This window comes from Pyrus communis, chromosome 14 (genome assembly GCF_963583255.1).
Source record: "Pyrus communis chromosome 14, drPyrComm1.1, whole genome shotgun sequence".
In the NCBI taxonomy this organism is placed as follows: domain Eukaryota; kingdom Viridiplantae; phylum Streptophyta; class Magnoliopsida; order Rosales; family Rosaceae; genus Pyrus; species Pyrus communis.
The window spans coordinates 18,053,003-18,121,859 of record NC_084816.1 but is presented as its reverse complement, the minus strand read 5'-3'; the positions used below and the strand labels follow the sequence as shown (position 1 = coordinate 18,121,859).

Here is a 68,857-nt window from a genome sequence, read left to right as displayed (position 1 = left end):
TGATTGGATTAATGGGACAAAAATAGTTATGAAACTTTAACAGAATGATTAAATTGGCGTGCCGTATTGAAAGTTAGGGATCAAATTTATCGATTTTTGAAACTCAGGGACCAAAGTGAGGAGTTGGATCAATGTCAGGGACCATTTGCGATAAAACCCCTTATTTTGTGTAATCCACGTGTCACCATTTCATTGAATCTGTGGGTTCCACATATAAACTAACAGAATAATTGACGGAATCTTAACGGAATGACCAAATTAGTGTGCAGTAGTGAATGTCAGGGACGACATTGATTGATTTTGAAAGTGAGGGACCAAAATGATGAGTTTGATTAATCTTGGAGACCATTTGTGATAAAAACCCTTTTAACAATTTTGAAATAAATAAAATGTGGATTGACAAAGTAAGGGGCAGACTAGATCTCACAGTGATTAAGATTTTTTTCGTCAAGCCATTGTGTCAATCAAACCCTCCTCGCTAATGTGGTGAGAATTCAAGACTAACACTTTGTTCCTTCTTTATCTCTAGTCCAGTGAGAGCCTTTCTTTCCTCCAGTGAGAGCTATTCTCACCTCTGGTGTGAGTGCCTTTCGTTTTCGACTCTTTGCTTTGCCACTGGCCCTAGCTATGGCCAAGGTCGGTGGCAGTTCTTGGTTTTCCTTATGTTTGCTTTTTTTTTTTTTTCCCTTGTGCTTATTGTTTTTGGGCGAAAGCCCTGCCCAGTTTTCATTCCCATACCAACCTACCCTTCAAGCTCTCTTCGTTCTGTCACTTTTTGTGCCTATAATTTCACCATCTTGACCCCCGAATCCAGATCACCTGTTTCTTCCTTCTTATTCGATCCTTTTTCTCTCTACCATCTTCAACAATAGGCTATGTTATTTTTCCACAAATCCTCACTTCGATTCGGCTTCCTTTTACCACGATTTGTCGCGTTTCTACAGGAGGGTGTGTACAACGTTGGTTCAGGTGTTCGCACCACCACCCTTGTTGGTGTTGTTACTCATGAGATCTTTATTCCCGCGAGCTTCCTCTATTCCTTGGCGTCGATCATTTTGGCGGTATGTGGAAGATGGTGTGGGCTTTTTCTTCCTCAAGTACAGGATTCAGGATGGTGAGATCGCAGGTGCTGGTGCTAGGCGTTGACTTTAGTTTGACATGTGGAATTTTGACAGCGGGTGGAGAAACTACATTAGCTGTTTTTGCTTAGGTTTTTCTGTTTTGTGGTTTGTGTGTACTGGGCTACTTTGTTTACTTTGGGCTTGGTTATGTATGTTTTGGCCTTTGTTGTGTGTGTTTATGGGGTCCATTTTGTCTGTTGCACTTAGTTGTTTTGGGCTTCTTTGTTTGTAATGTTTTTTTTTTAATAATATATTTACCCCTTCACTAAAAAAAAAATTAAAAAAAAAGAAAAAAAAAAAAAAACCCGTCCTCGCTGTACATAGTTTGTAATTTACTGTAATAAGCTTGTACTAAAAATCTGTCGATTGACAAACAACATAGTTGTAAATTTGACATCCAAAAGATCAACAAAATAGCACACACAAGAAAAGTCATGTATATTGAATCATCCGTGGCCTCCCTAGATGTCCACCCTATCCACGTCATCTTCTTGTGGAGTATACATATATGTTCTCTAAAAAAACTGTATACATATGTTTTTTTTTAACTCTAGAGGGGTTTGAATTCGGACACTTATTATTCCAATTGGTAATCAACCAGTGTCATCCTCACATTTACAATAAGGCCTTGTTTAGCAGGTCGTATAAGTTACTAGAAAGGACTAATAATACGGACTCATTCGTTGAGCACCATCCCGTATCAAATTAGACTAAATTAATTTAATATGATCCACTTGTTTTATACGACATACACCCGAGTAATAAAACCGTCCAAAAAGCCCGGATTATAAGTCGGGTTCTTTTTGCTCTCTCTCACTCGAACTGGCCTCTATTTCTCTCGCGCGAAAAGGCCCGTCTCCTTCTCTCGCCGGCTCTGTTCTCCCCGTTTTCTTCTCTCGCCGGCTCTGTTCTCTCTTCATCTTCGCTCGGTGTCTGATAATTGGAGACGCCCACAAAGACAGAAAGACCAGTCGCACCGACCACTGCTTCTCTCTCGTCTCACAACATTCGAATCATTAGTTGGTGATATTTGGGAGATTTGGTCATTTGGGTGTTTGAACTTAAGTGGGATTTAGGTTAGCTTCTTGCTGCTTTTTGTGATTTGGGTATTTTTCAACTGGGTTTTAGAATGTTGACTGGGAATTGATGATAGGGTTTAAAGATTAGGAAACATGTCGTCTGGGCAATGTTCATTTGAAATTAGGTTTTGTTCTAATTTTTGGGGGCTTTTTTATTTGATTCTAATTTTGGGGGTTTTGTTTTAAATTTTCTGAGTAGTTGAGAGTGGCGTTGACGCTGCTTCAGCATGGCCGACGAGTTGTCGGCTGTCGGATCCGGTCAAACCTCCATGGCTCCTGCTTTTTATTCAATATTTAATTTTACGTTTCTGGTAAGCGGTGTCGATGGCTGTATTTTGAAGATAATATTTGAGAAATATTTAGGTTTTTTTAGATATAATAACATAATTTAAAAAAAAAAATTTAGTACAATGATATATCATGTACTTTACCAAACACAAGATAAATAATACAGTCATTAGTCCGATACCGTAAAAAACGGCCGAACAATTTAATATTCAACAACTATTTATCCTATCTGACAGAAATAATCAATATAGCTTCTGCAAGATGATGGCAGATGATGGCTCGTGTTACAATTAGGCACTTTGTTTAGTCAGTTTAAAAGTTGGATTCGGTGAATAATTAATTAATCAATGCAAGAGAAGAAAATAAATAATTAACTGATAACTGAAGTGAAGGAGTAAAAAGAACAGTTGAAGATGAATTTAAGGACAAACAAGAATCCAAAAAATCCATCGATGGATTTGGCCAAATTTCCCATCACACCAGATAATGGCAAACCCATTCCCAACCGAACAAGTGTGATATTGACACATTGGCCGCTACATATTTCTTAATTTACTTATTTTGTGAAGGATTTGTATAAAATAAGTTCAATATTGTCGTAACGTTCTCGTGCCATAATACAATGTTATAGAAAATTTTCTTTTTACATTGACTTATTGGACCAAGATGCTATGTAACCATATGGCGGTGAAATCCGTCTAAAGAAAAATATTTAACACCTTGTGTTGGTGATGGTTTTGTTTGAGGGAGATGATTTTCACATTTTTTTTTTAGCTTCTCACATATGCATCTTAATTTTTTGTCATTAGAGAATACATCAAATGAAAACAGTAGATATGTTTGTATAAGAGATTAAAATATCTGTTACCATCTCATGCTTTAAAATATACACCAGAAAATGGTAAACCATTCCGAACTGAATTAAGAGTGTAATATTGACACATTGGCCGCACCGAATATCGACCATCCCCATCCACTGACCCGCTGCCAAATTGCCAGTCCATCTAGTCGAGGACAGTAACGTTTTGTATTTTATAATTCAGGCACACCATAACTCTGTCAATTATAAAATACCACAAGCATGCAAGATTGCAACATATGAGAAATCTGTAAACAATTGTTTTGGGTCATCAAATAAAATTGAAATGCACAAAAATACAAACAGGTGTTCAAATATGGAAGAATAGCGAAAGAAGAAGATAAAGGAAAGTTTGATGGTGCGTGGAGTGTGGAGTGTGGGACTCGGGACGGTGCATCCACGCAGCAATCAGTAGATTAGACTCCGGCAGCAGACAAGGATAGAGATATGTGTTATGAACTGTGAAGGATGTCTCTTTCTTCTTCTCTATATCCTTTTTCCCTTTATTTTTTTTATTTTTTTTATTTCATATTCTATGATGTTTTTTCCTTCTTTGAAATGGGAAGGAGAAGAATGTAATTTTAGCAACAAAAAAAGATGTGATTAATGTTAATTCTAAGGATGATAAATTATAATCGAGAATAATCCGGTAGAATTCGTATCTCGTTGATGACAAATTCGTAACCAATTTATCTCCCACGCCCTTGAAAATATATAGTTGTTTAAAAAAAATTATAAACGAGAATAATTTGGTGGAATTAGATGTTTATTCTTTCATTAAAAAAAAATCAATATTTATGCAATGATTATGTAACTAAGAAAGGTACGTAAAATAGCAAATTCAACGAATAAATCAACAGAGAAATTGGTAGTTAACCAAAAGAACAATCAAGAAATGATGAGAATGATCAATGGTGATAGACGATCATGATTAATGAAACTGGTAACGAGATGTTCTAACAATTAAATCAAGAAAAAAAGGATTAGTTATTCAAAAGACATTACTTGAATTAATAAAAGTAAATTCCAATGACAAAAGTTTGATCTTTTGGGAAGAGACAAATAAGAGTTGAAGAAAAATGATAAAATAATTATATGTAATGACAATATTAGTGTCAGGATATAAGAGGTTTCGATGAGTGCTACTGATCGAGCCCACACGGCAAAAATGTCTCCTTCATTCGTACGTAACTCATCAACTTATCTCCCCTATAAGAGGACACCGATTTGTTCATTTCCCTCAAAACTATCACACAAAAACTTCGCATACCAAATTTTGAGGGAGCTTTTACACACAGTTTGTCCATAACCATGGCTAAATGTCACACTAATGTTTTGCCTAAGGCTTTCTTCGTCGTTGTCTTCTCGCTCGTCACTTTTGGTTTCTTCTTCACTCTCTCAGAAGCTCAGATGGTTCCGGCCATATATGTGTTTGGAGACTCGTTAGTTGACGTTGGTAACAACGATTACCTAAAAATCTCTGTCGTCAAGGCAAATTTTCCTCATAATGGGGTTGATTATCCTGACAAAGTAGCAACTGGGAGGTTTGGCAATGGAAAAAACTCTGCAGATTTTCTTGGTAGGTTTAATATTATTTCAGTTTATAAAACATGACTAGTGACATTATGCATGTTGAGAGAACGAGAGGCACTTACGGTATGTAGTATACAATATTGTTATCCTTTGTTTGGCAGCTGAGAAAGTCGGGTTACCAACATCGCCACCATATCTGTCACTTGTTTCCAAGTCCATCAAGCAAAAAGCATCCTTCGTCAACGGAGTTAGCTTCGCCTCCGGAGGAGCTGGAATCTTCAACGGCTCAGATGAACAATATGTAAGTGAAATGTTTTCAGCACTCTTTCAAAAGAAAAATCACTCTTTATTCAGCACTTGTAGTATATTCCGTTCCACTAAAAATGCTTTAGAACCCAATTCCTTTTTTTATATTAGTTGGGTGGGATCCATTTAACCCTACTTCTCAAAGTTAGTGAAAAGCTTTTAAAAGAAAAGTTGGGTGTTATTCTATACCAACACCTAATGTGGTTCAAAGTGAAGTCCGCAAAATCAGGAGAAATTTTTATGTAGCAGAAATATTGTGATGTGGTGTTACTATTTACGTTATAATTTGAATAAAATAATAATATTATATGGTAGTGTGCACTATAATTTTACTTTTAAACAAGAAGCTATGTCAAGAGAATCTAAATAGAAGAAATCTAATATATTTATCATTAAAAATATATCTTATTTGAATATAACGCTTTATAATGTGATTTGACGTGTGAATGACAAATAGAATAGCTTTGTCCAACGATTAATGCCTGACCTATATATATTGCCCTTGTTGTCACAGCGTCAGTCGATACCTTTGTCATACCAAGTAAACTACTACTCAGAAGTGCATCAAAACATTGGGCTACAATTAGGATCCAAGGGCGCCAATGACCATCTCTCAAAATCTCTGTTTTTAATTGTGATTGGAAGCAATGACATATTCGACTATATTAAAAAAACCAAACTCCAAAATGAATACACACCGCAGCAGTACGCGGATTTGATGGTGTCGAATCTAAAGGAACAATTACAGGTAACAAGCACGCATTATCTTAGCTCCATGTTTGCATGGTGAAACTTCTGTTGCACTTCAATGCTTAACGTGTTTCTTGCTTTGTTTGTTGTTCGGCAGAGAATACATGCTCTAGGCGCGCAAAAATTTGTAGTCATCGGGACTGGGCCGGTTGGATGCTGTCCGTCGCAAAGGAATTCAAGTACAGGAGAGTGCAATGATGGTGCAAACTCATTGTCTGTCATGTACAAGGAAGCCCTTAAGTCCATGTTGCAGCAATTGAAACCCGCGTTGGGCATAAGCTACACCCTCTTTGACACTTACACTATCTTGACTAACATCATTCAAAACCCCGCTTCTTACGGTACTCATATGTTCATTTTCTTCTTTATAAGCGCAAACAACCTATGGCCAATCCGTCTGGCATGTGTTGTCAAACCGTCAATTTGAACATATGCGGTTCATGATAAGCTAGATATTTTCCCACCTTTGTAAGAACTAAAGGATGAATTTGAAGTTAACTGACAAACCAAAAATTTCTCATTCGATTTCAGGATTTACAGAGGTTAAAGCTGCATGCTGTGGGATTGGGAAGCGTAATGCCAAGGGTCCATGCACACCAATTTCATCTTTGTGCTCCAACAGGAGGGACCATGTCTTCTGGGATTTTTACCATCCTACACAGGCAACTCATGGCATCATAACGGATAAACTTTTCGATGGCCCTTCAGAATACTCATCCCCAATGACTGTGAAGGAGTTAATTGCTCTATAAAAACTCGGCTGCTCGATATAATAGTCACCGTGTAACTAGAATGTCTAATAGTGTATAGATTGGCCTTCTTAGGAGGTTATACTTGGGCTAAATTCGTGTGTATTAAAGCGTGAATCAATGAAATTCTGTCTGTACCATCACAAAAGAAGCAAAGCACCATGACAGATTTCGAAAAGCAAAGAAAACGATTATATTCCTGCATCATCCACTTCACATAATATCAAAATCGATCAATTTGAGTTATATAAATAGGAGAAAATGTGATAAAAAAGAAGTAAATGGCCCAATGATTCAACCTTTCTCTTGAATGGAGATGGGAAATAATACGTTGTCATCCATCGAACAGTAGAGAATGCTTCAGTCTGCATAAATTGCCAGCCAGATACATTCGTTAATCTTCCTGCACTCATTCTTGGGAAAAATTTCTGCAAAGCAAAGCATAAAGTTTCTTGAAAGAAAAAAAATGGATAAAGAAACAACTTTCAGGTTTAAATAATGTATTTCTTTTCGAGAGTTGTCTCACATTGATGAGGGACAAGGTTTGCTATGTGCTTATATGATCTTGGGCTACTCCGCATATTGCCAATTGGTTTTATAGTGGAACCTCAATTTCATCATTTCTGATTCATGTTCTTTTCAGAAAAAAAACTTATGTTGCGTTTGTGAAGATCAAATGCCAGCATCTTGTCCTCTACAATCTGCATTTAAATGAAGAAGAAAGAAAAAATAAAGAAAAATGTTATTCCGGCGTATAATGGTATTGCCGCATTCCATCTCATGGTTTCGTAGAGGCAGTGTTCCTCTATAATATGTCATGGTTCATACATATTCAGTTTTGGGATTAAAACCTGGTAAGAATTGCTGGCCCATAGCTGATACATTCTCATTGTACAGCACTGCAACCCTTGGGGGGTCATCATGTGAAACCAAGTAGTTTATGGTTCCACCAAGCAGACCAACACCATCTGATACAATATTGAGAACATTACACAACACTGCAACTGCTAAACTTGGACCCAGAATCATTACTTATTTGCGAGGGAGTACCTTTACCAAATTCATCCACGAGGCACAAAGACCTTTTCCCGTTGTTCCTCTTGCAGTAACAAGTACTCTGCCTTTTTAAAATACTCTTAGCACTAAGAATGATGCCTAAATTACTGATCACACACAATATGTTTACAATTTAGCACACGGAAGCCTATTTGAGTCATCTCTACTTATGCAAATCAATCATAAGTGTTGACTTTTCGGCACACATAAGCTTGCTTCCAATTGCGCAGAATATTCTCAAAGAGAAACAGAAACTACGATTGTTATTCATATGTCAAATATCATACAAGCACAACACTAACGTGAGAAAGATACCATCTGTAAAGCTCCGTCCGCACCTTAGAAATCACGGTTCTCCAAATTCGCTTGGTTTTCTTATTGGGTATTTAATTTTGACACAGATCAACAGTGATCAACCCAAAGTTTTAAAGTACTTTTGACGTGGCATGTTTGGGTGGTAAGGTCACTCTCGTTCACACAGAAGAGAGGATTTTGCAGTCTTGTTTTACAGAGAAAAGCACCCGTCCGATAACAAAATCGTCGATACAAGGGCATCAAAGCTCAAGTATCCAAGTGGGAAACTCATCCAACAAGATCACATCAACCACTTGGACCTGAATTAAGAACTTACTTTGAAAGAAATAGACAATTTCTATAAAAAAAAAAACAGCAGAGGCATTGAAGAAAGAGAGCACCCAACTAATCTGCACAAAAGATCCTAATAAGAAAATGTCCTTGTTACATAAATTGTCACTAGCTTCATTAACCTTGTCTATCTTATTAATCATTTATTTGTCACAAGTCACAACCACCTGAAGAATGTGCAAGAGAATAGATGCTTGGAAAGAAGTTCCAATATTTCATATCTAGAGAAAATATTGTGAGCATGTAGAACTTGAATGAACGATGGAAACATATCCCCATAAACACAGATTACGTTTATATAATCTAATTTTTTAACCAATTTTTTTTTTCAATTAATAATATAGCTAACTCATTCAATTATTCTTATGTCATAGTTGATCAAATATAAGATTTGATCAACTTTAATTTTGAAAACCTTTTTTCTACATAGGCAAATGTAAGTGGTATAGTTAACAAAATTTTATAAGCAAAGACTCAAAAACTCAAAATCTGTAAACTTCTTATTTGAACAGGCACAAAGAATGAAATATTAAATTATATATATATATATATATATATATTAAAAAATTGAGGACCTCTCCGGAGTAGGGGCCCTAGACGGCCCCCCTACTCTGACTACCCTCAAGACCGACTTTGAATTAGGTACTAGAGATGATATACCTAGCTCCAATACTTTAAATTATTGTCTATTTTCACTAGAAGAATGTGTTAATTTACTCCTCAAGTATTATCATACAGTTTAATGCATAAACCCTCTTCAATTCAAATAATTTTATATGTATGATCTTTATATAGGATTTGTTGACGTACGAAACCGAGTGGACCTCGGGTCAATGTAAGATAGGGGGTTAGGATCTTCGCGAGAGCCTTCCACTCAAGAGTAGCTAGAAGAAGCAACGTGCAAGGAAGGTAGAATAAGTATCAAAGCTCACCGGTGTGGTACCAGACTAAGAGCCTCTATTGCTTAAGCTAGTAAAGTATGTTTAAGGCGCCTCATGGGTGAGTTTAGAGGCAAGGTTGGAGGAGAATTCTCAAAATTGGCCAATGTGCGTGGGATAGAATGCACTTAATGTGGTGCCGCCTCTTGTCATATCGTGATTGGTCTTCAAGTTGGAGCGAAATATCGCATTGGTTTGGGGATAGCTAATGGGTAATTGCCATGTGTCATGGCTCTCACTTGTTGTGACGTTGTTTCATGTGATTCGACATGGGTGCCAAAGCACGGACTCTTTGGTGGGTTCAAGGTGCTTTGTGGTTGACCGGTACTTAGTAGTTTCGGGGTCAATATAATATGGTAATAATAGTATTAAAAATGGATTGTTTCAATTATAAAATTTATATGTTGAAGATACATTATTCTTAAAGAGTGGAATATGTGCATTCCCTTATAAGAAAATGCAAATTTTATTCTTACTGATATTAGTTTGAAGCAGGGGTGGGTTCATAGGGACCCTCAAGAGGTCGGAGAAACAGTTGGTGAAGTTCTTAAGGACCTTTCCAATGTCTGACACAAGACTCTTTTATTCCCACTAAGTGTTCGCTGAAATAAATATTTGGCATATCCCGATAGCACTCGTCATAATGTGTTGGCATTTTTTGGTAGGGGGTCTCAACAAAACTCACTAGGATCACTTGACAACACTCCTCATACGTAAGTATGCAAGCAACATAGCTTGGCAGATGACGATATGCACATCAAGTGCTCGATGAAATGCCCTCACGATTAAAATTTTGATACCGTCACTGGTTTGAAGTACTTATTGTTTTCTATTAGTGTATAATAAGAGCAAACTTGATATAAGTTCAATTTCAGGAGTTATTATTGGATTTAGCCCACTTTGTTGGATTTAGTCCACTTTATTGGATTAGGTCCACTCGTTGATTATCCATATCAGCTTATTTTTATTATCTTTTTATTAGATTGTGACAAATGTTATTCCATATTTATATGATTAATATTTACGTAATTTTAGGATTAAATATAAGAATTAAATTGTTTCTCCTTCTTCCTACTCCTAATTCGTTTCTCAATTGTTTTTCTACATCAATCGTAAGTTAACCGTGTCTACTAATATGTGTTATAGGTACTATATATATCAACATATATACTAGTATGGATTTATAAATATATGAAAGATGACATTTTTCTAAACTATTTTGTGGATGATGGATAGATTAATAGTTTTATTTATTTTCGTATTATCACAAGTTAAGTGTATTTTATCAATTTATATAGTGTAGGTAATATATACGATGACATACATATTTTCTTTTAACCATCCATGAAAATTTGTTATCCATGAAAATGATTAAATTGATTAAATTGTCATATTTAAATATTTGAATTAAAAATTTGAGTATAAATGCAGAAATCAAGAAATTTAATTAAAGTTAAAAAATAAAAACCTGGAACAAATTCAATAAACAGTTCAATTTTTTTGTACTTTATCAAAGGATTCCTTTTTAATAATAATGGCATTCTTTATTTTATAATTCAGGTGCACATATCTCTAGCAATTATAAAAAGTGGAAATGCAAAATTGCAACATATGAGAAATCTGTAAACAACTGTTTTGGGTCGGCAAATAAAACTGAAAATGCACAAAAATACAAACAAGTGTTCAAAAATGGAAGAACAGAGAAAGAAGAAAAGGCAAAGTTTGATGGTGCGTGGAGTGTGGGACTCGGGACGGTGCATCCACGTAGCAATCAGTAGATTAGACTCCGGCAGCAGACAAGGATAGAGATATGTGTTATGAACTGTGAAGGATGTCTCTTTCTTCTTCTCTATATCCTTTTTTGTGTTCATATTCTATGATGTTTTTTACTTCCTTTTTTGCTTCTTTGAAACTGGAAAGAGAAAAACGTAACATTAGCAACAAAAAATCAAATTAGTTATTCAAAATATGAGATTAATGTTAATCCAAGGATGCTAAATTATAATCGAGAATAATGCTGTGAAATTCATATCTCGTGAATGACAAATTTGTAAACTGATTTATTTTCTATTCTTTGTAAATATATAGTTGTTTCCAAAAAAATTATAATCATGGATAATTTGGTGGAATAAAATGTTTATTCATCGGGGAAAACTCAATATTTATGCAAGAATTATGTAACCAAGAAAAGTGAACTAACAAAATCAACGAATATATCAACGGAGAAATTAGTAGTTAACCAAAAGAATAATTAAGCAAAGATATTGAGCATGATGAACGGTGACAAGCGAAAGATGGTCGGAGCATATGATCAATGAAATTGGCAACGGTATACTCTAACAATTAAAACTAGAAAAAAGAATTAGTTATTCAAAAAAGAAAAAACAAAAACCTTTTGTATTAACAAAAGTAAATTCCTATGACAAAAGATTGATATTTTGGGAAGAGACAAACAAGGGTTGAGGAACAAATTATAGAATAATTATGGTAATGACAATATTAGTGTCAGGAGAGGAGGTTTCAGATGAGTGCTACTGCTCGAGCCCACACAGCAAAAATGTCTCCTTTTCATACGTACGCTCATCAACTTATCTCCCTCTATAAGAGAACATCCACTTGTTCATCTCCCTCAAAACTATCACACAAAAACATCAAATTTGGAGGCATCTTTCTAGACACGGGTTGTCCATAAACATGGCTAAATGTTACACTAATGTTTTGCCTAAGGCTTTCTTCGTCATTGTCTTTTCTCTCTTCACTTCTGGTTTCCTCGTCACTCTCTCGGAGGCTCAGATGGTTCCCGCCATATACGTGTTCGGAGACTCGTTAGTCGACGTTGGTAACAACGATTACCTAAAAATCTCTGTTTTCAAGGCAGATTTTCCTCATAATGGGGTTGATTATCCTGGCAAAGTAGCAACTGGGAGGTGGGGTAATGGAAAAAATTCTGCAGATTTTCTTGGTAGGTTTAATATTTCAGTTAAGAAATCATGACAAACTGACATTATACATGTTTGAGAGAACGAGAAGCATTTACGCTACGTAGTATATAATCTTGTCATCTTTTGGTTGGCAGCTGAGAAAGTAGGGTTACCAACATCGCCACCGTATTTGTCACTTGTATCCAAGGCCAACAAGCGAAAAGCATCCTTCGTCAACGGAGTTAGCTTTGCCTCCGGAGGAGCTGGAATCTTCAACGGCTCAGATGAACAATATGTAAGCGAAATGTTTTCAGCACCCTTTCAAAAGAAAAATAAGAGTGTTTTTTAAGAACCCAAATCTTTTATTTTATATTAGGTGGGTGGGATCCATGTAACCCTACTAACGAAAGTTCGTGAAAACCTTTCACAAGAAAACTTGGGTGTTATTCTATACCACCTTCTTATGTAGTTCAAAGTGAAGTCCGCAAAATGTTGGCCACCCATCCTAATTTCAAAATCAGGAGAAAGTTTTGTGTAGTGAAAATATTGTCACGTAATATAACTCTTTCACATTTTATAATAATTTGAATGAAATTGTAATATCATGTGGGAGTGTGTACTATATAATCTTACTTCTAAACAAGAAATTATGTTAAGAAGACCTAAATAGGAGAAATCTAAAATGTTACTAGAAATATATCTCAGTATCATGTGCCTAGACGTGTGAAGGACAAATAGAATAGCTTTGTCTGACGATTTATGTCTGACCTGTATTGCTCTTTGTTGTCACAGCGTCAGGCGATACCTTTGTCATACCAAGTAAACTACTACACAGAAGTGCATCAAAACATTGGGCTACAACTAGGCTCCAAGGGCGCCAAGGACCATCTTTCAAAATCTCTCTTTCTCATTGTGATTGGAAGCAATGACATCTTCGGCTACTTTAGAAATTCCCAACTCCAAAATGAATACACGCTGCAGCAGTATGCCGATTTGATGGTGTCGAATCTAAAGGAACAATTACAGGTATCAAGCACACATTACCTTAGCTCCATGCTTGCACAGTGAAACTTCAGTTGCACTTCAATGCTTAACGTGCTTCTTTCTTTGTTGTTTGGCAGAGAATGCATGCTCTAGGCGCGCAGAAATTTGTAGTTATAGGGACTGGGCCAGTTGGCTGCTGTCCGGCGCAAAGGAATTCAAGTACAGGAGAGTGCAATGATGTTGAAAACTCGATGTCTGTCATGTACAATGAAGCCCTTAAGTCCATGTTGCAGCAATTGAAACCGGCGTTGGGCATAAGCTACACCCTCTTCGACACTTATACTGTATTGACTAACATCGTTCAAAACGCAGCTTCTTATGGTACTCATATGTTCTTTTCCTTCTTTACAAGCGGAAACAATCTATGGCCAATCCGTCGAGCATGTGTTGTCAAACCGTCAATTTGAACATATGCAGATCATGATAAGCTATTTATTTTCCCGCGTTTGTAAGAACTAAAGGAAGAATTTGAAGTTAACTGACAAACCAAAAATTTCGTATTCGATTTCAGGATTTACAGAGGTTAGAGCTGCATGCTGTGGGATGGGGAAGCTTAACGCCGAGTTTCCTTGCACGCCAGTTTCATCCCTGTGCTCCAACAGGAGGAACCATGTATTCTGGGATTTTTACCATCCAACACAGGCAACTCATGGCATCATAACGGATAAACTTTTCGATGGCCCTTCAAAATACTCACCCCCAATGACTGTGAAGGAGTTAATTGCTCAATAAAAACTCGGGCCACAAACGAAAGACACCATCTTCTCGATATAATAGTCACCGTGTAACTAGCATGTCTAATACTGTATAAATTGGCCTTCTTAGGAGGTTATACTTGGGATAATTAAGTTCATGTGCATTAAAGAGTGAATCAATGAAATTCTATCTGTACCATCACAAAAGAAGCAAAGCATCATGACAGATTTTGAAAAGCAAAGGAAACGATTATATTCCAGCATCATCCGCTTCACATGATAAAAGAAGTATATGGCCAATGATTCAACCTTACTCTTGAATGGAGATGGAAAATACGTTCTCATCCATCCAAAAGCAGAGAATGCTTCAGTCTGCGTAATTGCCAGACAGATACATCCGTTAATCTTTCTGCATTCATTCTCGGGAAAATTTTCTGCAAAGCGACGCACAAAATGGATAAAGAAACAACTTTCGGGTTTAAATACTGTATTTCTGATGAAAACATAATACGGACGGACATCACTGAGAACTATCTAAACCATTAAAGCCATTAACTACGTTCCACTAGTCAGAACGTCTAATCAGAACAAACTCACATTAATTTCAGATCGTACCTGCAGAAGAACTCGTGATGATTGAGTTCGAACTTTTGATCTTCTGTTCTCTATGTTCCTCACATTTCTTGCTCATAAGGTCATCTTAACCCTCCGGTCCTCAAAGAAACTAATATTTTAATAAACAGTACATGACTATACTTTTTACCATCTTCAACTGAGGGCCAAATGGCAAGCTCGTTTTAGCTCTATCACAAAAAACTGTCTCCAACTGAGGGCTAAAGGGGTATATTATGGAATGTAAAGAATTAAAATAAAATGAGATAAGATAGTATGGAATAATGAAAAATATGTGAGTAATGATGTAGAAAAAAAAAAATTAGAAATTAAAAAAAAAGTTCAAAAAAAGGAAAGAAAAGTGGGTTAGGCATAAAAAAACAAAGAATGGGCTGGTACAAAATAAAAATAAAAATAAAACCTAAGCCCTAAACCCTAAAGTGAGTTGGGCAAGTGGAAAAGAACCAACACAAAAAAAAAAAAAAAAAAAAAAGGGCTAGGCAAATGGAAAAGAACAAAATATATATATGAAATTGGGCTAGCCAGCAGGCTGGTTGGCTGGTTTATTTGGGCCATCCAGTTAGCTCTTTGGCCTTTTTTGGTTCAGTAGGGCTCACGAGGTCTTTGGCTTTGCTTTCGGTTGGAGACGATTTTCGGCATTTTGGTCCTCTGGACCCTTCGGTTGGAAATGACCTAATATAACGAGCTTATATGAACACGTTTTTTAAAAAAATAATTTGAGGTTTCACCATAAAATCAATTAGCAATATGGGAGTAGCCTAACTTACTTAATTATAAGTCCATGCAAAATCTCTCATCCCATCAATGTGAGATTCATTCTTAACACGTACCCTCACGTGTGGTGAATTTTCAAGTCTAACACATGTACAACACAACGGGGTGACATGGAGCCCGTGTGATCGTTTGGCTTCACATGTGAGACAACTTGCTCTAATACTATAAAGAAAGTTGAGATTCCACCATAAAACTAACTTGCTCTAATACAATTTTCATGAGAAGAGAGGCCAAAAGACATTCATTAATTGTGTTGGTAACCTCTCCTCCTATCATGAGTTGGTTACAGCAATTTCCTAAGAGCATCTGCAAAAGAGATATCAAAAGATAAATGTTAATTTGATGGCTGACATGACAATGCCAGATTTTCTCTTTTTCCAACCGATATGTTTTTTTTTGTTATAAATGATATTTTAAAAAGAAATCAATTAAAATAAATTTTCAAGATCTATAATTAGTGCATTAATGGGATCCACACAATAAAATAATTAAAAATTATTTGACATCACATTTTCTCATATGTCAAATTTGACATATAAAAACTCATAGGTCAATCCACATATGATTGACATATCGGTTGAAGTTTGCTACTACCTTCAAATTTGATTACATGGCATTCCACTTAGGATTTGACATCTTCTTTGGAGAGTCTAAGAGCATCTTCAAAGAAGATGTCAAAACATAAATGTCAAATGTTAATTTTATGGCTAACGTGACAATGTCAGATTTTCTCTTTTTCCAACCGATATATTTTTTTGTTATAAATGATATTTGTAGGACACATTCTAAAAAGAAATCAATTAAAATAAATTTTCAAGATCTATAATTGGTGCATTAATGAGACCCACACAATAAAAGAATTAAAAATTATTTGACATCACCTTTTCTTATATGTCAAATTTGACGTATAAAAACTCATATGCCAATCATATCGGTTGGAACTTACTCCTATCTTCAAATTTGATTACATGACATTCAACTTAAGATTTGACATCTCATTTGAAGATGGTATATGAGGTTTTAATCACCTCTTAGTCCAAAATGAATTCACCTGTTTCCTAAGAGGTTTTAATCACCTCTTAAACCTAAATGAATTGAAAGCTTGTCTCTATAGGATAAGGCTAAGGAGACCAACTTTTCAAACTAAATTTGCAAACCAAATGATGTGTCACCAATAAAAAATAAGCATGTTAATCAACACTTAAGTAATAATCCAATCATCAACATCTACTAATTTGGTTTACAAAATTCAGTTTAGAAATTTAGTTTCCCTAACATTATCCATCTCTATAACATTTAATTATAATTAAATGTATTTAGTCCAAAACTAATATTTGTCCAACTTATATATCAAATATAGTTTGCACTCACTCACATTTAAGAGTAAAACTCTTCCATTCTCCCACATGAGTGTAATCAAGCTATTCATACATGTTATATAAATAAAGGCGATCCCTTATTGATATTAGAATAGTATGACTTCCGCAACTAATTATAATGATTCACTAGGCACTTGATGCAAGCTACATGCATTTGTATTCTAAAATCACAAACCAATCTCATCAATTATAAAAGTTATAAACTAAAGAACCTAAAAAGGAAGTTTGTTAGTACATTACTGCTCCCACGTATCTTTGATCCCATGAAGTTAAATAACATACTTCATATTATTACCTTGTAAAGATTAATATAATTGGGGAAACGACTCATAAAAAACTGCACTTTTTCATAGCCTCAGCTCCAAATTTAGTCGCTGAACATTGGTTTAATTAGAGCTCATCACCTTTAGCCATAGGAAAATCACCACCGTTATTGTGGTATGTGGGACCAAGATTTTACAGGACCAGAGTAAGGCGAATCAGGATATGCGTACCTTAGAAGTTCAGTCATGAACTCAATAGTCTCCACTATGATTAGGAGCATCTTTCCCATAGAGCTTTTGCTAACTGAATAAGTTTTAACGACCCATCTATTTTGAGATGGTCATATCCTTGTGAGCGTTTCACTAGCGTCCTGAATGCGTTTAGTTTTGAATTAAATGAAACTTCTCACTTTTCTCCTTAGATTGGGTTTTTATACCATTTTGAGGTTTACCATAGTGAGGTTTTGTCAGTTTTACTGCTTATGCATTCTTTTGTATGTTTTGAGACTTGCATTCGATCAATGTGCCAGTGACCTCATTAATTGTACTTCCTTCATCGTTGAAGACCTAATGCGCCATTTACTTAAGTGTTTGCACATTGAATGAGGAGTTTTGCAATCCCAACTTCATTACAAATGTGATTGTGTGAATCATTATTCTGATTCTACAATATCTTTTAAATAGGTTTCTAATTGTAATGTATTACTTGAAAGACAACTGTTCCCCCTTCGTTGTTACTATAAATAATGGCACAATGAGGTGAAAAAATACATCACATAATCAACCAAAGTCTCTCTTTTCTCTGTACTTGCCCCCTATCTCCATCTCTTTATAATTCCTCAGTTAAATAGGTCTACAACAAACACAAGTTTATATTTTAAAAATTGAGGATGCAGGAGAACAAAAAAGAAAATTTCTCCAATGACATTTTGGTAGTCAAACATACTTTTGATTCCCGACAGTTAGCAAACGGTTTGATGAGATTGTTAGATTTCGATTCCTGCTTATCCCAAATTCTTAAGTACTCCGATTGATCGTTTTCCGATTTCTTCCTATTTCGATTCGTAGTTAGTAAACAGGCCCAAGAGTTTTAAACCCACAAGTTTTGTATTGGGCATTGACAGCCGAAACCCAAAATTTTGATGGGTAGACTCGTCATTTCCTTCATGCTAGGGTTTCATCCTGCGTGCCTATAAATAACATTCCAATAAACGTTAGCCCATAAAACAATTCGCCTCAGTTTATCCGTCTTCGTCTTTCTTCAGGCTCGACTGTTTTTCTCTCAATTAATATTTTTAGTCTTTTTTCGTTCGTTTTAGATCTATGTCTGTTTGTTATTATCGAAAAGTTTAATTTGAATTTTTGTGCGAGAAGTGCTTCCCGTAGAAGTAGAAGCCAATTTGCAGAGCAAGGGCGTCTAATATAAGAATGGCGCAAATTGCATTGAAGGTTGGCGATAATAACAAGCGATTCTCCGTGCCTGTCAAATTTTTGGTTTTGATTTTGGCCTCGAACAAGTCGCAACATTCATTCGTACAAACCCACTTTATTTTATTTATTTATTTTTTAATTTTTTTTTTTACTTTAATTATGTAAATCATCTGTTTCGTGTTTTGTTGGAATCTCGGGTTTTTTTATTCAATTGTTAGTTTATTATATTTTTCGTCATCCAAATTTTGAAATCGCTGAATGACCCGTATTTCTCTAAAATAGAAGAAACAAATTTTATTTTATATTTTATATATTAATTTGTCTTTGGATATATTTATAAATTGCCAAAATCAAATCTTCGACTCCTTAAATCTGATGCGGGTATTTATCAAATGATAAAGCAAAACCTAATAATTTGTTTTCACTTCGATGAATTTGTCTCTGTAATTCGATGTCTGTCTAGTTGTCAAATCTTTGGCATCATTTCTGTTGGCACTCTTCAAAATTTATATTAATTTGGTTTTTTTAATATGTTGATATTTGTTATAAATACGGAAAAATAGAGAGAATTGGAGATTGTGGTGGAACAAGATGAATTTATTATTGTTTTCTTGACTTGCGACAGATAGGAGAAATGAATACATAACAAGTCCTCAAACTAAAGAAACAAAAAGAAACGCAGCTAAGACTTGAAATGGCCGGCAGCCCAAACCCCAAGTACGGATTTGACACCTGAAAAAATAAGAGTCAAATAACACAAAAATACAAAATCACTTGAAGTTTCGACCGTAATTCTGCAATTATGCGAAGATGTCCAACACAATATGCTTCTTGGATATCAGTAACTCAAAAGACACAAGACTTTGGTTGCTTGGAAAACACCAAGTAGAAGAAAGGGAGGAGGATGGGGAGACGGGTTGACAACTTGCTGTAACAAGATCAAATCTTATAAGTTTAAAATGAGTGTGGCCTCTCTAAATGTCTTATTAATAATTAAGGTCACAGAGATGCCACATCTATTTTGAGTGTTGATGATTAGACCTTTGTTGGAACATGGTCAGAATTTAGTTTTAAATTCTTATCATTTTGTACTACACTTTAGTGTATTTCTCTTCACTTGTATGTGAAATGTTTTACGTTTGATTCTCATTAAAACAAATTTAAATCAGATTATGACTAGCCCTTCCTCTAGTATCGTTTATTAAAAAAAAAAAAAAAATATATATATATATATATATATATAAATTTGCCCTTGCTCGATAACTAGACATTTGCGAAGTCAACCATCTTTACGAGACAACCCAAGCGACGATTTTCCATCCGAGCTATTTTCTCCTTTTTTTCCCTTTCTTGGGTTTAATGGGTTTCATGTCAAATACGGAATGTGACAAGTTTCTTCTTTCTTCTTGCGATTTCTTGCAGTTGTTCAGAAATTTTAATTTAATTTCTGGTTGTAAGAGTATTTGGAAAATGCCTAAAAAAAATCACATATTAAAATTTTTATTCTTGGCTTATGGGTGTTATAATGTTTAATTTGTTGGATTGATTGAAATTAATTTTTAAGTGAGTGAGAAATGGTGAAGAGAAGAAGGTGAAGATTGAGAGAGGGAGAGGTTTGAAAAATTCAAATTAATCATGGCCGTTCATTTTTTATTGAACGCTCCTGCTTGAACGAGGGATTCGGAGAGGATCTAATCAGCATCTTTACGAAGGTCTCTTCACTTGTTTGACTTGACCCTCGATGTTTGTACATTAAGTGCATCTCAAGCACAAACACGCTCAAGAACATCACAACCAACACAAATGGAATTAACTTGGTTTCGCAATAGTTGAAGAAGAATTTCTCCTCAATTCACTTCTTGTCGATTACAGAATTTCAAGTTTACAATCGAAACCGTTAATTTTGTAAATCACTACAAAATCATTGTGCAAAAAATTATGATATATAAGACCATTTGGTCATCAAATTATACCAAATAGATGGACGGATTCAATAAAAACATTATAAACCATTTTATGAATTTTCTATATTTAATTAACTAAACGACTTTACCTTTAATTAACTTTATATATAAATAACCTTTACAAAGTGATTTAGAATATCAACAGTTTCAAATATAAACACAAAGTTTTGTAAATCAAACACAAAGTAAATTGAAAAGGATCCGCATCAGGTACACAAGCAGTTTTCACCATGCCTTTCTTGGTTGAACCAACCCAACCGGGGGACTTCCGTCCACCGGAAGAGCAAGAACAAGTCTCTTCTTTTTCTTATGGTACTCTCAACACAAATTCATCGTACGTAATGAAGCAAACAACGCGCACAAGAAAACTCTGACCAGGTTGACCGCGTAAAAAATGTCCGTAAAATATCCGTAATTATTATTCTGCCCTTTATTTTCGCCTCAAATTTCGTATCTCATGAAATTCAAAAAACAACAAATATAAAAGGGTACTGCTATCTGCTAATTTATTTTTAACTTTTCACACGTTATTTTATTTTTTAATTATTGAATTAAATAAATTGAACGAAAATCAATGAATAAAAAATAATAAAACTATGTGAAAAGTAAAAGTGTGGAAATAACATTATCCATATAAAATCTTAAGAAAAATAATAAATTCCGAAAAACAAAAGAAAAAAAATTTAAAAATATAAAAACCATGCGTGTTTGAGAAAGTCCCTCTGTATTCAAATGGCAATTTCTTCCCCACGTCTCCCTCGACAGCTACAAATATGGAATCCTCCTCTGGCCCGGTAGTACTAGTACGCACAGACTGAGACCCTAACCTGCGCAGTGCGCACCCCCGGCGCAGGATATGGAGTCGCCCTCCTTTGTATCCAAAGCGAGGACCGCCTTCCATTCTGCGGCGGCTAAAGCGGAGCGAGTTCTCTCAGACTTGAAGCCCGATCGAGGTGTATTTTATTTTTGATCTCATTCGTTGAATCGTATTTTCCTCCGTTTACTATTTTTTACTGCCCCCAGACTTCCATTTGACTTTTCCCCGATGCTATTTTTGTTTTGTTTTTCGGGATTTGATTTCTTAATTTCGGATTATAAATGTTGTTTAGTTTTTTGATAATTTGGTGTTGAATCGGTGAAGATTCTGACAAGCAGTCGCCGAGGAGTTCGATCGATTATGAATCGCCGAGGGAGGATGGCGAATCAAAGGTCAGTTTGTTATTTTTTTTTCTGGAATTTCAAATTGGCTTTGATTTAATTGTTTTGTGTTTTTATTGTTTTGGATTGGAAATGTAGGATCAATCGGTTTAAGTTTTGGAGGATTTTGCTTTTCGGTGTTTTGGTTTAGGGACTAGAACCAGTTTTTTTTATCATTTTCTGTTTTGTTGCTGAGAAAAAAAGATACTACATTGTGAAATCCGGCTTACTTGAGTAGAGTTTTTGATAATTTACGATTTGATAGGGTTGTTTGATCTCTATTGCTTGGAAATGAAATAATACAGGGCTTGCATGAATCGAGGCATCTTAGGTGGAGACCACCAAACATAGGGACAAAGCAAGATTGGCAGGATAGATTCAGGCACATTGGAATAGGGAAGAAAGGAGGTGAAGATACCGAGAAGGCTGAGAATTCTTCAATGGCGGTTCATTTTTATGATGAAAATTTGTACCTGCTGAACATGAAAAACGATATGGAAGCAAAGGTAGGTTTGCTTCTTATATCTTTTATTTCTGTGTAACACGTTATGATGGTTTGTCTTCTAAGTTTTCTGTTTCATATTTAGATCATCAATACATAATCACATCACATTCACGAATGAAAAGGTAACTTATTCGACCTTTCACCCAGGGCCTCGCGGACTGGTTTTGTTCTTATATTAGGAAACTCAACTTAATTTTTATCAGGTGTTTGGTCCTGTACATATTAAGAAAATTTAGTGATGCACGCTCAGTAACTGATAATGATGGAAAAACACTCACATTGTGCCAAGCTGATAGATAGCAAGAACAAAACCTTATTATCATCCAATTTGTGTGATGCCTAACCTGGAAAGTTTGCGATTGATAACTTTACTTACTGGATTATTTGTCCCTTGTTTCTATTAGTTGTTTTCGCTTTGATGATAAATTGGGATTTGATATTTGCAAGGGGGCAGAGATGATCCCATCAGTTGAAAGCTTAGTCTCAGACAACATTGTGATTCCTCCGTTGTCTGTTATGAGACAATTGGCTACAGCTGTTGAGTAAGTATTTACATTTTTGCGATTCATTCCTTTAACAAGTCTTCTTTCTCTGAAACTTTTCCTATAAACTTGTGAATCTTTACAACTTTTGGAGTTCACTTGTGTTGGAAATTTGTTCAATTGCAGTCTTTCAACGTTGTGAATATGTTTATATGTTAAACGGATACCAGTAGTCTTGCATTCATATAATAAGAAGTGAATATCTTTTCTATAATCAGAAAGTCTCTTTCAGTAATACATGTGCCCTTAGTTATTAAACGGTTCTATATGTCAATGTGAGTTTTCAGTTTGTACATGATATCCTAACTTTCTGCCCTTATATTTTGGAAATTTAATCCAGGGCTGGAAAGAAGTCCAAGTCATTGAAAGATTTTTTGGCATCATCAGGAAGTTCCTCACCTGTCAGGGAGAGAGCGGGTCTGAGTCTCTCTGCAGTGAAGTCATTAGTGCTTCGTGAAAAGGATGAAAAGCCATCTGATTTTTGTAGCAACGAGAAGGTCCTAGCATTGATCCACGCACTGTTTGATGCAGGTAGATTCATACGTTAGGTGACCTCATGACAGTTACTTCCTTTTGGTTCTTCTTATTCCTGTTTTGTTTTTCATTATCGTGTTATGATCTTTCACTTCCGTTGTAATATTTGCAAGATATTCGCAGAGGGGAGTTTTCTAAGACGGAAGATTGATTCTGGTGCAGAAGCGATTACCACAGCATCTTTGCCAAGAGATATTCATGGTGCTCCTCCTGAAAGCCTTGTTGTTAAGTTAGCTGAAGTCATTGGGAGCTTCAGAACCCTCAAGAAAATGACCCTTTTTTGGTGCAGATTTGTTGTTGAAGTAAGTTCTGGCTTCCTGTATTGCAACCATAACACATTATATATTTTCTGGAAGTACACATCTCTTTGAATAAGTTCTAGGTAGTATTTTGTGATCTTGACTATAAACTTATTATCTTAAACTGAAAAAGAAGAAATTGGGTTCAGTTTCAGCCTTCAGGGACGGTATTATCCTTGCTTATCACATTTTAGCGCAATATAATCCTGCTGAGTAGATTTCTAACCAGAAAGTTTTCCATCTTAAATTTTCTGGCTTTTTTATGCTTATATATACTTCCTCCGCTGAAATTGAATACTTAATATGCTGTTTTATCATTAATGTTTTGTTGATTTGAATTTCCTTCACATGCAGCTGAGAAGAATTTGGTCTGAGGAACAACATGTGCCTAGCATTCCCTTCGATGAGATTCCAGATCTGAATTCCTGTCTTTTGTATCAGCGGCTGCAAGTTATGAACTGTTGTGTTTCCAGGAAAAGGCGTCGTGATATCGCCACTGAAACGTTAGAGTTTGTAATAAGGGAAGCTAGTCCAAATGCAGAAGATTCTGCTCTTTCTAAAGACAATCCTGCATGCCCTATTTTATATGCTAAGTTAAGCACTGGGGAACTTGTCCTCCGACTAGGTGCTGATAGCCCATCTGGCAACCTGACAATGTTGGAAACTGGTGAACCTGTGTACTCCCCTGTGACCCAGGTATGTTTTAATAGCTTGTCTTTCAAGGAAAACTGTTTTAACTTGCCACATTATTTGAGATTATATCATATATGCACATTATTATATGTAGGAAGTACCTTTGCTTACTGAAGATCTTATCAAAGAAAATGAGGAGTTTGTGCTTCGAACAGGAAGGTCTGTATTTGAGTTAATTCTTAGTCACATTTTGTTTTCAAGTAACATTTGGCATTTTGCTTAAAGCGACTTGTTTATTTTCCTAGTTCTCTGTACATGTACATTTTTTTTTTTGAGAACTGTACATATACATATTAATCACAATAAACTTGCATACTATTGTCCTTATTAATCTAGGTATATTTTTTGACAATTTGCCTTATCTTTATGGTCAGCGTTGGTGCTGGATGTTCTCAACTCCTCTCTGACATGCAGGCTTTCAAGGTTTTCACTAATGAAAGCTTATTTTATAGATTCACTGAATGGTGTGTGTTGACTGTTCAAGTTAATTAAGTTCTGACATTTATCATATGCAGGGTGCAAATCCTGGTTGTATTTTGGAAGACTTTGTGAGATGGCACTCCCCTCCTGACTGGACAGAGACTGAGCCAATTGATGAGGCTAAAGACTCATTCGACGGTAGTGACGAATTGTCCACAAGAGGCTATCTCAGTAGCCGAATGCAAAAAGAAGGTGCCACCTTTTTTCATTGTTTCATTTCTAAATTGTTTATGTCACATAACAGCTTTGTACATCCAAGTTAACAATGAGAGGATGTCGAATGCATAAAACAGACTGCAAATTACTTTGCATATAATAATACTTTGGTTTAGTACACTAAATATGTATCTATGGGAGAAATTGCTTGGAAGGTAACCAGTCTACCATATTATTGCCTACAATAAGGATGCTTAGCTGTTTTATGTGATTATTTTTTAACCTTTATAATGCATACGTGCATCTGAAAGTTGGAAGTACCACCATATATTTAAATCTCATTTGAAATTTCATACGGTTATGCTTTGATGTTAGGCAATTTGTGGCGTGAGTTTTGGGATACATCCAAACCAGTTCCAGCAGTTAAACAAGCACCCCTCTTTGATGAGGATTTAGCAGTGTAAGTTGGAAGAACTAATGCTCATTTTGCCACACCTGTTTCTGGTGTTAGTACCACTGTCTAACATTTATAGCATTGTGTATTAATCTTGTAGGGAAGGTATCCTGGATGGTTTTGAGGACATATCACCTTCCGAGCTTTTTCAGCAGCTGTTTGTTTCTTTGGTAAATTCAATTTTTTATGGTATTATATTTGCTTGTTTTTAACATCGTTTAATACATTGCCGCTGTTTCTATACTGTTCTAATGATGCTCGTTCTGCAACATCCAGCTTGGTTTAGGATTTGTAATTGCTGAGGCTAAACTATCCGCGAGCAGTGATTTTTCAAAGCTGTTTTATGAGTGCAAGGAATATGTTGTTTCCACTTGTCAAAGCAGCACGTGGACTGAGAAGGTTGATGAGCTTTGCCAGGTATGATGGCTTCATATTGCTAAACCAAAGGTTGATTGTTATAATTTTATGTCAACTGGACTAGTGTCTAGAATAAGAAAGCCTTCGTAGGCAATTTAAAGAATACGTTAACAAACTTTTGTGATTATGGTACTCATGGATGCCCGATCAGATATATTTGTCGAGGTGTCATCCACTCGTAGAACGGATACTTTAAAAACCCAAAAACGGATTATTTCAATAGTAAAATTTGTTGATGAAATATTTTCAGATAAAATTTGTCGATAATTTTGTGGCGGCCAAGGTTATCATAAGAGAAGATGAGTTCATCTACAATTAGATTGTTTAATTATTCTCTATCCTTCTAACCTATGCCTAGGTGGCTATCACCTCTCTATAAATAACTTTTAATTATTATTTTCCTCTTTCGGGGTTTAGGGTGGGGGATTCGGGCAATAAGGATGTAAATTTATTTGCTTAGCCAAATTTGAGTTTGATATTTTGTTGGTCAATGCTTGGTGCAGGTATATGAAACAGTAGAGACTATGTTGGTCAATCCAGAGGAAGCACTAAGAGCAATGAAGCAGCCCGAAGAATCGATGACCCCTTCGGGAGAACCAAAAGGGCGTTTTAGGAGACTTACCCTTAACTTTGGTGGTAAAGACAGACAGTTGAGAAAATCAGGTTCGAAGGACCAGAAAAACTCAAAGAGCCCCGGTAGCCAACCGTTTTCGAGTTTCTTCGACAACAAGTCATCATTATTTTCAAAAAAGCCTCCTAAGCCTGAAAATACATCCCCTGCTGAAAAATCTTCGAATACAGTTGAAAGTGATTGGACGGTTGTTTAGGTATTTTTTTTTCTTTTTCCTTTTCTCTTTTTTGATTAAAAACAGGCTTGATTTTGCTGGTAATTGTAAATTGTTTTGAGCAAATATAGACCCAAAACAGCATAAGACAAGTTAAACAGTGTAGGTTCAGATTCTATATTATGATTTATTGATTTATTTGATACATTTGAATAACTAAACGATTTCTGATTTGAATGATTTTTTGTATAAAATTAAACGGATCCTGATTATAAAAATTTTACAATGAAAATACGTTAAATGCAAGGGAAGACTGATGATGAACTGCAAGCAGTATTCATCATAAAATTATATAATAATAAATTAGCACATTAGGAATCATATTTGTTATTTGTGCCCTCCCAACTTTAACCCAAAACGAACTTCTACAGTGAATAAAAAACAACTACAATAAAAGAAAATCTCGACATTTTCTTGGAACCATTTTCCTTCCGCTGTGGCCTGTGCTGGTCTTCACCTGTTAAATAGGTCGCCATCGTCCTCAACTTCTTCACCCACCTTATCGAACCCGAAAAATTTCGAGACGAGAACCGGCACAACGAAGTTGGAAAACAAGTAAACCAAAAGAAGCACCCCGCTGCAACACAAAACCAAAAAAAACAGAAGATAAAACATGAATTTCACAGTTGGAAAAATGAAATTTTATATTGGAAGGTGAGAAAACAGGTACCCAGTTTGAAGGAGGACAGAAATGTCTCCACCGGATTTGGCAGAGGGATCGACACCAAGAAAAGTAACAGCGTTTTGGATGGCCTTGGTTCTTAACGAGAGCAAGTGCTGCTGCCTATGCGGTGCAGGTGCAGGTGCAGCAGCAAGTTTAGTGGAATGCGTACCCAGCAGCTGCTGTCTTTGGTTTAGCTGGGTGTGCAGAGGCAGCAGTGCTGGGTGAAACAGGATGCACCTCATCGTGAAATCCCAACTGCCTAGCAGAAAAGGTGGTTTTATTATCTTTGCAACTTTGTTATACTTCAGCAGGCCAATTGGGGAGATCTTGTTTTGGATAATGTTTATTGGCTGGGAAAAATAAAAGGGAATTGAATTGATTGTCTTCACCTGCATTTCGAGGAGAGGAGTTCTGGGCTATATATCCCAGTGGGAAGGCCTGGCTATCATATAATTTAGCCCAAACTTCTGGCCTAATTGTACCCAGCAAATTATTACTTCTACCAAAATAAAAAGTATATATTGTTATCAGCACTCTAAAATTTATACATTTAAACTTTATTTATTTCAAGTTTTTCATTTTCAAAGTTTATTTTTCTTTATTTGGAAAATGAAAATTTGTTTTAGAAAATGTAGCCAAACTACACGCGTTAAGTCTAATATTGATGAAAAATGAATGAGGATCCTCTTTGTGAGGATCCCGGAGATCCTCCAATTACATTCGTTTATCGTATATCGTGCGGTCAAAAATCATTGTAAATCTTTTTATTTAAAATTAAATATAACAAGAATATAAGGAAGAAATCACAAGAATGCAATCCAAATATAAACAGGGCAATGATTCATAAACAAAATAAAATCCAAACACATAATTGCCCAAGGAAAAAGCAGAATCCTTCGAACAAAACTGTATTTCTTTGTTACAGAAGACGTTTACAACCCAGAAGGCCAAAGGACTAACAATAACAAATATCCCTTGGCCGCCTACCAACTCTAACTAGATCCTCACTGAAAAGACATAAGACACCAAGGCTAGCAGTACAATCTGTGACTTAATTTATAGATTAATCTGCTAGCAGTACAATCTACGATAATCAACATACCGAGCTATCAAAATCTTTGAAACTTGGTCTCCTTTAGCAAGTTTCTTCTTTGCGCAGGAAGCTTTGTGACGAACCGACAACCAACCAAACAAGCAGAAGAGCATTGCAACCATGTCTTTTACAGATCAAATAACGAAATAAGCAGTAGCTCTCACTGGACTGCTTTTTGCCTAGCACCAGTGTCTTCATGCTCCACCTGATAAAATAAGTAATAGATTCAGATTGGGGGAAAGAGTTGTGCACATCCCAACAGACGTGGATATAGGGGACATAGAAAGTTATTTCTAGTCATTTTCCCATCATAAAAAAAAAAAACAAAAAGGGTATTATTTGTACTAAAGGCACTGCTCTAACGACCATTTACGGAGATACCTAAGTTTTGACCTACAAAAAGATCGAAATCCAACCCGTGATCAGTCTATCCCCATAATGGGAAATATAGGATTTGTGTGAGTCTTAGGTGACAGCACTACTAGTTTTACTTCGAGTGATGTATCAATAATTTCAACTCAAGATAAGCGACACAACTATACTGAAAGTCTGAAACCAACAACAGAGTTCCAGTAAGTTTGCACCTCTTCAAAATAATGGCCCATAAGTTATTATAAATATAATCGCCATTTTCTGATCTCATACTTAGTGATATGATTAAAGTTACATTAGATCATAACTAACAATGTAGTGAGGCTGGACGAATTTACAATGTAACTAGAATTACCTCAACAAGCACCCTTGGCTTTTTCTTCAATTTGACAGCAGGTTCATCTTTCTCAAACTTTTTAGAAGAAAAGGCAGATTCCTTTCGCCCTCTCTTGCGAGCAACTACTGCCCCTTCATCACTTCCAACTGCACAATAAGATCCTTTATTGAGTCCATTTGCTAGACACGAACACTAACGCAAACTTTTCCCATAGTTTTATTATTTTTTTCACCAGTTAGAACAATGCCTGGTGAACCTTTTTTCTTTTGACTCACGAATGAGTACAATATAGAGTATGAAGACCAGAATTATGAAATTTTAGTATTGACTATGCATGCTTCCATTTCATATTCTGTTAAAATAATAGAATTTGGTTGTACTGTACCATTATCATCATCTGCATGCGAATTGTTCATTGCAAGACCAGCAAAATCTTCTATATCATCTTCCTCTTCAAGTTCATCATAGCCTTCAACATATTCTATCTCAGGTTCCTGCTTATTTCGAAGCACAAAAGCATTTACATTATGATAAATATACTTTCAAATAGACCTAAAATTAAATATTTTGGATTTCAGTACTAATAACTGAGACACTAGACCATGAAAAAAGAGGGCAATGATCAGATTGTACGAGAATACCTCCTCCTCCTCTTCTTCTTCCCTTTCAGTCTCTACCTCTGCCCCATCAAGAACTTTTTGGTATTGTTTAAAGGGATAGTTGTATATATCTCCATAAACATTTTTGTTAAGGCGTTCTAAAAGTTCCTTCTCAATGCTCTGCAAAAAAATAGCAAATCATTATGAGAAATAGGAAACATAACTAATAGCTCGGGTGTATTTATAGTCTGTGGCAGCGGCATAAGTTATAACCTGGTCCAATAGTGCAGCTTTTTCAGCCTTTTCCTCTCTTCTAGCCTCTCTCTTTATCTGTTTCCTTGGTGTCGTCATTATTTTCTCCCTGATAAAAACACGATAAATTGTCATGATACAACAGCTCAACATAGCTTCCTTAAGATGGACATTTTGGAAGGTAATGAAACCAGTTCTCTGAAGCCACTTTCCAGGCAACCTTTTTAAAGTACAATAATTATTAGATGAGTGAACATTCATTCCACGGGCAAGAAGCGTTACAAATTCAGAAGATACCAACCTTGTTTTTAAAGCAAGCTTCCTCATGCGTATCCGCATCTGAGTCATTTTAGTTAGCCGTTGCTTTGTTTTGTGCACGAGAAACTTAGGCCAATACATCTGCCAATTGAGAAAGGTCAATGTGATTAACGACCTTGTGAAAGCTAATAACATATACAAGTGAAGTAATTAACAGTTAAACCAGGGTCCAAAGATTTTCAAATACCAGATGCTTGTCAATAATTTCAAGTGCTTTCTCGTAATTCCGCGGCAACTTAACTCTTTCCCATAATTTGCTCGGCATATGAGCTCTCTCTATAGTTTTCATATAAAGATAGAAGACTCCTGCAGAAAACAAACATAGCAAATAGAAGTAATCATACATTGCTGCCGGCGTAGAAGCGAATTGTTGATATCAACATAACCAGAAATTTGGAAAATCGGCTAAAACGATCAGAAATCAAATCCCAATTACTGAAATAATCAAATATTGACTGGCATATCGATCAAGTAAGTAATTCCTTAAAAAAAAAAAAAAAAAAAGGCAAAAAGTACCATCATGGTCGCGAATGGTGGCGTAACGACTATTAGCGAGAGGGCAGGAGCTCCGGTTACAAATCCCGGTAACGTTATAGGGGTTTCTACAGAAAATCCCAGTTTCAATTCTGCCAAAAGAAACCAAATAATTAAGAAATACTCAAAAAAACGCAGGCAAAAATGTTCAAAATTTAAGGGGGGAAAAGGAAGAAAAAGGCATATACTTGGACATGTAGCTGCAGTGCTTGTGGCGGATAACCTGCCATATAACCTCGTCGTGCTGCATCGTCAATCGATTTCGGTCGTTGCAGAGGAGGAGGTCAGGGGTTACGGAAGGAAGGGTAAAAGGGGGAGCTCAGCTGGTTAGGGTTTTAGATCCCAGACGGACCCAGAGAGAAATTGATTGGATTGGATGGGGATGAATGGGGAAATGGGGTTTAGTAGTTGGGCTGTTGGGCTGAAGGGAATTTCGGAAACATTTGGGTTTTGAATTGGGCTCAGCTGAGTGGTGGCGCTTAGGAGTATTCTCAGCCAATTTCAATGATCTGTCAAATATTCATAAAGTTAAATCGTTCATTTGTCTGATTCCACGATTCATTTGTTTGGAAATGCTTTTAAAATAATTAAAATGTTTTTAGTAGAATGATTGTGGGTTCCAAAAGTAATTGAAGTGCATTTGGAAAAAAACATCAGTTATATGCTTATTGCAGGAAACACTTTAAGTGCTCGAGAATGATTCTAGGGATGAAAATTCAACCCGTTAAATCCGATAACCCTGGATAACTGCATGAATGGCACGGATTCGGGGATAAAAATTTGAATATTTTTCAGACATGGGAAAAAAGTGTTAATTTATTTGGTTGTGTTTTGAATTTAGTTATATGGGTCCCCAATCCGTATCTATCCTGAAATCCACCTCAAATAATATATATATATATATATATATATATATATATATATATATAAATGAATGTAAGTATGTTCACAAGTATTGAAATTATTTGATAATTTGTTTCGTCTTTCTCCGTAGTGGTTGTGGTAGTTAAATTTTGTTTTATTTAGTTATGACGAAATTGTACCTACAAAACAAATAAACACCTTTTTTTTGGGGAGAGGGGGGGGGGGGGGGGGAGACGCTTAAGTGCGTACCAAATGCCTATAAAAAATGAGTGTTGATGGGTTATTTATAGAGCTAGGGCCGACAGCATGTGTAGGGTTTTGCCATGACATGTGGCGCCATTCGATTGGCTAATGTGAGTCATCTGTATAACAGATGCGGAAGAAATAATCTCAAAGATATTATTTATTAAATAATATCTTGAGATTATCTTGGAAGTATCCTTGATTGAATATGATCATGATTCCTTAATTGATTAAGTTGATCTTCAATTAGGAGGGTATTAAAGATGAATGTCTTTGAATTTTCTCCTTACCATGGGCAGTGGAGATTGATGATATTATAGTCAACTGCCCTAGGGATGTTGGACTGCGCGTGGAAATCTCTGTGGGCTCCTAATTTAATAAGGGCATTCTTGTCTTTTTCGTGAAAAAGTTCACGTGTCGGCCATAGGATATTTCAGATTTTTTTTGCTCCATCGTGGCTATTGTATTTGCTTTTGCTTTTGTCTTCTCTTTTCTCTTTTCATGAGACCAGTTTGCCTTGATTTGCTATCATATTTGGCTTATAACGAACACCTCCAGAAAGTATTGTTATGTTTATGATGATTTGGATGTGAATATTTAGTGACGAAATTAGTATCTATTAAATTATAATGTGTTAGTTGAACAAATAATTTTTTTGTATTGATGAAGATGGATATAACCGTTAACTGATAGAAAATTCATTACCTGGTGAGTATGGTTATGAATAATCCACGATGATTAGTTTGCGGTTATGAATATCGTTAATTTTTGTGCTTTTTGGAATGGATATAACATTTTTGTCCCAAGCCATACCGTTGCCATCTCTAAGGATGAACTTGCATTGGATTCAAAAATAATATCATCCAAAACACTTTCAGTTAAATTAAAAGCACTTCCAAACACATAAGGTTCAAGTTGACGCACCGATTGCTCAAGCTGAAGCAGGTAAGGTTCCATAGTGAATCCCTATCTGAAACTGTTAATATAGCTTTTCACAGGCTCCCACAGATCGAAACGAATAGTTTACCAATTTTTATTTTCTTGATTTGAGTTTCAAAACTAAATCACATATGTAGACAGTTCCTTGTTTTTTTATGTGTGTTGATGACATAATCATCACATGCAATGCCAGATGCTATCAGTCGAGTGCTTTTCTGGTATCCAAATCATACCAAGCATATGGAGATTAATGTCCATTTTGCTGAGACAAAGAGTGTCTAAAACACATCCTTGTGTTCAATATTTGTTTCTTCAAATGAACAGTTTGCAGATATATCGACAAAGGGTTTATGTGTTCCTCTATTTCAAACACAATGGAGAAAGCTCAGGCTTGGCTTCTCTACTCCTGAGCTTGAGGGGGATGTTAAGAGTACAGATCAATGGTCATTAAAGTGCCAAGTATCATTAGATTGGAGGATCAGTTGGCAACTAAATGAGAGTTTGGTTCTAGCCCTAGCCTGTTATATCAATGCAACAATAAACCTTCAAGACTCGTTTGTCAAAGAGGAAAAGCTTGAATGAAATTATTCACCATTTTAAAAGCATTTCGAAGCTAATCCTCTTTAACAAATAACGTCTCATTGTATCCATTGACCACCGTCGTCTTCTTTTTCTCTCTTTGCTCTGCTTAACATGATCACTACCAGGGCCTCCGGTCAAACTGTGCATTCAATGTTCAGCTACCATTTACCACAATTCAACTAAACTTATTTACCCAAACAGAAAAATTCAACTCAACTCACTGTTTGGTTAGTTTCAGTCAGTAGAGCTCATATCCCTGTTAGTCAAATAAGCCAACCCAACCACCACGACGACGAATTAACTCTCTCAATTATCAAGCCTATCGTATCGAGCTACTTGCAACATATTTCCAAAGCATTTATTTATTTATTTTTTATATCGAATTAAACTCCTTCATATAATTATAATCAAAGCCAACTTGGCCAAACGAGAAAATAGGCAACAGCATTACTAGTTGAATACAGTCATGCGTGACATATTTATTTTTTTAATATATTCCCTCATATAGGATATAATAATAAAAATTGAGATTTCACTATAAAACCAATTAACAATATAGAGAATAGTTCAACTTACTTGTCAGCTCATACATGATCTTTTATCTCAATGTGCGATTCATTCTCAACATATACAACCATTTGTCTATCTCTCTTATCATATGATAAGAAAGATGGAGGTATATTTGTACAACCGGTTCCGCTAAAACTTTCCATATAAAAAGGACCTACGCTCATAAACTTCCTATTAATGTACCTCCATCTCCATCTTTGGTTTTTCAAGCATTACTTGGACTCGAAAATAAGTGGTTTTTAGGACGTCCGAGCATGCATGCATAAAGTCTAATTTTAACAAACATTTGTAGGCGAATTATTTGGATACAGATGTTTACCCACTAATCTATCAATATACTGTTCTCTATTTTCTGACATGTAAACCGAAGGTAAGATATGAACTAAGTGAACACTAGTTTTTTTTTTTTTTTTGTTAGTAGTGCTATTCATACATTCATCTTTATTTTTCATACATCATTTTCGATTTCCGGCAATTGAATCGATTGAATTGAAGAATATCAATGATAAAAAATTAATAAGAGCGTGTGAAAAGTAAAAATAGATGTGTCAATAACACTATTCTCTCTTTTTTTAACGAAACCTTTGAACACTACTTCAACTTGTATTTATCATCACTCATCAATTCTTAGCTGGTAGCTCATTTATCTCTTTGTACCGCCTTAATTTATTATACTTTTGCTTTATTGTTGAAAGCGTGGTTAACATTAACTTCTCGTGGTCCCTTGATCTTTAATCCATACAGATCTGCAAGAGCGGCGAGGCAACCTTCATAGCCTGGAAGGCAAAGATAAAAAAATTTGAGTTAAACAAATAAAGAACAATGTGAGCACTTCTAATTTGTCATTAGACATTCATCTGTGCACTTTTTTTTCAAAAACAAAAACTCGTGCATACTTTAAGATAATAAAATAATCTTTAGCGTGCAAAAGTGTGAACCACGATATTCTAACGTATTATACAATGTTAAAAAAAAAAAAAAATGTAATGTTAGGTAGACTAGTTTTTTAAACCAAATTTGCAAACTATTTGATGTGTCACTAATAGCAAATAAATATGTTAATTATCAAGTAAGTAAGAATCTAATCATATAAACAACGACTTCAGATGATTTACAAAATATGGTTTAAATAAATCGTCTCCCTAACATTACTCCAAAAATATATAGCAAAAAAGTTGAATTAGAATCTTTTGATGAGAATAAAAGTTGGTTAGTTCTATCCACCCAATACATATTCTTGGCCAAGTCCTCATATTAGAGCATCTTGAATGAGAAAATTCAAATTTTATATCTATGCTCTTATATTTGAGTTAAAAAAACAAAAAGTGGTTTTGAGTTTTTTGGTTTTCTTATCCAACGCAAAGATTTACCTATATTTTGATATTCTGCGTTCTAAGATTTGAATCCTTGCTTTGGAGGAGAAAACATTGAAGTCAAAAACCAAATTTGAGTTTTGGCGGTTTCAATATGTGCATTGAAGATGATTCGACTCAAAACTCAAATGTTACTTTTCTTGTTAAATAACATTTTTCTTTGTTGGCATGAGCTCTACCCAGAACTGAATTAAAACCAAATCTAAGTCTCACTTTAATCAGAAAACTTAAATGAGTTTTGAATCCAATATCTCCGGGTACATTGGAGATACAGTTATACATCGATCAAGACAAAACAGTTCGGAGAACAATATATTACGTAGTGCACCAGATTCCTTGCTGAAAACATGAAATGAGGCACATGTAGTCACCAGAGACCCATGAGAGAGAGAGAAAGAGAGGGGGGTATATCATGCAAATTGCAAAAAGTCCACTCGAACTGCGCTGGAATGGAATGCAAGTGGCAAGAGCTAGCAATCAAAGTGAAGATCCAACAAGAGTAGTCACGGTTGAAGAAAATTTCAGTGTATATGGAACAGAAAATGGTATAGCACGTTCCATATTATAAATAAAAAGACGTTAAAATATACATAAAAGTTTGACATATCAACCCCATATGATCACATGGTACACATAAAAATTTCTCTCAAGGTCGAGTGGGGCATGCATGTTGCATCCAGTAGAGGCAGAAGGTTTTCTTTTTCAAAGACGTACAGTTGGGGTTTGCATGCATTAACTGTCCCGGCACGGTTTTGTAGATGAGAAGATGGTCCAAAATTTAAGACCAAACCCTACTACAATCTCCACTCTCGCCATCTTATCCTTCACATCCATGTCTATATATAATTTTCTCCCTCAATCCCCCGCTTCACAACCAAAAGTCACTTAATTAGCAACTACATCCGAACTATGGCTAATTATAAGATGACTTCTTCTTCTAAGCTTCTTCTTCTTACGCTTATCGGTGCTTTCGTTTTCTCTACTGGTGCAAGGAAGCTCGGCAGTGAAAAGGGTTCCTTTGAGGATCAGAAAAACTTTTTTCACCGTGGTGGTGGTGGACTAGGCGGTGGAGGTGGTGGTGGTCTTGGAGGTGGAGGAGGTTTAGGAGGCGGTGCTGGTGCTGGTGGTGGTTTCGGTGGTGGTGCTGGAGCTGGAGCTGGTGGCGGACTTGGCGGAGGTGGTGGACTTGGTGGCGGTGGCGGTGGAGGATTGGGCGGAGGTGGCGGTGGAGGAGTAGGTGGTGGATCAGGTTTTGGTGGGGGAGCCGGTGGTGGGTTTGGAGCCGGTGGTGGTCTTGGGGGTGGAGCTGGAGGAGGTGGCGGAGGAGGATTCGGTGGTGGTGGTGGAGGAGGACTTGGGGGAGGAGCTGGGGGAGGTTTCGGTGGAGGAGCTGGAGCTGGCGGTGGGCTTGGAGGTGGATTGCCTTGAAGACGTACGTGTGCATGAATAATCTACGATTCATTTCTCCATGCACTTCCAAATCAATTATATATCAATCTTGAATTAGTAATTTAGTGCGTACTGTTGAACTCTCTCTGGCTCTATGAGTATGTTAAGGAAAGTCTTCTTGTTTTGTGTCTACTGTAATGTGTACCATCGTTGCTTTAGCAACCAAGTATTTTAATCCTGAGGACTTTGTTCATGTTCGAACCCTAATTTGTTGAAGACACAAAGCTGATCTTCGTATGATTGTTAATTACCCAATTGTGCTTATGTATCCACGCATGTGTTACAGTGTTATTATAAGAAACTTTTATCTGCTCATGATCTCCAGCCGAAGCTAAGCTCTTTCTTTTAATAAAGTCCAACAATATCTTTGAATGTTGTAAAGGAAAAAGCAGTATCGATCTTTGTAGACTTAGTTATAACTTCTTATTATTCAATACGGGCGCGCTTGGTACGTGGGATGGGACGGAACGGAGTGGGACAGACATGTTCCGTCCCATGTTTGGTGCGCTAAGGGCGCGTTTGGTACGTGGGATGGGACGGACGGGTTCCGTCCCATGTTTGGTGCGCTAAATTATGTGGAACGCGCTGTCCCAAGGAACGAAAATGGGTTAAATTTTCGTTTCACCTCCCTGCCTGGAACGGGTCGTTCCGTCCTGTGGAACACAAAAATCATGAAATTTTAAGACAAAAATACCCCTTAGCTTTTTCAATATTCACGCCATCTAAATCATACAAGAAACCCTAACTATCATCTTCTCTTCTCTGCCGCTGTGAACTTCTTCATCCCTGCATCTCCCCTTCGCAACCTTCCTCCTCATCCTCTTATCCGTGAATTTCAGCTCTGCATCTCCATTCCAGGTTCGATCTGATTGTGATTGTGTAGCCTCTCGGTCTCTCTTTCCTTGTATTTTGTAGTACTTTTTGTTTCTCTCTTGGTTTGGTGTTTGCTGTTGCTTTGAGTATCTACGTAGCTTTCAGTCCTCGTACCACTTTCTGGAGGCTCGCAGTCAGAAACCCTACCCACTTCGACTGATTGAAACTAAACCCCATACCATCCATGTGACAACTGTTGAAACTAAACCCCATACTCTTACAAATCCTCCAATCTTAACTTTAATTAATTTTGATGTAAATTTGAAGTGGCATTATTAGTCTTTTCTGATTTGCTTGTTTCGATTTCATTAACACCCAGTTCCTAATTTTGTTGAATTTCTTTGTATTTTGTAGTGCTTCAATTTCTTTGTATTCTTTTCTGATTTGCTTGTTTTGATTTCTTTGTATTTTGTAGTGCTTCGATCTTCCCAATACTGCATCTGTAACCAAAGATCTGCCTCTGTTTATCTGATTCCACTCCCCCTATTGAGCAGTACTGCATTCAGAGGTATCTCTCTATCTGGATTCATTTTTTCAGTGTTCAAGTTTCGATTTTTATGTGCTGAAATCTATAAATATGATGTCTTTGGGTTCTGTTGGATTGGATTGGGTTACATGTTTTGGATTTTCCTCTGTTGGATTGGGTTCTCTGTTGGATTTTCCTCTGTTGGTTCATTGTTGCTCAAAATATAGTCATTTTATATCTAGTTTTCTGTACATTGAACTTCTAAATGTTAAACAAAAAACACAGTGACTATTTTAATTGAACAAAGAATCGTAGTGCTCGATTTTGATTCCCCTCACCAATGTATATGATTGTTGAGGATAATTGCTTGGCTTAGAAGTTTTTGATTTCTAGGAAGGGGAAAAAGCTAGAGTTTCATGGGGGGAGAGAGAAACAGGAGAGCAGGGGTGGAAGAGAAAAATGGCTAGGGTCTTTTGTACTAATTTTTTATTGTTATTTTTATTTATTTGAGGTTTTGTGATAAGGGAGGTTGTCACATCCCAGCCCGGGCGGGACCACGCTTCCGCTGCATAACTCTGATACCAAATTGTGACATCCCACATCGCCCAGGGGAGTGATCCTTAAATGTATATTCCCATTCCTACCTAGCACGAGGCCTTTTGAGAGCTCACTGGCTTCGGGTTCCATGGGAACTTCGAAGTTAAGCGAGTAGCGCGCGAGAGCATTCCCAACCGGTAAGATAGACTTGTACCTAGTATTCTTCCTTACCTTTGTTGGCTAACAACTAAAATTTATTATCAACTAATATAGGTACATACTATTTGGTTGATTCCGGATATACGAATGGTGAGGGTTTTTTGGCACCGTATAGAGGCACTAAATACCATTTGCAAGAGTGGGAAGACAATTCACGTGCACCTAGGAATCATGAAGAATATTTTAATATGAAACACTCACGTGCTAGGAATGTCATTGAGAGATGTTTTGGCCTCCTCAAAAGACGTTGGGCTATCTTGTGAAGTCGTTCCTACTATCTAATCAAGATTCAGGGACGAATGATCACCATATATAGTTTACTTCATAATTTTATCAGAATGTATATGACGGTTGATCCTGAGGAAAATGCACGACTTGCATTTGATGAATTGCCTATAAGGGAAGATTTACCAGAAGTATTAGCCTACATTGAAACCGTTGGGTCAAGCTAGACATGGACTCAATGAAGGGATGATCTTGCAAGAGAAATATATGATGAGTGGAGAGGAATGAGAGCTTGAAAATTGGTTGACACGGTAGTTGTTGTAATTGTCTTTTATTGTTTGATGACATTTTACTGAGATGATTGCTAGAATTGTTTTTTATTGTTTGAAGACTATTGAGATGTTTGTTTTTTATTTATCAAATTATCAGCAAGAAAAAAAATACTAACAATAAAGTAAAAGACAGAGAATAAACATTTAGCAAAATAACTTGCAGCAAACTGATTGCAATGACCTTTTCATTTCTTCATATTGTAGAATCAAGCATATGAATATAAAAGACAAAAAAACGCTATATACAATGGTCTTTTCATTTCTTCGTTTTAGTCCCTTCTTACTTGCCGTAAGTTGTCTTACTAGCTAATATTGATGTTGCACCTATTGATGCAGCATCACTGATGTTGCACCTACTGATATTGCATCAGTGATGCTGCATATGAAACCAAAGAGTTGCAATACTGCCCAAAACAACAATGAAAAACAAACATATATATTGTTCACTGGATTACCTTTTCCACTAGGAAGTAATTTAGCTTTGTAAAAAGCTATAGGCAGATATTAACTTAATTGCATCATGTTTTCTCCACTAACAATATGTTTCTTTGTTTTACATATGTAATATTATGGCTTCTTTGATAGATTATATGGCCACCTCACGTAATTGGACTGATCATGACGAGGATGTACTGCTTACCATCCTCAAGGAGATGGTAGTTGATGGTGTTAGGTGTGAGACCGGCAGTTTTAAGGCTGATACATTTGTAATGGTTGCCACCAAGATGAGGGAGATGATTTCGGGCATTAATATAGAGCCAAAGCATATACAAAACAAGCTGAAGCGTCTAAAAGAAAAGTATTCATCTGCATATGACATGATGAATACCTCTGGATTTGGTTGGGATGACGAAAAAAAATGTGTTGTTGTGGATAGTGATGATGTACTTCAGCTGTGGGTGAAGGTACATTTTGTTTCTTATTCTTTTTCAATTAGTTGCTTTAAAAGTCATAACTTTGATTTCTTTGGGTTCTTATTGTAGAAACATCCTAATGCATCTTACAAACCAAATAAGCCATTTCCGTTGTATCTACGCTTGTGTACGGTGTTTGGGAGAGACCAAGCCACGAGTAGTATGGCTGAATCAGCAGCAGATGTAATCGAAAACATGAGATTGGAAAATGAGGATGGCGATGAGACATTCGAGATGCCTCTGACTTCACCTACCCCATCTCCCTCTATTGGTTCGTCCAGTGCATCTCAACCTATTAGGAAGAGGAAGAGGAATAAGAATGATGCTGATGCAAATATTGGAGCTGTTATCTGTGAAGGTTGGGATAAAGCTGTCACTGAAATGAAGAATTTGGGTGAAAGTTTTACTTTGAGATAAGCAAAAGCCAAGTTACCTTCTCATCTTCAGGCCATGGGTCTCCCATATGATCAGGTGTTGAGAATTTCAATGAAATTAGTGAAAGATGTTGATATGATGAGTATCTGGTGTACACTGGATGACTCTCACAAAGAGCTGCTCCTTGTTTGGTCATAAGGATAATCGTTCTTATTAGGTCAGGGGCGGCCGGCCCAGGGGTTACCCGCGATTGGTAATGGCATAACCAGAAGAGGGGTAGGGGGACAAGGTTACGCGCTGGGTTCGAGTGGTGAAAGCTGAAAGATAAACTTCGAAAAGTACGATCTCTCTCTGGTATCCCACCTCTATCTGTCCCTAGTTGTTCGCAGGTGAATGAGAAACTGGTAATCCAAGTCGGAAGTCCTCAATAGGCAACGGTCCTCACCTCATCACTAAATATAGATTCTACGGTGAGCGAATCAAGTCATTTTAGAACGACTCTAGATTTCATTAAAATGTATATGGATGACATCTGAGCATTAGGGGGTTTAGTAAGACATTATCTTCCTTTTTTTTTTTTTTTTTTTTTTTTTTTTTGAAGTTAGGACGAATGTTTAATTTGGGAATATTTCATGTTTATTGCTTTAGCAAGATAATATCATTAAACTTATATATTTGTCATCCTTGCATGACAACCAATGCCATAGACATCAAATTGTCTCACAGCTCAACTTATAATATACATATTGTTTGACACAATTTGTATTTCAATGTGATGACGAAGAGATGAAAGCAGATTGTGTCAAAGATTCCAACATAGTCATTGCATCAACGGTTGTTCTACCACGCCAACCTCTTCATATGTAATTCATCACATATACATAACCATATACATATTGTGGCTACACTACCATGTGCCAAGTGCCAAGCCAATGGCATGCTCTCACCCTATTATTTTTTTTAAATCACATAAAATTAATTGACGTATTATCCCACTAAATTAATTATATGAGCAACAAAGTACAAATACATGTCTCTTGTTTTCTATCATACATGGTACGAAATATGAACACATCCAAGTATAGTGTACAAAATATATCATAGATAAGCAGCAGCAAGAAGAAGAAGGAAAAAAAAAAAAATGTTCCGTCCCGTCCCAAACATTGTACCAAACAACAAACGAAACAGGGGTAAGTTAGTCATTTTAATGTTTTGGTTCCGTTTCGTCCTGCGCTTACCAAACGCAAAATAGAACAACTCTCTCATTCTGTCCTGCGCATACCAAACATCACATGGAACCACTATTTCGTCCCGTCCTGTCCCGTCCCATCCCGTCATGTTCCGTCCCGTCTGCCTACCAAACGGCCCCTAATAGATTGAGATAAGTTAACGTGGTTTATGTAATGGAGCTATCCATTAGAAATTTGTATACTATGGAAGATTTGTCTCGTGGTATAATATGGGTGGACGACTGATATGTCTCATTTTTATAGTTCATTAATGAGTTTAGTGAAATTTTGACACCCATAAATCTCTCACTATCGATGCTCTCACTCATTAGCATTGTTTGTTTATGAGTAATATTACACTTACCATTTATTTGTACCAACTTTCTAATAGAGGTATGACCCATCAACGCATACCGGTTCTATCTCTAATAGAGAGATAGTACAAATGATGGTATAAATAGATGATAAAAATAGCATTTGTGTTTGTTTATAGATTGGAAGATGATAAACATACACCTTTTTTAGCGTCTCATATATCTCTACTTGGTCATTTTGGTTGTTTCCATTTGATTTGTGCAATCATATGACTATAAATAAAGAGGGTTGTGTGAAAACCTCTATTTAGTCATATTGGTCCTTACCCTCAAATTTTGTCAAATCATTTTGGACCATTGTTTGTAAAATTGAGGGTATTTTGGTCCTTTAATGACATAATATTTCACGAAATGATAGAAAAATGATTGATGGTGAACAAACTCTGAGACCACATTTATTGATTTCAAATCTCATGGACCAAAGTGAGTAGTTATGCAAATCTCAGAAACCATTTAGATTAAAAAATCCTGCATATTATGATATGTAAAGTATCGATTGAATATCTAATACATCAAAAAAAATCTCCCACCCAAAACCGAACCAACCCAAACCACGGACGCCAATAATATACAAAAAGAGCAAGACGTGTAGCTTACACATCTTGGCGCCGCGTTCTTTCTGCGTGTGAATGAGAGTGACATTTATAATGGTATTAAAAACTCTACGTTCTGAAATCTTCATTCCATTTGTATAAACTTCACGTAAACCCTCAACCCTCAACCCTCAACCTCGGGGAGAGAGAGAGAGAGAGAGAGAGAGAGTGATCGAAACGGTGACGATGCTTGGCGTTCTAAGGCGAAGAGTCGTTTCCGGAGGCTCCTCTGCTTCGGTAAACAACCCAATACCACGTATTTTTTCTTGTATATTTTTTTAAATGAATTTGAAATATATATTTCGTAGATTATTCTGAAAGCTTTATTTCTGTTGTTTGTCTCAGATTTTGGGGCACTCACTGCTGTCAATCCGACCTGTTGCAAAATCGGAGGTTCTTTCTCTACTACTTTGGATTTCCCCCTCTTTTTTCTATTAAAAAAAATTCAAATGTATATTGTGTTCTTCTGTGATGTTACACAAAGTGCATGCTTATGTTTACTATAAATTGGATTTGGTTTTGCTAGCTTCTATCAACGTCGAATTCGGAAGTGTGGGTTTACTTTTAATGTGTATTATGTGGTATGTTTATTGCATTTTTTGATTTCCACGCACGTGGGCACAGATTTTACTTCAACCCAAAGAAGGATTAGACCGTATTCGAAACCTTTCTCACCTCATTTTTGCAGGTATGTTTTTCTGAAAGATGGATTACTTTTTACATATGGTTTTGTTTTGTTTTGTATCTCAATCAATATATCGGTGTGATTGATACATGTTTTCTTGTTACAGGTTCCTCGCCTTGTAGCAGGACAACGAGGTTAGTGACCGCATTATGTTGTTTCTGTCTATTCTGTCTAACTGGATAATTACTAGCTAGTGTCTTGTGAATTGACGGTAATGTTATCCTATTGTACATTGTGTTCTGCATTCACAAAAGAGATTTGTTCTGCATTCCAGTCGGATTGTGTACACTGCTTATGTAGACAATGTAATTATGTATCTGTATGCGTAAATGATTGATAATGTATGAAGCAAGTAAGTGCTCTTTAAGGTGAAAACCTCTCTTTCTCACGCTGCATCTGTTTGAAGTTTATGGTGCATTTGTTCTCAATCCTGGTTTTCTAATGACTGAGTGACAACATAACCGTTTGGTTGCGAATTAGGTTTGGAGCATCTCTATATTCATCTCCAGTCTCTTTTTGTCACCTTGGTCCTGAATTGTAAACCGAGATGTCAAATTCACTTCATTAACATGAAACAAAATTTAGTGAAGAACTAAGACAAAGTTATTTTTCCCCTTTGTATTTGAGTTTATTATGAATTCGTGTTTCCTTTGCTCTAGTTCAATTTCTTTATTCTAAAAAGAAAAGGAAGGAAATTGTCATGGCTTGAGTGTTTCTCAGGAATGTCGGTGGCTACATTCTGCCAGAGCCTATCAGGCAAATGTGGAGCAGGCCCTTTTCTTCCATCGATTTAACTCACTCGAATTTATAATTGTCTGCATGCTGTTTATTGTTCAAGGATGCATGCTTGCTTTATGTTTAAAGTAGTAGGCTATAATACTTGTCATTGTCATTTAATTTTCCTTCTACTACTTTTTTATAAAAATATTGTCGTCAGATTTATTTGAATGGGGAGTCACTGAACAAATTAGGTTCATTATAACAGACACCGTTGTGAATCTAAATTGGCAACACTACGGTTGTATTGCATATGTTCTGTTCTCTGTTAATTTTATGCATCTAATATGCAGTGACCTAAATAAGGAGAAATGTCAATGGTTAATCTAGTATGGAGAACACTCGTTAATATAGTCGTCCTGTTCATATGTTCACTTAGAAACAGGAAAAAGAATCACTTCAAATATTTAATCTCTATCAAACATGCGCACACACAGACTGACATTCACAAACAATTAGAGCGTTGGCGAGCTTGGGAGTGAGAAAGAATCTGGGTCCTCTTACGAGTTCAACCCTATGAGTGCTCTCCGAAACTGGATCAATAAGGGGCAATACCTGTAGGAGTGAACAAACATCCTGGAGTAAGTTATTTTAAAATGGTACTCTTCAAACTTTACACAATTTATGACACTTTGAAAAGGATTAGGATTGATAATTTACACCGGTGCCTTTATAGTAAAAAGGAGCCTTTGAAATATGCATTGTGCTCAGAGTATTTTAGTTCCTGTGAGGAAATTAATGTCTTTGGTATCTCGTCTCTCTCTCTCTCTCGGGTGAGGTTTAACTTTTGGCTTCCATGCGATGCAGGGGATATGGTTGATGCCTTCGTCCCTTTTATGGGTGAATCTATCACTGATGGCACTTGGGCGAAATTCTTGAAGATTATGCTCAGCCACTTCTTATATTCTGTCTAATATACATAGTGCTGAATGTTCTTGGGTCTGATTCTATGACTTATTATGCCCTTTTTGGAGGCAGAGCCTGGTGATAGGGTTGCAGTTGACGAACCAATTGCTCAAGTTGAAACAGATAAGATTCTATAATAAAGTCCTATTTGAATGTTAATATAGTTTTCCACAGTTGCAAAAGGGATTGGTAACCCCTAATTGACAGGAACCATGAGTAGGATTTTAATTCTGTGATTATTTTTCAACAGGTGACGATTGATGTTACTAGTCCTGAATCCGGTGTGATCCAAAAGGTATAGATTTTAGTCCCATTAACTTTGATGCTCTTTCATATGAGTGCATTGGTTGCTAATGTTTTAGTTCACCCTGTGTGTTTACTTTAATTGTTGGCAGTTTGTGGCCAATGAAGGGGATACTGTCGAACCAGGCACCAAGATTGCTGTTATCTCAAAGTCCGGTGAAGGTGCAGACCATGTCAGTCCATCTGAGAAGACATCGGAGATAGCTCTTGCTCAACCATCTCCCCCTGTTGAAAAGATTGTCAAGAAGAAAAAACCTAAAGTTGAAACTACACCTGTTACTGAAAAGCGTAAAACTCCCTCCTCGCCACCTCCTAAATCCTCTGCCAGAGAACCTCAGCTTTACTCTAAGGAAAGGGAAAGACGAGTAAGTCTTCTATGGTTGCTTATATTATGTTCATTTTTAGCATATTTTAAAATATAAAATGAAAATCCTCTGCAAGATTTCATAAGGCTATTTTGATTTTCTGCTTGTAATCATTTAAAACCGCATCATTGAAGATTCCAATGACAAGGCTTCGGAGGCGGGTTAGTATAAGATTGAAGGACTCACAGAACACATTCGCAATGCTGACAACATTCAATGAAGTTGATATGTGAGTTCAAAAATATTATTCTTCAGCATTCATCATGTTTTTTTTTTTTCTTCCAGCTCTTGGATTAATTCACCGGCTTTTGGCATGCCCCATCTTGAATAAATTGACTGTAGTTTTCTTTAGATGCTATTGCATGTATTTTCTTCAGTGTGGCTGGTTAGCGGAATTCAATCTGTGCCTTTCCAGTTTTATCAGGGATTGTATATGTGCATCTTCTTTTCTTCCCTCACTGGTTTGCTGCTTGTGGCAGGACCAATTTGATGAAGCTTCGTTCTGAGTGCAAGGATGCATTTGTTGAGAAGCACGGAGTCAAGTTGGGGCTTATGTCTGGATTTATCAAAGTACGCCGTACATAATACATGTAGAATTGCTAATATGAAAGACGGAATAATATGTTGCGTGCATATCTATATTCTGTACCCATATCTGTATTTGTTTTCTATTAACAGGCTGCCGTCAGTGGTCTCCAAAACCAGCCTACTATTAATGCAGTCATTGATGGGGACGATATCATATCATATACAGAGATTACATAGATATAAGTATAGCCGTTGGCACTCCAAAGGTTTGGCCATGATTCTTTTGATTTATATACCTTCCATCTTGACAATTTGCAAACATAGATGTCAAAATAGCAACTTTTATGTGAAACTAAAAATTTTACCCCTCTTTGATTTCGGCATTTGCATTTGCAACTTCGGTCGGTTTAACAGTCTTCTAAATCCGTAAGATCCCATCCAGAAATCTATTTTTTAGATTTTTAAGAGTGAAAATGTGGTATTCCTTCTACAAACCATGTCACATAAGCTCAGGGTTTGTGACGGTATTCTTGTTGTTTCATCTGTTTGACCGTGTAATTTAGCATGCAGTGCGACATATGATTGTTGACAAACTATTTCGTTTTAATACCTCAGAAGTTGTAACCTTTGTGTAAATATACATGTTTTTCATGGTTATTATGTTCTGGAAAGAGTGGAAACATAGTAGCTGATCGTACCTGTAAAATAAGATTGCATTTTAATTGCTTCTTTTTAAGTTTTTCAATTTGTTTTCTTGCAGGGCCTTGTTGTGCCAGTTATCCGCAATGCTGATAAAATGAATTTTGCTGAGATAGAGAAGGAGATCAACGCCCTCGCAAAGAAAGCAAACGATGGATCTATATCGATCGACGAGATGGCTGGAGGTACATTTACAATATCCAATGGTGGAGTTTATGGAAGCCTTCTAAGTACCCCCATCATCAACCCCCTTCAGGTTTGGTGCTTCTCTGACACGATTAACTTGGACTTTTATTATCTTGTTTGAACAACTGGAACTTCTTATTCTGGGTAGACACCAACGTTGGAAACGTAATCTCACAAAAGCGATTTTTTTGGCAGTCGGCAATCTTGAGCATGCACTCAATAGTTAACCGTCCAATGGTTGTCGGAGGCAACATTGTCCCGCGGCCGATGATGTACGTTGCTCTTACCTATGACCATAGGCTCATTGATGGAAGAGAGGCAGTTTACTTCTTGCGTCGTATTAAAGATGTTGTGGAGGACCCTCGGAGGCTTCTCCTCGACATATGAAGCCCCCCATCAGCAGTGGTACGTGATTTGATTCGGGTTTTTGGAAAAAATCTGATATACTACAGGAAACATAAATACGTAAGGCACCATTTTTGATAGGATTTTGATCTGTTAACTGAGATCCTAGGTGAGTTGTTCAATTGAGGCTTGTCAGGTTGCGTTTTCTAATTCTAATAGTTGATCGACCCTGTTTTCTACATGTTTTGAGCTATTGTGAATCTTATATGGTAGGAATTATTTCCAAGGAACAACATTTATTTAGAACTACAAACCTTTTTGTAGAATATATCTTATTGTCGAAAGACATTATATCCTTATCAATTCTTGGATTCTATTTTGGTTGATGATTCGAATGGTTTATTTTGATGATCTCTCTAACATTGTCATTGTTATTTGTTTTTGCTTTGCAAAGTCCGAGTAAGGAGATTGACCCGTTTAGAAAAATCTTTATCTAAATGGATTCTTATTTTTTTTTTTTTTTTTTTTTTTTTTTTTCTTTTAATGAGGATTAGTTGTGAGACCCATCATACACTGAATTTCAACGATTTGAACTGTCAATTTTTCTAAGTCTTTATTTATAGATCCTCCTTGCAAAATGAGTAGTCAAACCCAGGACGATGCTTATCCTTTCCAATCCAATGTAATCCAAAATTTTCTTGTGATCCAAATTCGATCATATATTCATAGTCATGAAACATGAACTTGTGAATCTCAACTTGTGATCCAGTCGGATCATAGATTGATTTGTATTGATTACCAACAATTATAATATTCTCGTATTTCTTGAGCTGCATTTAGGAAAACCAAAACCACTCTCCAGACCAAAATTCCCAAAAATCATCCCATTTTTCGGTTCCCAGGCAGCTCCTGGTGAACGAACTGAATCTAACATCCACTAAAACTGATTTAGAACCAGCCAGAAAAATAAAATGGTAACCATTTCGGATTCGAATTTGGTGCAAGAGAAGAGTTGTATGCAATAATGGAGATTGTCTCTGACAGAGCAGAAATGCACAAGAATATTTAGGATCCGGAGCGTCCATTCTGCCCCTCACGCTCTCTGCCAGCCTCCTCTACATTTCCGTCACCAGGATTCTGTTGGTGATGAACAAAATCCACCTTCCCCGCTTCCTCTTTTGGGGACCATGATCGAGAAGTTCCCTTCCCGCATGGAGCCAGCCATGTGGTGGCCGGACGAGCTAGAGGCTAAACATGAAAAGGTAGGCGAGGAGGCGGCGGAGAGGAAGGGATGGGATGAGAAGTTGGAGGAGGAAATGAAGGGGGTGTTGGGCATGGTGAGAGAAATGGACGGTGCGGAAACGAGGGATCATTTCGAAAAGGAGAGTAGCATTTTTCATAAAACACAAGACAGTCTTAACGACTGCGCTCGGGTTCACTTTGCTTCAACCACGCAGAGTGAGTGAGTCTGAGAGGTTGAAGAAGATGATGAGTGGGTTGCGAGTTACCAAATGTGGGACTGCAAATTGGCAGACGAGTAATATGTCACATCATATACTGTAAAATACAGGAATGCAAAAATCTACACACTATAAGTTCTGCCTAAATCCACAAAACATAAGGTTCCCCGTTTAAACAACTCGAAAATTCGTTGGCAGTCTTGATGCCGTAACATGAAGGTACATGCTCGTGTCAAAAAGCTAAAAAGTTTCAGCTTAACAGATTGACAAACTTGACATCTCTCAAAACCTTTTTCTTTCGGCGAAATAGAAAATCAGTCACCTGCATATTTCAAAGCGTTAGGAGCAATGATGCGTTCAGATTCTGACTTCTATGTGTTCGTTTAACAAGTGCTCCTTCACTGACTGAATAGGCACCTGCAAGGATTATAATCAGAGTATTACTAATGATGATCAGCACCTACACGCTAACAAGTCAAATAAAAGGTTCAAAAGCTGTACCTCCTTCCGATGGAAAATACCAGCAGCTAGGGCAGCCGATGCATTTGTTTTCCTGAACACCTCTGAGAAGTGTTCGGCAGAACCAGCACCGCTACTAGCAATCACAGGAATGCTCACAGCATCTGAGATCAGCTTTATTAAATCTATATCAAATCCCTTCTTTTGACCTGAGAGCATCGAAGACTCAACATAAGCATGAAAATCCAACAAAAACAACAAACTAGTTTGAAAATGAAGTAAAAAAAAAAAAATGTAAATGACATCAATGCCTTCCAGAACAAAATAGATAGTTTCAAACATTTGGTTAGTTTAAGAAACTAAAACTTACAGGTGGAAGATAGCATTCATTGTACATAATAACTTTATGTATCCATTTTATAAGGATTATGCTTGAAAAATAAATTAACGTAACAGAAAAAAAGTTTCAAGTAAAGCAATAGTAATCTTTACCATCACAATCAATGCAGTTTAGCAGTATTTCTCCAGCTCCAAGCTCCTCTACTGCTTTTGCAAGCTCATACGCCCCAATTGGTCGGCCTTCTCGGCCACCGCTAACCTGAAGAACAAACAACAGATATTTTCAAGATATAATCTGGAAAATATTGTAAAAGCGGAACCAGCCAAGGCAAGGATCTCTAATTGTTGCATCTGACAACCAAGTTCATACTCTTGTCCTCCCAATTATATATTTTAACATACAATTGAAGCACAGAAATGTCTTACAGCATACCATAACACAAGTTAAATTGGAAAAATGAAACAATTCGATGATGCACAAACAGATATAGCCGTGTGTGCGGTAAGAATAAGATGACGTAGGTTACTCTAAGTTCCTTTCTCCCTTGTGAAGAACTTAAAATTCTACCCGTGACTATCTTAAATCAACAATATATACTCCTAATCATGTCTTTAGAGCCAACAATTGACGCCATACTACGATATTTTAAAGGCGACATGGAGGTTCAGGGCTTTCTTGTTACTATTATTGTCTGGGGACAAATTAAATGAAGCAATTCCATGTAATATGCATGCTTCCAAAATATATCATGTTTTAACTTTGAACAGTAGTACAGAGGTAAAGAAAGCAATGGAAAAGAATACTTACTGTGCACTGGTACCATGCAAATTCTTCTCCATTTGGACCTGAAATTAACAAAAAGTAATTTTCTTTCTTATAACTTTCCTAGAAAATTTGAACACACGATTTTACCCTAATAAACATGAAGATCAATGACATATCCAAGCTGGAGAAACGAGGTTATGCCCCCTTACCTGGGTTTGTTACCCTTGTAGTCTTGAACTCTACATCTTTTGGATTCTTAACGTACACTCTGCGAGGATCAATGCTCACAACCACAGCCTGCATCATATTTTTCATATAAACTCAATATCGTCTAAGCTCAATAAAAGAAACAATGATCAATGCTTTCTGTGAATACTAAGACAATACCAGACATAATTAAAACCATCTAGGTGACCATGACTAATTAGTCAGTCAAAACTACAGAAATTCCTACACCCTCAATAAATTCAGAACACGTAAAAGCAGAAAGAACAGAATGAAAAGAGCTTCTTCATCAACTCTAATTTCCTACTTTATGGTCCTACAAGAACTATAATGAATTCTCGGAGGGTCAAAAGAAATGCTCCAGAAACGGACGCTGGGACAATTTCACCAAAGGAAAATAACAAAATGTGTACTGAGACTTCTTATATGATGTCCAATTGTGTAGATTTACTCAAAAGAATGTTAAGCATGGATGCATCTACTGGACAACAAATTACCTGATTTCCATAAACTCTAGATATCTGCTCTAAGCTACTTTTTCCACTTTTTACCTGAAAATTCAGTTGAAAAACCATCAGAGAGGTATACACAGTGTTATGTGTATACTGTACCAATCTGAATTTGAAACAGCGAAAGTTATTGCATACTCCAGTTCTTAAATATTCTTCTGCAGCATATACTGCATCACTTCCAATAGAAATCTTATCAGCCCCGCATCTGAAATATTCGGAAGCAACTTCCAAACTAGAATAGTGCCTGAAAAATAAAAAATTGAACCTATAATCCATGTCCATACTGATACATTTAATTAGCATATATAATTTGGGTTGAAGCTATAGGATTTGAGTTTCTCCGGTAAAAAACATAAGCAGTAAAGTTGAAACATGCAAGAAACGACAATTATTGGTCCACCAAAATTTTACACCAAAGATTATACCTGCCATTTGCATCTGTAAAATCTCTGATACCACCTCCAACTGTTAATGGTACAAAAACATTTTCTGATGTGTATCTCAATACCTACAAAGCATGAAAGCAAACAAGAATTAGGAAATTAATGAACATGTAACAATCCAGCTTTAAAATCGGAGAACTCTGAATTGTGTCAAAACTGAGATTCAAGTCGAACATTAACTGATTCTCTATCACAAACCTGTAACATGGGCAAGTCACCCAGAGGGAAGTCTCGAAAACCAGTAATATTCAGAAAGCTGACCTGAAAAATTTTAAATTAGGACTTCAGCAGATTACTAGAGCTCTTAGATGATACATAAGCAGTGAAATTTGTTCAAACTTAAAGGAGGCATACCTCATCAGCCCCATCTTTGTAATACTGTCGAGCAAGCTCCACAGGCTTACCAAGTTCTCTCACCTATTAAATTTTTTGATTAGTAGACATAAAAGCAATTTTCATGACATAAAGAAAATAATTTGAATCATATCAAAAAATATGAAAAGATATCAAGTATGATCTTGAATAGTCATGATAGAACAAGAACCCCAATGAATAGAAAAAGTAACCCTTTTCTTTTTAACTAATAACAATATTCCGTCAAAACAAAGATACGCTTTCTTCAGGTAGTGCTGCTAATCCTTTTTAAAGCAGGTCGCATACTCAAAGTGAAAAAAAGGGTATCAACCATGAAACCAGAAGTGCTTGAAACAAGCAAATAATCTACAGTAGTGGGGCTTATTGAACTAGATCTTATATATTTTGGATGTGATAAAATATTATTCACTGATGGCTAATGATTTATAATATCGTTTGTAAGCATGACAAGCATCCAGAAATAAGGTTTAAAAATCACCAAAATCATATAAGGAAAGAGTCAAGAAATGTTGCAATACCTCATTCTCTTTTGTGTGCTCTCTTACATCATATTGGTCGCCTTTGGTTACAACAAGATCTCCCCTGTCATTCGTCCTCACATCAAGACAAGCAATCACCTAAGTAACAGAATTTAGGGACAACCTTCACAGTCAGCATATGACGGAAAATGAGATAAGTCATAATCTGAATCTGACCTATGATATTGTAAGTATTTTTTTTTTTTTTTTTTTTTTTTTTTTTTTTTTTTTTTTTTTTTTTTTGAAGAAGAACCAATTTTTTATTGCAAAGAAACAATAAAAATACACAAGTGGACAAGAAGTCCACAAAGGCACAAACAAAACAAGATAAAAAGCACCATCACCCAGACATTTAGAACTATGATATTGTAAGTTGGACTACAATATTTTAGGTCGGATTAAAATTCAATCCCTTCTCCCTTTTCCTACCACTAAAAAAATAAAACTATAAAATAAGTCAACAGGAATTACCCTCTTAGCCAGTTTCAAAGCCTTCCTTTCAGTGGGCTTCTGTCTTCACAAGAACATCTCAGATTGTTAGATGGTTAAACACAGTCAACATATGGGAAGCATATTTCTCATAAGTGCAAAGGTTACCTTTTCCAGGTTTGTCTTTGGATACAAAAATCTTCTCAATATCGTAAGACCAACATCTAAACATTCACATTCAGGCAAAATTGATATCAATAATAGGCCTTCATATAATGAAAATAAATCAAAATCACTTTTCATGGATGGATAAAGTGAACTGGAACAAAAGTCTATAAAATAGATCTCAGAATGCCAAAATTACACAACAAAGGTCAGAATGATCCACTGCCTAGCCCTTAAACAAAAACTTTACCTCTTCATTCTAGGAAAGAACTCAATGGTCTACCTTAAACAAAAACTGTACCTCTTCATTCTAGGAAAGAACTCAATGGTCTAAAGTCATGTGAGATAAAATCTGCTCCCCCTTTACTAAAAGAAGCGAGGCATGGAACATTCCTACAATCCCTGTACACTTTGGACTACCATTAAATCTACTAACAGACAGGAGAGAGAAATGATATCTTGCCTCCACTCTTTTCTGGATGGAATTGAACTGCATGCACATTTCCCCTTCTAACAGATGCAATAAAATTGTCTCCATAGTTGCAAGTAGACGAAACCCAGTCTTTGTTTTCATCTGACTGAAAATTGGTATAAAACTATGTCAACCCCAGTAAACATACAAGTCAATGTATTCTTAGTGGAAGTATGCAGCAGATACATGAACTTTAAATTATTTTCTGTGAAATAGGAGAATAAGACATACAGGCATGGCTCTGTAAGAATGAACAAAATAGACATGATGGCTTCCAACATCATCCAAAATTAATGAGTCTTTTTCAATCTGCAAAGCATTCCATCCAATGTGTGGAACTCTAAAACCATTTGATGAATCAAAACGGCCAACCACTCCGGGTATCAAGCCAAGACCTTTCACTGAGACATGTATAATATCAGATCAACTATTACTAAATTAAATAAATAATAAAAAAAAAAAGCTATAATAATGTTATGTACATTCAAATTAACATTAATTTGTTTCTAGTATTATCTCCTTAAACCAAGCTGTCTAACTCAATTGTCACTAACAGTAACAACCTGAGGCTTTCATTATCAGGATAACTTCACGAATGGATTGCTGCATCCTCAGTATTTGCTATGTATGCCAGCATGGAAAGGAAACTCCTATAATATGGGAAGAGTGATTTCTCTATACTAGGGGTTTTAGGTACCATTATATATCTGAATTTATTAACAGGACTTTACAATATATAACGCAAGAATACAATACATTGATGTCAAATGCAGTTGTACAACTTACAGCAATTGCAAATCCATTTCTACTAAATATTTTTAAGTTATTCCAAACCCTTTTCAATACGTGATTTAGTGTTCTAATACAGTGTATCTAGCTTATTTACAAATTCAATGCCTTTTAAACCATTCCATCCAAATAACTATAAGTGAATCGTAGATGATGAGTTACAAAATTGGAAAAACAAAGTTGGTGAAAAAGGAGGCATGAAGCACTGACCTGGTCCATTCTCTTCACTGGATTCAAAAAGGAGCTGAAGTCCAAGACAAATGCCTAGAAATGGTCGATCCTTCTCAATATATGAACAGATTGCTTCCGCCATCCTGAAAAACAATAAAGGGCTGAAATTTTCCCACAATCTAAAAGCTAATAAGCTACAAATGACATGAGAAATATTAAATGATTAGTTAGCAAACAAGAAGATTCAGAGCCATTATTTTGAAATTTGTTATTCAAACTAACTACCAATCATTGTCACGATGCTTCTTTGATCATGAGTAACTTAACCACATTCCCCATTCTCCGAATATGCACTTTATCCATTCTTTGCCACTAATCCATTTAAACGGATCAACAAGCAATTGATCGTTATAGAATCCAACATAAGATAAAAGAAACACATACCCGTTCTTATTCAGCACATCCATGGCGGCAGCAAAAGCCCCCACGCCAGGAAATACTAGGCGTTCAGCATTCAGAATGTCTTCCGGTGTTTGGACCTACATTTCGAACTTCTCTTAAAATACAACTCATCTATTTACCATCCTTTACACCAACCGATTTTCGTCATCTTTCTTTTCTATTCCAAATTTCTAACAAAATCTATAACATACAACACTACAAAGAAATTGGTTACAAGGGCATAACTTTGATAGATAATTGACCAAAAAGGAAAAGAAAATTTACATCTTTGACGTCGAAGCCTAGGTGGCGAATGGCATTCCTCACACTGCGAACATTGCCCGCGCCGTAGTCGAGCAGAGTCACCACTGATTCATTATTCAAACAAACTAAATTATTATTAAAATAATAAATAATAAAAAAAAAACTCAAATTTAACAGAGAGAGAGGGAGGGAGAGGAGAGTACCGGAATCTGCGGCGGAGGAGGCACGGACGGAGAAGCTTCTGGGACGTCTGAAATTGAGGTGAGTTTTGGGAAGAAACAGAAGGGAGGAAGCGGAGGATGAGCGAAAAGGTAGGGTTTTGGAGGAAGAGGCGAATGGCGGCGCCTCCATTGCAGGCTCTGAAGATGTAGTCTTCCCCTGGCTCAGACTCGGACTCTGATGAAAGGCCAAACTAGAGTTGGAAGTCTACTTACCTAATGCTATTTGCTTCTCGCTCGTTGTTTGTCGCATGTGTCTTAAACCACCGCAGCGCACCGTTTTGAAGAATTTACTATTATTATTATTATTATTTGGTTGTGAAAAATTATTATTTTTTTTTTAAAAAAAATTATATAAATTATACACTAATAGAATCTGATTGTCAACTTCAAATAAAAAAATATTATATTATACCCTTTTGTACGTAACTGAAAGACCATATTAGAAAAAAATAAAAAAGAAGACAATATTAGAAAAGAAAAAAAGGTGGGCATTAAAAAAAATTTTGCACAAACAAGTTTTTCTTTTCTTTTTCCGAACCACATAGTTATGTCACTCTACTAGTACTTTAAGGGTGCATTTGTTTGCTCCATTAGCTCTCACTAAACTAGAGTAGGTGTAAGTGTAGTCTAGTATTTGTTACACTTCAAGAGTAATTTTAATGAAACTCACATTGACTAAACACTTCGCTAGAGGGTCTTAGTAAGATCCCCTGAAATCAAGTGGACTACTAAGATCAACTTCTCAGCTTCGCCCCTCCCATCTGCTTCTTCCTAGCTTCCCACAACCATTTTAAATAGGGTGACAACGGACCTGCATCGCTTCACCAGGCAACTTCTGGATTCAATTGTCACCACCAAAACGACAAATCCCACAAGTCCATTTATTAAATCCCCTCCGATTCGATCTCTACTTCTCCGATTTGTTATCGGTATTTTGGTCTTTCCCTAAAAACTCCTCGATCTGTTCCCAAGGAATAATCAACCAGTAGTGCGCTTGCACGTGGGCCCCAGACGTTAATTTCTTGTCGAAGACGCGTGTCCCCTCCTACATGTTTTCCACGCACCTGGCGCCAAAAAAAAAAATATCCATCATGGCTGTCGATTCGAGCATGGGGGAGAAGTCGGGCTCCGTTGGAGCCCAGTGAATTGGTATGGGTTGGAGGGGGAGGGGAAATGGATTTAATCGCCTATAGCCTAAAGGATTGGATTGGGCTGAAGTTGCTCTAAATTTGGCATAACAATTTCAGAGATATAAGGACAAACAATAAAAATAAGATGACATCACCAAAATTTGAAAGTTTTCCTTCTTTACTATAAGCAAAATTAACACAGTGCTATATTAATGAATTGAGATGCAATAATTTGAAAAGAAAGACCTTATGTATCAGAGCAATCCATAAGTTTATCACTTTTACATGAAATCTCAGCTATTCTCTATGACTTGAAAGAATCTTTTGAAAAAAAACTCTCAATTCCTGAACAACAAGATATCTGATATCCCTAAGAGACATAGATACCAAGTGTGTCCTTTGGGGACATGATGAAATAATTCTATCCCTGCCTCATGTAATCATGGAAAGTATAATTCCTTGATTCAACTATAAGTTTGAAGAATCATATCACACAGGACAACTACAAAACGAACCCTAAACAATAATTACACCATTGTGTTTTTTCCACATCCTTCAGATAAAGCCACTTTCATGTTAGCAAAATCATTGAAAAATAAAATTAACTTTGTTGATAATTAACCAGAAGCAATGATTCAAATTTTGTTTACACTTGTGTTGGCTGAAATGGCATTGATTCTGAGCCTTTTGTTCAGAACCCCTCTGAGGAAGTTGGTGATCGTGGGGTTAGATCGATCGAAGCAAGGACGGGGGCCATTGGTGGCGAAGAGCGTGGGAGGAACCATTCTCGTCTTCTTTAGCTCCACCATATATAGTGTATTCAGTGTTCAAAAAAGTTTATCAGAGGCAGGCTTTGTCAATCCGACAGATGAGGTTCTTATGGCACATCGTCTCCTGGAAGCATCTCTCATAGGTGAGCTATATCATCCATTATAGTAACCCTTTTCCTTAAAATTTACTTGGGAAAAAACTATATCCGTAACCTTGTCAGGGTAAAGTTGGAGTTTTTAATTTTGATGACTGGATGTATCTAATTTTGGCCGATGAATGAAAATCCTTTTCAGTTGGCAATCCTGTAACCAATCTCATGTCATGTTAAGTCTTATAAAACAAAACTCTCCGAAGCAGGAAAAAGTTAGTCGGAAGTGAAAGAAGCTGAGGTTTTTTTTTTTTTTTTTTTTTTGTCAAACGATAGATTTTATTAGATTAGATGTTAGATTAGCCACCGACAGGGTTTGAACCCACGACGTCATATAAGGGCTCAACTCCTTTCGACCACTATGGTAAACGGCCACTTGCCAATAAATTTAAAAAAAAAAAAAAAAAAAAACTCAGGTTTCATGCACCCTAAAATCAATGGGTGGAGTCATCCAACTCTTTATAAAACTTGAGATTTTTGAACTTTCCAACATGGGACAATTCTTCACACACTCACAAGAAGTACCATATCGCCTTCTGTTGCAATTGAAAAATACAGATTGTCTTATTTATAAGTTGTGTTAGGGTTTTGTAGCAAGGTAACGAATACAACTCGATCAATGCCAAGCTTTTGTTCATAATTTATATGTTTTCAATTAGCTAGTTGTAATTATGCCATTTTTCTCTAATTAACCTGGAATGTTAATTACACAGGGTTTTCCCTATTCCTGGCAATGATTATAGATAGACTACACTACTATATCAAAGAGCTCCATCTGCTACGAGGACTCGTCGAAGAAGAGAAGAATCTGAAAAAGGATTATGAGCACAGGAAATCTACTGCTCCTGCAGAAGTGAAGAAGGCAACACAAATGATCGATTACGCAGCTAAAAGCTGAATTCCGAAGAAGAATAACCATATGAGCAAGCAGAAGCTCCCAATAATGCATCAATTAATATAATTAGTTCACGTTAATATATCGTAGAATTGCTAAAACCACAGTTTCTCATTAATCCCCTAAGAATAATTCAAATCAACATATAGGTTGATCATTGAAATAATGCATATATAGCTTGCAAAATTTTAGATTTCTTCATAGAATAAATGGATTACTGTGGTCTCCTGTAAAAATCATACAAACCTACAAATTGTAATTTCTTTTTATTGAATGTGATAAACTGGAAGCATGCGTGAGTTGGGTTAGAAATTTAATATATGGGATTTGGTTATTTTTTTATATACAAATGATATTCGACTTTAAATAACTTAAACTGCGTAGAGGGAGATTCTAACTCGATTGTATAAGAGTGAGTGAAACACATCCACTCTAACCAATATCATTCATATCGCACTACTACAAAACCATTTATTAGTGTCGCTATGATAATCGATAAGAAACGTATATTACTGTCGAATATTAAGTAAAATCCGACAGAAAATGGATGTAGTGGTGGATATAATAAGCGACAAAATTGCCAACGTTAGGAAATGAATTTTTCGACAGAAAATACTCTAAAATCGACAAAAATTGTGGCGGATATAACCGACAGAAAATACTCTAAAACCGACAGAATTTGTGTCAGATATAACCGACAGAGAATTTATTAATAATGAATAAATAAGAGCATTATCTGTCGGATAAAACCGACAAAAAATATATTAATAATAAAAAAAATATAAACCACTTTCTGAATCATTTCTTTCCCACAAAACTAGATCCAAAATCATTAGCATGTGCCAAAGGATAGAATGCTTGTTGTTGAGGTTGTTAGGGTTGAAAACCAGAAAGTTATGTTGAATTATTTGAACCAAGAGGAACACGACTTCTTCCACCAGTTGATGAGTCAATACCAGCAGAATTAGAACTTGTCCTGCACCAGTTTGATTATGAGAATCCAAGGAAGAACTTGCAGACCCTTGCATATATAGTGCAGAAAAACTCGTATTCTCCACTTCAAGATTAACAAGAAAACTAGTATTCTCCACTTACAAATTCTAACTGTAATCAATCTATGGCCATCAACCTTCACAACTTCAATCAAGATTCACAGATTTGGCAATTGGTGTTCAAACAATGGCATCTGACCTCTATCACATTGGCAATTTGGCCTTTAATTGTTTCAATACTATTGATTAACTTTCATAGTAACATATATGTATACTGAAAATCTCATATCTTTAACAAGAAATAGCTCAAGAAATCAAGAATCAAAGATAATATGTTGCAAGGTTTCGAACATAGAGCCTGAGATTTTACTAGATTCAACCTTATCAGCATACACCATCATAACCATCAGAGCAGCGGAAATAGATGAGAGAGCAACACATACCGCAATGAACATGATGAACACAACTAAGAATGCAACCCAGATGAAACCCCAGATGAAAATTCCAACAAAAAGCTCCCCCAAAAGAAAAATCAACCAAAAGATTCAGTAAATGAAGAATCGATGGCTATCGATAACATATTAACAAAACTGAAGAATTACCGTTGGTGAACACTATGAACTCATAGAGAAAGATTGAGAGAAAGGTTTAGAGAGACAAAGAGAGAGTGTGTCACATCCTGCCTTCCCTCGCAGTGATATTGTCCGCTTTAGCATTCCCTGCCCTGGACTAGGTCGCAGACAGCAGGGCTACCGCACGGTTTTGTCTTTGCAAGCCGCAGCTCCAAAAGGCCTCACTGAAAGGTACATGCAGGCATGGACATATAAGGCCCAAAGACCACGCCCTCACGGGCGATGTGGGATACTACAGAGTGAAATAAGATAGAGAAAATGTAAAAAACTGAAATGATTTCATTGAAGGAAGGGGGAAGGGAAAAGGCACCGGCGCAAGGAAGAGATGGACGGGTTTTATTTTGGAAAATTTTCATTATTGTCGGTTTTAACCGACAGTAACATTTTTTTAAAATAAAAACCGACATAAAATTTTCATTACTGTTAGTTATAACCGACAAGAAAAAATGGCGGCAAAATACCCCCCAAAGTTCCCTCCCAAAATTTTGTTACGATTTTAAATTCCCCCCCTAAAAATATATTTAAACCATGTGTTTATTTATTTATTTTTTTTAATCAATATAATATTTTAAAATAATAAAATGGTCAATTTCTGTCGGTTATAACTATCAGAATACTAAAATAATAACCGTCAGAAACTAAAATAATAAAATAGTCAATTTCTGTCGGTTATAACTGCCACCATTAACTTAAAAACCGCCGGAATATGTTAAAAATATTTATATACAAAAAAGAATTCAAAAATATTGGCGGATATAACCGACAGAATTTCATTGTTATTCAACACTAACTGAATGATGTGTCGGATATCTTTTATTCGACATAATAACTTATTAAGCCAACACATAAAGCTAATATTGTAGTAGTGTTGGTAGAGTTCGTCGGCTTATTGTCTACTAAGAAACCCGACCCTAATTGCTAAAATCCAAAACACAAACCTTAATACAAAGTGTTGTGAGAAGTCAAGTAAGTTTCAATAATCTGACTTTTATTTCCCTATTCAAACCCTAAAAAGAACATAATTAAGTTAGGGAGTAAAATGGGCTCAGGAGATCTCACGTATAGGCTATAAACTTTGGTAGGTGTAAAGAATGAAGATGCAAAACCTATAAATAAGACTAATTTTATGTCTACAATTCAACGAGATATAATAATTTTGTCATCCGGATAAGAGACTTACTATCGAGTTATTCAGTATAATTGAATCCTAATCATCAAATGAGCCACATACTTACATACAAGTACGAGTGAAAACCAATATTAGGTCAAATAACAAAATATCTTCTCTTTCGATGGGGTGTTCAAATAGATGGTGCCGACCTGAAAGCATTGCCTTTGAGTAGATATTTGACACTTCACAATTACGTATGGATGATCGCATAGTTTTTTTGTTTGTCAAAAGCCTTTCTCTAGGTCTTTCGAGTTTTGAGTTGACCTTTCAATACCCCATAGAGAAAACGAAGGGACAAAGTGAACAGCCAACGTGTTTGACTCTTCGAGAAGTCTATTTTCATCATGGGATTGGATGGATCGGTTAACAATTTGACGTTTTAAAATTAGTTGACTTTGTTTAAAGTCTCTCTTCTTTTATACTCTATGCCTAGTTGTGGTGCCATGGACCACATTCGCTTCACTTGTTCCACTAGATGCTAATTGCCAAAGGTTAGGTAGTACCTACTTAATAAGACGAATGAATGGTATGTTAAATGGCATGATAATAATATCTAATTTGCTAAATACAAACCGAGTGTAGTGTGACCCAATATATATGAATGATAACGCATATCGTGATTGACTTTGGACATGTCACTACATATAATGAAATTTTTATTCTCAATAGGATTTTTTTTTTTAGTGAAAAGAACGAGGATTTCCAAGTTTCATTCTCAAAATGTATTCATTTTTTTATGTTGCTAGCTCTGTCAATAATTTGACATATGTCACAATTGTGAATATTTAAAGTTGGTAGTTAAGAGCAAAATTAAATTATAAAAGCTGATGGAAAAAGTCGGTAGTTGTGAGTAAGTGAGAGAGAGAGAGAGAGAGAGAGTTTGTGGATGTATTATTTATTTGCCAAATTAATGAGCACCTCCCCAAAAGAAACTAAACTTTGAATTTGAATATTATTGGCCTACATAGCAATGATAGAGAATAGGTAGTGGGAACAAACTTGTTGACTCCTCTCAATGGCCTAACAAAAGTCTCTCTTCTCTCAATGGCCTAACAAAAGTCTCTCTTGTTCACACAGGAAGCTTCATCAACCTCATTAAATTTGACTTCTGTGTCAAGTCTAAATATGAGACTTGAATAATCTCCTCTAGCATGCAAGAGCGAGTTTTACAACGTTAGTGTATTCGTACTATGAAAGTCCTCTTTTTAACAGCCCGTTTGAAGCCGGCCGCTGTTGCAGTGGCAATCTTTATGAGATTAATGATTGGGATAAATTTAAAAAATTAAAAAGAAACAAAAAAAATTAAAAGAACAAGCTGGCCTTGTTTCTCCTTCTGGCTTACACGAGACAGCTCCTCTTGGTTTGTGTAAGAGACGGCATAAGAGGCCAAAAGGGGTGAATATACACATGCAGATCCATATTATGTGTATACTTAACTAACCTTGGGATTATATATGATTAGAGTGGCAATTACTCAGTAATCACGGTTTAGTACCCTAACTACGGTCCCTAAGTAGAGGGAGCTAATATTAAATCGTATTTATATTAAATGGTTTCATTGCTAATCATATCGAAGCCTTTTGTATAATACCACACTTTGTAGCAATTAAGTTAGAAACAATATCAATGCAGATTAGTGGTAGATCGCTCAATCACTTCTGCACCTATGACAATTTGAGTTTGAGACCTCTTCTCGTATTGGGAGTAGCAGTATCACTAAACGAGTAGCTTGTCAGTGATTGACTTGTCAATGTCGTAGGCTTGTAGCCCTTAAAACTACTAAAACTAAAACTAAATAGACGCAAATGATAACAGTGGGAGTGAATAAAATCAAAATTCTGATGATCTGATTCAATTTCAAGATTGTTTGATACAAAAGAATCTTCTGTCGCACTATTACTAATCATAAATTCAAAATCTAAATCCTCATCACAGTTTATACTCTCAATCTCTTCAAGAACAATTGAAGCCACAGCTGAAGAATTTGCAGCAAACACTTCTTCATCTGAGACGACATTGTTGTTTGAAACCACAAAGTTTTCGATTTCTTCATCGCTGTTGCTTCTAACAGTGCACCAATTTTCATCAAATTCCCAGTTGGGTACATTCGAAAATGTCGAAAACTCAATCAGTTTCTTGATCCTTTCTGTTGGGGAATTCAAACAAACACCTTCAACAGATAGCAATTCCATTGGACTTTCAGACGCTTCAAAAGAATCCCAAAGGCCTTGATCCAACACACTAATTGGAGACCCCATTACTTGCTCTGTATTAAACTTGGACCCCGAATGCTGTTCAAGAAATGGATGCTCAAGGAGCTGCTTAGCTGTCCACCTCTCTCTTGGATCCTTCATCAAACACTTGGTTAAGAAATCCTTACCCTTGCTTGAAAGCTGGCTTGGACTCTCCGGTAGCTCACCGGAGAATCCAATCCTGTAGAGAGCTGAAACCGGATCATTAATCTCCAGCCAAGGCCCGCTACCGGTTGCCATTTCAATAATCGTGCACCCAAGAGCCCATATGTCAGCCTCAAACCCCTGCTCTTCGCCGCGGGCAACCTCCGGCGCCATAAACACCGGCGTACCCGAAATAGTAGTACTTGCCTCAACCCCTTGTACCAATTTAGCGCAACCCAAATCGGCAATTTTGGCGGTCTCTCCGGTCACCAAAATGTTTTGGCTCTTGATGTCACAGTGTACCAATTTATTGACATGCAAATACTCCAATCCTTGCACAATCTGATGCGTGTACAATTGAATGACGGCCTCCTCTAGCCGCCCTCCCCGTCTCCTAATCGCGTCGAAAAGCGTGCCGCCGGGTACGTACTCCATGCAGAGGTTGTACATAGGCTTGTTGTTTTCCATGCTGACATTATACCCCAAGTACTTGACTATATGGGGGGAACTAAGCTTGGACAAAAAAAATTGCTCCTTCTGCAAAAGAGCCGAGCTGGAGAGCTCGGCCGACTTTACAGCGAATCGTTCGCCATCGGAGCTGGCGGCAAGGGAGACTGTGGCGGTGGAGCCGCGGCCGACGGTCGGTCCACGGGTCCAGTGCTCCATGGCAAAAGAGATTGGTAGGGTTTTTGAAATGCTTGCCTAAATGGCTAAATGCACATTTTTATACGTGACATTGGCCCTTGGGGGATCCACAGAGTAAAATCCACCTAATTAACTGTTACAGATTTTTGTAATGGATCCACGTGGCAAAAGGAGAGGGGGTGTTTTAACAGGGCCGTCTTGGAGCGCAGTTACTTAGGGTTGTAATAAAGCCACCCACATGGCGACACATGAAGCCACATGCCAAGATTGCGGGATTAAGAGGAGATTATGGAGGGAGGAGAAGCGAATATGCTTTTGCTTTTGCTTATTGCGTTTGGACAAGTCAGAATTCTTTTTTTTTGCGGCGCCAAAAAGCACTTACCAAATATCTGGATGCATTGTCTTTTTCTTTCAACGCGGTTTTTGAATATTTTTCTTTTTGTGAATGAGTTCTCACTCCTGCCTCCGGAATCAAAGTAAAATGGATTAATGAGATAACGTTGTTTAGGTTTGTGATTAGGTTAATCGAATCTACGAGTTTTGTCCCGTTGTCCATGCACGTGAAGAATTCTTAATTGGTGTCAAGTTTACCACGAAATTCATATCAATTACTTACCTTATATTTATTTACGTGCATGACTGATGTTAAAGTTAAATAGACTAAAAGTGTTCAATTGCAGTAACAGTGAGAAATATGTAAGTTGACGACCTCATGAGAAAGTGTATTCTTAAATGGTGGCTTGTTCTTAATTTTTGTTATTAAAGTTCAACGCTAATAGATTTCCCTTTGGAGGTTTTGGAGACTTGAGAGTGAAACCAGCACCATACTTCAGAGTGTGAAATCTCTTGTTCATAGTCTAGGTACATTAATATGAATCCTCAACTGAATTATAAATTTTTAATCCGAACAACTCGTAGCTCAAGCAGCATTTGCTTATGCATTTGAAATCTTGTATTTCATTATAGAAAATGTTAACACCGTTTTAGTTTTACCTTCTCAACTCATATTCTCATCTTGCAATGTTTCTTAATTATTGAAACTGTCTACTTTCTTGATCACTTCTTAAAGATCATTTATGCTAAAAATATCAAAAAAATCAGAAATTGTTTAACCGTTGGACTAATCAAATTTCAATGTTGGATGATTCCATCCTCCTCCTAATTATTCTTGGTGCAACAAAGTGGCATAAATTGGTATCACATCGCGAAGAACGGAAATCAAAGAATTGATCCGTTCTGTCGGTGCATAGACAAGACTGAGGGCCAAAGCATTGAAACCTTATCTGCTTTACAGCTATGGCAGACAGAGAGAGAGAGAGAGCCACATTACCAAACTGTCTTCCCAACTTTACCTGTCTTCTTTTGACCTTTTTTCTGTACCAGTCAGCTTGTGAAGAAAGGGACCAACCGCCCAAACCCACATTGGATATCTCTGGCTTTTTTGCTCATTTGAATCTTGACTACACCTCGATGTTAGGCAAAATTAACGTACATGCTTTAAGCTGCATTCACAATACATCGATGACTTATATTGTTGAATTTAATGGTTGAATGTGCATTGAAGAATCAATGAAATTTAATAGGTACATCCCTATTCCTTCAAAATTCACATTTAATATGCACCTTCACATGCCACTTAATACTACAGTTTAATGATATTCCTCTTCGTGTGTAAGTGAGAGGTCTTAGGTTCAATTCTCGCCAAATGTGAATTTGAACCACTCTATTATTAGGCCATTGTGAGGCTAAGCCACCTCCTTTCCTTTTAATATAAATAATATCATTTGTTAAAAAAAATATGCACCTTCACATCACAAAAAATTCCTCATAAGCTCTAACTCTATAATTCAACATATCAATCACGTCTCATTTTTTGAAAATTCTGAACTACAGCAATGACATACATTGTTGAATTTAACGACTGAATATGTGCTAAAAATTTTAAATAACAAGTGCATCCAAACTTCTAAACTGCAATATACCGGACGCTGATGTATAGTAGAAAGAGCCTCATTCTTTTAAATCAATCCAAATTAAAGTTGCTTTTACATGATCAACTATATAATAAGAGAGTGCATCTTTGTCACATATTTGCGTGGTCTGGAAGCAACCAAATATTCACTACTTTAGCAATGACGTCTGCTAGATAGCTGTATGAACAAAGGTTACCATGTGATGATGTCACATTTACAACTACAAATGAAATGAATGCTCTGAGGCTTTGGCCTTGTTGTATTGCCTTCACTACATACTCCTCGAAATTCAGACATCCCATGTGAAATTCTACTCCCATTCAATCTCCATTCGAATTTTAGTCACATTCGCAACCCATAGATTATAATGAACTATTCCCATTTTTTTAGCAAGAAATGTGAATTTCTTGAGAAGCTCATATCGTGATGTATTTCAATAATTAATATTAGACATAGTGTGTCTGGAACCTGCATATGAGATAAAACGATCCAAATTGCAGTTAGAAGTCCCCTTAATTAAACTACATTACAAAATGGACTCCACAAGCGATCTTGTCTCTTAGAGCACTTCCACCTCTAGAGAGTCCGTAGGCAATAGGCACTTCAATCCCCTAAGTGAACAATAACTGCCTTTAGTGAACAGTAACTAGCCAAGTGTGTCTAGACCCCTAAGACCTACTCCAACCCTTGGAGTAAAACTCAAATTTTAGGTTCTAAACTTACCCCAACTTGATCCAATCCTTGGGGCAAATTTGGCCTAGAATTCCCCCCTGGGTTAGTGGGGCTGGCCCACCATATATGTATATTTTTTTTTTTAGTTTTATATTTATAAATTCATTGAATCCAACGGTTAAGATTTAATTTTATCAAATTCAACGGTAAAAAAAAAAAAAAAAAAAAAAATTTAACGTTCCAAATTTAAATCCAATAGCTAAAGTAATTTTATATATATAAAAAATTATGTGTTTCATATTCTTTTGTAGTGTTCCATGAGTTTCATGATGTCGGTTTAGTGATTTTTCAATAGTTAGCGGAATCTAAATATTTTAGGTTAAAATGTTCATAAAATTAAATTATGATAGTCTACATAATTTTTTTTTTTAAAGTTACTTTAAGAAAAAAAAGTATCCTAAATTTATTATTTAACAATATCGGGCAAAAAATTTAACCCATAAGGGTTGGAGGAAAAAAAATATTTCTGAGTTAAAACCTAAATTTTTTAAGTTAAAAATTTTAGGTTTTAGCCTAAGAGTTAAAGATGGTCTAAGCTGAATAGCCCAGGCTATTTGTATTAAATTATAATTTATAAAATAATAAAAGATAAATTTATTTTTAATTTTGGATAATAATATAAGATTGGTTGAAAGTATTTGAAAATATTTGAGATGTAGAATAAGGTGGAAGAACATGGTTAGGTATTTATAGCAAAAAAAATTAAAAATTAAAAATTATTTATATATTTTGTATTTTTAATTCATTTTTATAATTTTTGTCTTTTTAATTAATTTTTTACAATTTTTTAATTGTGACGTATGATTGGACTAGTCGATTTTGGCCTAGATGGGCAACCGGGGTCACCTGTAGCCCAATGGATTAGCTGGAGGGGGGAGGCGATTTAATCTACTACCCCCCATGGGGGGGATTTGAAAGGGGTGGAAGAGCTATTATGAGAAAATAGGATCATCTCAACCGTCATGGTTTAAAGTGGTTTTCCACTCCCTGCCCTAATCAATCCCAATCCATGAACTTGACGCTTTCATAACTTGGCTAGTAGATGCATACCTTATTAAATATAATCTGTCGCATCAGGAGTCGAACATAAGACCCATGCTTCCCGAGGAACTTAACCAAGCCCCGCTCTACCACCGGATTAATTCCAGGGATAACGAATATTTCCGGTCTAACTGCGTTCATCTATATAATCTTGAGCAATCAGTAAATTACAGGGCCGGAAATTGAGTTCCCCATTCGACTAACAATAAGACATCACAAACGTAAGCATACAAAACCGTCGATCAAATGTATTGCATTCGAAAACACCGCCGGAAACCATCCATTTCCTCAGTTTTAAGTTCAGCGTCGAAAATACATCGGATAAAGGCTCGACGCTGAAATATTTACATGCAGGTTATGATCCAGAGATTACTACCAGTACTGGATAGGATATTGTGAAAATCCGCAATGTTAAAGTAGGAATAAGAGACGAGCACAAACTGAACATGAGAAACTAATATTTATCTATGCAGCTTCTGCAAACCCAATTCTCTCATTGCCATAGTCAAACACGGTATGGTAGCGACCCATGAATACATCACCCAAGATCCTGTAGCAAAAACAAAACATTAGTCAGGGCTTTCGAGTTGCTCTCTAGCCAACAAGACAAAA

General features: G+C 36.3%; 10 protein-coding genes, 1 long non-coding RNA gene, 1 other non-coding gene and 1 pseudogene across 14 annotated transcripts in view; 8 read left to right on the top strand and 5 right to left on the bottom strand.

Moving 5' to 3' along the window:
* Positions 1–4,658: 4,658 nt before the first annotated feature.
* On the top strand, positions 4,659–6,688 carry LOC137714802 (GDSL esterase/lipase At5g55050-like). Its single transcript, XM_068453937.1, has 5 exons — positions 4,659–4,926; positions 5,042–5,181; positions 5,701–5,934; positions 6,034–6,277; positions 6,468–6,688. Exons 1-5 carry the CDS (start codon positions 4,659–4,661, stop codon positions 6,686–6,688), a joined length of 1,107 nt encoding a protein of 368 aa, XP_068310038.1.
* Positions 6,689–12,018: 5,330 nt separating this feature from the next.
* LOC137714792 (GDSL esterase/lipase At5g55050-like) lies at positions 12,019–14,174 on the top strand. The gene is made up of 5 exons (XM_068453927.1): positions 12,019–12,286; positions 12,401–12,540; positions 13,038–13,271; positions 13,367–13,610; positions 13,801–14,174. The coding sequence occupies exons 1-5, from the start codon at positions 12,019–12,021 to the stop codon at positions 14,019–14,021; spliced, it is 1,107 nt and encodes a 368-aa protein (XP_068310028.1). The 3' UTR covers positions 14,022–14,174.
* A 4,264-nt stretch (positions 14,175–18,438) lies between these two features.
* On the top strand, positions 18,439–18,561 carry LOC137716657 (small nucleolar RNA snoR86). Its single transcript, XR_011065722.1, has one exon. It is a non-coding gene; the product is annotated as a small nucleolar RNA snoR86 (small nucleolar RNA).
* Positions 18,562–21,147: 2,586 nt separating this feature from the next.
* On the top strand, positions 21,148–26,678 carry LOC137715321 (uncharacterized). 2 transcript variants are annotated; one of them, XM_068454604.1, is made up of 14 exons: positions 21,148–21,381; positions 21,570–21,637; positions 21,931–22,131; positions 22,578–22,672; positions 23,013–23,203; positions 23,330–23,508; positions 23,860–24,201; positions 24,293–24,357; positions 24,573–24,621; positions 24,714–24,870; positions 25,210–25,294; positions 25,389–25,458; positions 25,565–25,705; positions 26,209–26,678. In XM_068454604.1, exons 1-14 carry the CDS (start codon positions 21,285–21,287, stop codon positions 26,530–26,532), a joined length of 2,064 nt encoding a protein of 687 aa, XP_068310705.1. In that variant the 5' UTR covers positions 21,148–21,284; the 3' UTR covers positions 26,533–26,678. The 2 variants fall into 2 exon arrangements, with proteins under 2 accessions (XP_068310705.1, XP_068310706.1); XM_068454605.1 differs by lacking the exons at positions 21,148–21,381; positions 21,570–21,637 and having other exon boundaries at positions 22,001–22,131; positions 22,585–22,672.
* A 116-nt stretch (positions 26,679–26,794) lies between these two features.
* On the bottom strand, positions 26,795–27,589 carry LOC137716523 (uncharacterized). The gene is made up of 2 exons (XR_011065688.1): positions 27,221–27,589; positions 26,795–27,127 (listed from the first exon to the last, which is right to left on the bottom strand). It is a non-coding gene; the product is annotated as an uncharacterized lncRNA (long non-coding RNA).
* Positions 27,590–28,039: 450 nt separating this feature from the next.
* Positions 28,040–31,077, bottom strand: LOC137715920 (uncharacterized). Of its 2 annotated transcripts, none has more exons than XM_068455283.1 (9): positions 30,908–31,077; positions 30,702–30,811; positions 30,373–30,491; positions 30,169–30,266; positions 29,889–29,976; positions 29,658–29,795; positions 29,402–29,513; positions 29,035–29,162; positions 28,040–28,512 (listed from the first exon to the last, which is right to left on the bottom strand). In XM_068455283.1, exons 1-9 carry the CDS (start codon positions 30,967–30,969, stop codon positions 28,468–28,470), a joined length of 900 nt encoding a protein of 299 aa, XP_068311384.1. In that variant the 5' UTR covers positions 30,970–31,077; the 3' UTR covers positions 28,040–28,467. The 2 variants fall into 2 exon arrangements, with proteins under 2 accessions (XP_068311384.1, XP_068311385.1); XM_068455284.1 differs by having other exon boundaries at positions 29,402–29,510.
* Positions 31,078–36,099: 5,022 nt separating this feature from the next.
* Positions 36,100–37,054, top strand: LOC137716161 (glycine-rich protein 5-like). The gene has a single exon (XM_068455568.1). It carries the CDS (start codon positions 36,200–36,202, stop codon positions 36,716–36,718), a length of 519 nt encoding a protein of 172 aa, XP_068311669.1. The 5' UTR covers positions 36,100–36,199; the 3' UTR covers positions 36,719–37,054.
* A 333-nt stretch (positions 37,055–37,387) lies between these two features.
* LOC137714155 (uncharacterized) lies at positions 37,388–41,076 on the top strand. The gene is made up of 4 exons (XM_068453435.1): positions 37,388–37,597; positions 38,028–38,120; positions 39,977–40,296; positions 40,375–41,076. Exons 3-4 carry the CDS (start codon positions 39,982–39,984, stop codon positions 40,720–40,722), a joined length of 663 nt encoding a protein of 220 aa, XP_068309536.1. The 5' UTR covers positions 37,388–37,597; positions 38,028–38,120; positions 39,977–39,981; the 3' UTR covers positions 40,723–41,076.
* A 1,986-nt stretch (positions 41,077–43,062) lies between these two features.
* Positions 43,063–47,712, top strand: LOC137714206 (dihydrolipoyllysine-residue succinyltransferase component of 2-oxoglutarate dehydrogenase complex 2, mitochondrial-like; annotated as a pseudogene).
* Positions 47,713–49,184: 1,472 nt separating this feature from the next.
* Positions 49,185–55,922, bottom strand: LOC137716130 (imidazole glycerol phosphate synthase hisHF, chloroplastic). The gene is made up of 19 exons (XM_068455530.1): positions 55,702–55,922; positions 55,520–55,602; positions 55,238–55,332; positions 54,833–54,936; positions 54,065–54,234; positions 53,825–53,939; positions 53,365–53,420; positions 53,239–53,277; positions 52,768–52,866; positions 52,229–52,291; positions 52,073–52,135; positions 51,857–51,939; positions 51,567–51,675; positions 51,417–51,470; positions 50,904–50,991; positions 50,737–50,774; positions 50,082–50,187; positions 49,632–49,798; positions 49,185–49,547 (listed from the first exon to the last, which is right to left on the bottom strand). Exons 1-19 carry the CDS (start codon positions 55,847–55,849, stop codon positions 49,488–49,490), a joined length of 1,740 nt encoding a protein of 579 aa, XP_068311631.1. The 5' UTR covers positions 55,850–55,922; the 3' UTR covers positions 49,185–49,487.
* A 1,491-nt stretch (positions 55,923–57,413) lies between these two features.
* Positions 57,414–58,927, top strand: LOC137714761 (uncharacterized). The gene is made up of 2 exons (XM_068453893.1): positions 57,414–57,762; positions 58,482–58,927. Exons 1-2 carry the CDS (start codon positions 57,480–57,482, stop codon positions 58,664–58,666), a joined length of 468 nt encoding a protein of 155 aa, XP_068309994.1. The 5' UTR covers positions 57,414–57,479; the 3' UTR covers positions 58,667–58,927.
* A 4,097-nt stretch (positions 58,928–63,024) lies between these two features.
* LOC137716313 (mitogen-activated protein kinase kinase kinase 18-like) lies at positions 63,025–64,548 on the bottom strand. Its single transcript, XM_068455752.1, has one exon. The coding sequence runs from the start codon at positions 64,518–64,520 to the stop codon at positions 63,123–63,125; it is 1,398 nt and encodes a 465-aa protein (XP_068311853.1). The 5' UTR covers positions 64,521–64,548; the 3' UTR covers positions 63,025–63,122.
* Positions 64,549–68,473: 3,925 nt separating this feature from the next.
* The window catches only part of LOC137715271 (aspartic proteinase A1-like), a 4,485-nt gene continuing 4,101 nt past the window's right edge, over positions 68,474–68,857 (bottom strand). Inside the window, exon 14 of the mRNA XM_068454535.1 lies at positions 68,474–68,795. Within this exon, the coding sequence (XP_068310636.1) occupies positions 68,711–68,795 (85 nt within the window). The 3' untranslated portion in view covers positions 68,474–68,710. The remainder of the gene's footprint in view (positions 68,796–68,857) is intronic.

What these genes read in the sequence shown, in the direction of transcription:
- LOC137715321 (XM_068454604.1), top strand. Translation starts at nt 21,285, where the DNA reads ATGGAGTCGCCCTCCTTTGTATCCAAAGCGAGGACCGCCTTCCATTCT. An exon ending in CCACGCACTGTTTGATGCAG is followed by an intron (nt 23,204 to 23,329) that starts GTAGATTCATAC and finishes AGATATTCGCAG; the next exon opens with AGGGGAGTTTTCTAAGACGG. An exon ending in TGTACTCCCCTGTGACCCAG is followed by an intron (nt 24,202 to 24,292) that starts GTATGTTTTAAT and finishes TATTATATGTAG; the next exon opens with GAAGTACCTTTGCTTACTGA.
- LOC137716130 (XM_068455530.1), bottom strand. Translation starts at nt 55,849, where the DNA reads ATGGAGGCGCCGCCATTCGCCTCTTCCTCCAAAACCCTACCTTTTCGC. An exon ending in CCATCCAGAAAAGAGTGGAG is followed by an intron (nt 53,421 to 53,824) that starts GCAAGATATCAT and finishes GTGAATGTTTAG; the next exon opens with ATGTTGGTCTTACGATATTG. An exon ending in ACAAAGATGGGGCTGATGAG is followed by an intron (nt 52,136 to 52,228) that starts GTATGCCTCCTT and finishes AAAATTTTTCAG; the next exon opens with GTCAGCTTTCTGAATATTAC.
- LOC137716161 (XM_068455568.1), top strand. Translation starts at nt 36,200, where the DNA reads ATGGCTAATTATAAGATGACTTCTTCTTCTAAGCTTCTTCTTCTTACG.
- LOC137715920 (XM_068455283.1), bottom strand. Translation starts at nt 30,969, where the DNA reads ATGCAGCACGACGAGGTTATATGGCAGGTTATCCGCCACAAGCACTGC. An exon ending in CACTGCAGCTACATGTCCAA is followed by an intron (nt 30,812 to 30,907) that starts GTATATGCCTTT and finishes TTCTTTTGGCAG; the next exon opens with AATTGAAACTGGGATTTTCT. An exon ending in AAGAAGAAGAGGAGGAGGAG is followed by an intron (nt 29,514 to 29,657) that starts GTATTCTCGTAC and finishes CTTCGAAATAAG; the next exon opens with CAGGAACCTGAGATAGAATA.
- LOC137714802 (XM_068453937.1), top strand. Translation starts at nt 4,659, where the DNA reads ATGGCTAAATGTCACACTAATGTTTTGCCTAAGGCTTTCTTCGTCGTT. An exon ending in ACGGCTCAGATGAACAATAT is followed by an intron (nt 5,182 to 5,700) that starts GTAAGTGAAATG and finishes TTGTTGTCACAG; the next exon opens with CGTCAGTCGATACCTTTGTC. An exon ending in ATCTAAAGGAACAATTACAG is followed by an intron (nt 5,935 to 6,033) that starts GTAACAAGCACG and finishes GTTGTTCGGCAG; the next exon opens with AGAATACATGCTCTAGGCGC.
- LOC137716313 (XM_068455752.1), bottom strand. Translation starts at nt 64,520, where the DNA reads ATGGAGCACTGGACCCGTGGACCGACCGTCGGCCGCGGCTCCACCGCC.
- LOC137714761 (XM_068453893.1), top strand. Translation starts at nt 57,480, where the DNA reads ATGATTCAAATTTTGTTTACACTTGTGTTGGCTGAAATGGCATTGATT. An exon ending in CCTGGAAGCATCTCTCATAG is followed by an intron (nt 57,763 to 58,481) that starts GTGAGCTATATC and finishes TTAATTACACAG; the next exon opens with GGTTTTCCCTATTCCTGGCA.
- LOC137714792 (XM_068453927.1), top strand. Translation starts at nt 12,019, where the DNA reads ATGGCTAAATGTTACACTAATGTTTTGCCTAAGGCTTTCTTCGTCATT. An exon ending in ATCTAAAGGAACAATTACAG is followed by an intron (nt 13,272 to 13,366) that starts GTATCAAGCACA and finishes GTTGTTTGGCAG; the next exon opens with AGAATGCATGCTCTAGGCGC. An exon ending in TCAAAACGCAGCTTCTTATG is followed by an intron (nt 13,611 to 13,800) that starts GTACTCATATGT and finishes ATTCGATTTCAG; the next exon opens with GATTTACAGAGGTTAGAGCT.
- LOC137714155 (XM_068453435.1), top strand. Translation starts at nt 39,982, where the DNA reads ATGGCCACCTCACGTAATTGGACTGATCATGACGAGGATGTACTGCTT. An exon ending in TACTTCAGCTGTGGGTGAAG is followed by an intron (nt 40,297 to 40,374) that starts GTACATTTTGTT and finishes TTCTTATTGTAG; the next exon opens with AAACATCCTAATGCATCTTA.